The sequence below is a fragment of the Vicia villosa genome, unplaced genomic scaffold (genome assembly GCF_029867415.1).
Source record: "Vicia villosa cultivar HV-30 ecotype Madison, WI unplaced genomic scaffold, Vvil1.0 ctg.000073F_1_1, whole genome shotgun sequence".
NCBI lineage: Eukaryota > Viridiplantae > Streptophyta > Magnoliopsida > Fabales > Fabaceae > Vicia > Vicia villosa.
The window spans coordinates 665230-737318 of record NW_026704997.1 but is presented as its reverse complement, the minus strand read 5'-3'; the positions used below and the strand labels follow the sequence as shown (position 1 = coordinate 737318).

The following is a 72089-nucleotide window of genomic DNA, read 5'->3' as shown; positions in this document are numbered from 1 at the left end:
ATCTCTAATCTCAATTAAACCAGTAATTATGCTAATTAATTCTAATTAAAACAGATTATATTCACTGTTAATCAAATAAAATGCTAAAAGGGATTAGGGTTAGGAATTTCAAACATTAGCCTCTTCTCTCTCACGAAGCGCCGACGGCGGCGGCGGTGACCTCAACCTTCTCCTCCGGTCAGATTCTCGCTTCGTCTCATCTCTCATTTCTCTCGGACTCACTCTCTCCGTCTTCGTCTCTCAACATCTCGATCTCATGTCTCGTCCTCGTCTCAATCTCCTTCCGTTTTCTGCATTTTTGCCGTTGTTGTTGCTGTGCTGAAGTTGCAGCAATTCGATTTGATGATCACAGATTGAAGGAGAGTTGCAAAGGTGATGGTGATGAATCAGTTGCAGATTCGTTGATGATGAACATGGAGCAATTTCTCATAATCTCGATTCCTCTCCCTTTCTTTTGCAACGCGAAGAACTTTATGAAGATGCACTGAAGGTTACATTATGATGAGTTTCTTCTGCTATCTGATCTCTTTGTGAATTCGAGAATTTGTCAAGGATTGGTGATGATTCAAGGATTGCATATGCAGATTGAAACCTTTTCTTCTCTAAGTTCTTGTTAATCGAGTTGATGATTGAATGTTGCAGGGGAAGAGAATTTTCGGTGGATTCAAGAAGATGATGAAGAAGATGAAGATCCGAGAAGAAGTGAAGATTCAGAGAGAGTTCGTTACGGTTCTTCTTCCTTTTCTGTTCTGTTATCGATTCTTGTTAAGCTTTTTCTGAGTTTTGGTTTTTTGTGAATGAATGATGATGAAGATTGTGATCAAGGTCAGAATCGGTGGAGAGAAGTTTTTGAGGGAAGGTTCCTTGGAGATGGAGATTGAAGAGTGATCATGAAGCTTGAAGATGAATCCAGAAGAAGATTGAGAGAGATGAATTTTTGAAGAAGTTTGTTACGGTTCGGTTATAGGTTTCTTACTCTCTTTTTCTTGTGAGCTCTGTTATCCCCTCTCTGTTATGGATTCCATGAAGAAAGAAATCTGAAGTTATGGTTTGATTCCGAGTTTTGTGAGATACCTTTTCTGTTGAAGAATCGATCGAGAACTTTTGTGGGGTCCTTTTTTCTGTGAACTTTTCATGAAATGTACTATGATTGGACTGTGATTGTAATTTGAATATGAATTTTTTGTAATGAATTTTGTATGGAATTGGTTTTATGTAATGTTTGGATATTTGAGTGAAAGAACATGATTTTTTTTTTGTAATGAAATTGAGATTGGATAAGGAATGGTGTTTGGATTGAAACAACTTTGTAACATCCTTTTCATGTAAATCTTTAGAAATTATGAATGGCATTTGAATGTTTTATGAAGTTTTTATGGACTTCTAACCTTAACTCCCAAAATCCAAACCAACTTGCAATTGAAGCAACAAACCATGACGAGAATACAATTATCTCGATAAAACAAAAGAAGCCGTAAATTCATCTTTTATGCCATCCACTTGCATTTCAATCCGACACAACCACAGTGACTTGAGGGATCCTTGAGGAAAATAAGAATTGAAGCACCTAAGAACACCTTGACGTGAAATCCAATGAATCTCAGTTGCATTAACGATTGCAAACACCATTTATAAGAAGCTCTTTATTTATTATTTTTTTTCAATTTTCAATCGACGAAATAAACGTCTCTGATAACTTATAGCACAGAGAAAGAGGGCAAATTTTGGGGTGCAACAGTTCTCAAACTTTGTCATAGTTTCATATGTAAATATCTTTAGGAATGATTTTAGAAAATAAAATATTAATGTTATGCGTTTAAAAGTTTAAAAGTGGATGAGATAATATATAAAATTTTAAAGAGCAAAATAATAATTCTAAATATAACAGCCATTTAAATTTTTTTTTCCATTTAAAATATATATTAAATATTATAAAATCGAGTCCATACTCTATACATATTGATCCACTTAAATTCATAAATATATATTTTTTAGAATTCTATCAATAAAGATGTTATAGAAAAGAGTTTTTTTTCCTTATAACATGAGGTTTGCTAAGGTCAACTAAATTAAGCAAAAACTAAGAGACCAATTTTCCGGGTGAGAGAATCATATTCTTGTAAATCTCTAACGATGGTCGCATTCATACTTTCTAAAGTATTTGCACATCTATTTGATTCACGATAAATGTGTCTGATTCGGATCTCCCAGTCGCGCTTGATGATGCTTTTGATTCAATGTATGAACCTTCATCCTAGTCTCACGATTGTGTTATTGGTGGTGATTTCTTTGAGAACTTCCATTCTATCTATATTTAATCAGTGGCGGAGCTACACTATGAATGGGGAAGGCCATGGAAACCCCATTGTCATTTTTTATTTTAAGATTTATATACTCAAATGTTATTAGTAACTACCCTTGCACAATAATTATGGCTTAGTATTATAATAAACAACTTACGATAACATAACATGTTGTATTAGATTATCATTGGAAAAAGGAAATATAATGTCTAGCATAAGCAAGGTAGTATATGTTAGACCACCAATCGGGGATGCCGAGCAAGGAGCATACTATGAGGCCATTCTTTGAGCAACACACCTTTGTGGGAGACACGCCACTTCTCCACCTAAAACCTTAAGGTGATAGGTGAGTGGGTTCTCCCACTTATAAATACTCAAGTCACCACATTCCTATCCAATATGGGACTATTTTCCCCACACTCACACTTGTAATTCTTAACAGTATATAGGTTCATTCGTTTCTTGTATAATACACCCTCCGTCTCATATTATAAGCAAATTTCACATATATATATATATATATATATATATATATATATATATATATATATATATATATATATATATATATATATATATATATATATATATATGGGACGAAGGGAGTATGTATACAATTAGAAAGTAGAAAATGTATTCTTATCAAACTCTATTCAAAATATATAATTAAATTAATTTTAAATATTAAATTAAAATACAATGTATTTAGAATCTCAATTAAATAATTAAAATATATTAACATATAATTATAAATAAATATTAATATTAAGTTATAATATGATAATAAATGACATAATTTTAAAATGTTCGTATGATAACAATATTTAGACACTCTAAACTTAAAGATGATCCATTCACAATAGAGTATTATATCATATTTATCTCGAAATCTTTTTTAAGGTGAAAATTTTGATACTTGTTCTATGCCGACCAAAAGTCAAATAAGATAAGGCTCACTTGTCTTGTCCATTATGTTGGGCCCTAAAGACAATTGCAAGAGATTATTTTAGTATAAATTAAAATTTTAAATTTATTTACACTAAAGGTACCTTTATCCAACCAAAATTTCTGGGTATCAAATATTTTACCATTTTGAATAGTTTTTCTTATAGTTTTTATAGGTCTTCCTCTAATTATTTGATTCCTCTCCATCTTCATTTGATCTAATATCTTTATAGCATAATCCACAAATCTTCTCTTTACATGTTCAAACCACTCAAGTCTATTTTTCATCATTTTCCTACTATAGTTGCTACCAAACACTCTCTAATATTGTCATTTTTAATCTTATCTCCTCTAATATTATAACACATCCAATACAACATTCTCATCTCTCTAAATTTAATTTATTCTCGTATTAATTCTTTATCGTCCAACCTTTTGTCTCGTACATGACACTGTATGTCTTATCGCTTATGGCACGAGAAAATTTCCCTTCACCTTGAGTTGTACTTTCGTGTCACATAAAACACATGAGGCATCCTTCCTTTCACCCCATATTGAATTCAACTGTAACACCCCATACATAACTGACTAGTATATTATGCATGAAACGTTAAATTGATACTGAATACATACAAAAGCTTTATATATAGAAAGATCCATAATACAATACAACATGAAATTCTAATAAGAATTACAAAACATTTGTCTTCAATGGATCTGCACAGCGGAAAGAGAGATCTGACGAGGTCTTCGAGTCAACACCAATTCAAGCCATCAATCCGAACATGCTATCTGTCAAAAGCTACTAAACTGCACCTGAAAAATATAAGTTGATTGGGGTGAGATTACTAAATCTCAGTGAGTCCTCCTATCCTATGGGTCCACTCGGATCTACAGGGTTCATGCATCAAAACCGAATCCACCATTGATCCGGGGTTTATCCTCACATCCGGTACAAGTATGGAGCAAACACATGAATCGTCCACCATAGGAGTCATCATATCACAAGTACACAAATAGTACAACAAACACGTATGCCAAAACCCATACCCGTATCCAGAAGCGCGTTAATGCCTCGACTAGGTTATAGAATGAACGCACCCTCGATGAGTACACTCATGCCTATCGTCAAGAGACTCGTACGAGCACACTGCAAGAGTAGTTAAGCGGGTTCGCACAAGCCTATTAGGCCGCGAGATGACATTAGCCGAAATGGCGTCATTGTCCCGGTAACCACCTTTATGCACGTGTGTTAACACCAAGTACCGAGCACGCCATCTTGACGCATGAGCCCACCGGGCGAAAGCCTAGTGCTTAGTCTACTTGACTTCACTAGAGGTGAGTTACCGAAAATGTATTGGCCTACGTGGCCACATAATCCCACCATACCGAGCACGCAAGTGTGTTAACGCCAAGTGAGTAAAAAGCCCCGTACGGCACTCACGAGCACACTGCAACGGTAGCTCAGGTGCACGACCTTTGATCACATCATCGGACTATTCTACGGACTCCATGGTCCAGGAAAATACCTTGACTTCATAGTAAGAGGTATATCCCAACCTAGCCCCTGGCCCGCTTCGATTCAAGCATACACACACATAGCAAGCGCTAAGTCATAAGACAATCCAATCCGAATGTTTAACCAAAACATTTGGATATCACCACATTTCATGTTCCATCACATTGCATTCATAAAGCATTAAGGAACAAGTAATAGTAGTTACACCATCACATTCAAATTATGCATAATTCACAATTTCCGTATATTCAAATGGAAGTATTGAAATTTAATACTTAACAGTGTCACATACTACCAACAGGTACGCATAAACAATAAGGGAGGAGTCCGGTTACGAATGAAAACCAAAACTGCACTCAAGGGGTAAGAAACAGAATTCTGCAATCAGCATCTTCCGCTTAGCGGCTCCTGTCCGCTTAGCGGATTCGCGATATTTTATTTTTCCACAAACAGCATCTTCCGCTTAGCGGCCTCACGTCCGTTTAGCGGACTCGCGATTTTCTGGAAAAATGTTCATCATCCGCTAAGCGGCCTTAGCCCGCTTAGCGGACCATAGCAGAATCAGAAAAATGCAGAACGCACCAGTTCTGCTATGGGGGTATTCTAACCCCTAGAACTCACCTGCATGCAACAATTACGACATGTATTGACAATAGGTATCACACACAACCAGCAATTATCATATAACATGTTTTATCATCACAAGTTCATGGATTATTCTCACAAAATCCCTAACCCCAATTATGACCCTAACATGCAAATTCCCCAAGCCACTATCTAAGGACTCACCTTGGATTTAATGGAGGTTAAGATCATGTTCTTGCTGCCATTGAACTCCCACCATAGTCAAAGTTTCACTTCATCTTCATCAAACCCGTAACTACTCTTTAACACACATTCAGCATTGACCACCCAACTTCAAACTCGTTTTTCTCCACAAATAAACAAGCTATTAGAACGAAATGATATATCAAATCGAAGAGAATTCTGTGTAGAATCCAAATCTTCGAGAATTACCTGAATCGGAGTTGTGAGCAGAGAGTTATGATCAATTTAATGAGGGCTGTCCATGGAATACGAAAACAGAAACTTGAAATGAGATGTGAGGCTTCTTCCACTTCTCTCTCCACTTCTCTTTCACAAAAATCTGAATTGGAAAGATATTCCTCTAACTACTACCTTGATGCCATGCAAAAGATGGTTAATACCCCTTATGCCCTCCAACTAGTCCATAATTACACCAATGCCACTTGGTTAGTTTCTACCCAATCTCTTTCTAATTCAACTAACCTCACCTAATGCATAATTAATCGATAATATTTATTAGTATTTCATAATTATGCTTAGATTAATGTGGGATATTACATTCTCCCCCCCTTAAATTGAATTCGTCCCCGAATTCCTTTCGGTTACCACGGAGACCAACCCTTCTTATCTATCCAATCAAGGGAAAGAATGTTACTCACATTCGTCTTTAGATAATCTCACTACTCTGTCTGAGGATCATTCCATACGAAGAAACACAATCTGCCAAAATACTTGCGTCCCACTATACATGATTAGAAACCTTAACCGTCAAGCAACACATCTATTCAGATACTTCGTCTTGACATACCTTGGGAAATATCCTTCCAGGGTCCTTGACCTTCACTGCTCTGCACTGAGTCCCCAGAACTTCAGAAACCCTAGTAATCCACTCATATTGGATATCTGCTGTTCAAACTCTATTGTGTTCACCCTTGTCCAACACACTTATTGATTCACTCAGGCTCCTTGAATTACTTCCTATCCAAGCATTCTTGTCACAATATTCCGTTCTATGGCGACGCTTCAAATTATTCTCTACCAAAGTCCATACAATGACGTTAGGCGTTAGCCAAATATCTTGGTCTTAACTTCTGGTTTCCAAAATGTTAGGATGGTTGTCTCAAGTTTACCCCTTACTTATACAACTGAATCTCCTTACTTAACTCTCGCCTCAGTTCTAGACGTATCAGTCATCACCGCAATCCATGATAGCGTAGCATCTTGCAACTATAGCCTTGACATTCGACAACCTCACACAAGATTTTACTGATGAGAGGTGAAATTCAACAGCTGACCTGTAACCATTTCCCAAGTCTTCCTGCACAATCATAGTGCACAAGGCTTAACCACAAAGAACTTGTGTCAGCCGAATGTCTTCACTAGCCTCCAGCATTCCGGCGATCACGACACTATGTCCAACTCTTGATGCTTACAAGTTCAACTGATGATCTACGAACATCGGATCACATGTCATCCACAAGGTCTCTTCCCAATTTGGCCCACTGTCGGTATCTCTCGTGGTCATGGTGGATCCCCGAGAGAGAGACTGACAAAACGAAATGTTGCTTCGACGAGTTCCTCTTGGGAAGATACTTCCATCCCAAGAGAAGATCCTACAATTAGTCTGTTCATTCCTACCTCAGACTTATTTGGTTCTTCCTCGATCTGTTGCGCTACTCTGATTCCAACAATTCACACACCTTGAAATCCTCTGAGTTACGCTATATCCGTAGTTCATTTAGTTTCCATTAATACTCAATAATTCGTCATCTGCAGTTGTCCAATTACAACACGTGCCAGAACTCCATGTACATCCATCGTCGGCTACTACTCTTCGAAGTTGCGTACTCTTCCAGAATCAAGCTCCTACTTACTCTGCCATTCCATATAGTTCATCTACCACAACTTAGGTACACGTTTCATTCTCAGGACATTGAAACCCAAATACTCACTGACTTAGAGGTTCGTCCCTGTCACTGATTTCCACAACGTACAACTGCTATGTTTTTCATTCCAACAAATCTTTGTTGCTCAACCGGGTGTATCGAATCCTTCACGACGTACTGCAGCTCATGATAACTCTAGCAGTTTTACACAACTTCCACCCAACCATACACCTTCATTCTCTTAGTGTGGTATCACCTCTGATAACTCGTGCGACTTACTGATATAACAATCCTCCCATAGCCACACTCCATTCACACAGTCATTTAATGTATGTTCCACCTCTAAATCAGACACTGAACTGACTTCCTCGGCGGCTGCATCCTTCATTGTAGTGCTTTCAATGGTCTGAGTGTAGCCACAATGCAAGAAATTGTACTTTGCACCTCGAACGTCTCTTTCATAGACTCCTCAGCAGTTCTCAAATAAAATGTCTATGCTTTACCTAGATTCACACTTCTTTACTCTGAGCATCTACCAATACCCTACTGTCATACCCCAAAATTTGCCCCATCTACTTCACTTACAAAGATTCAAAGACTAGGGTTCCATTCAAGCAACACTCCTAGTCAAGAGCCTCTTAAGGCTAGGGTTTGAGATTCCTCAAAGAGGGATCAATAAGATAAGGCTCCTAATCAAGGGTGGGTGGTTTATAGTGATCTAATTTAACCCCATGGCAAAAGTCAAAGCATCACTCCAAAGGTTACCTGCTCAAACAGTCCCAGGATCTACAATCAACTGATTCAAATCCAAAGTCAAGGCATGATCCAAACTCCCAATAATTGGTCACACAACAAGTACAGGGATGTATATCCATCATTTGATCAAAGCTTGATCATGATTCCATTAATAGAAACTCAGAGATGAACAAATGTAAAAGGTTCAAATTAGGGTTTCTTTAGGAGAAAGTCAACCCAACTTTGACTAGGCATATCTTTCACCTGGAGCATCAAAAATTCCCCACTCAAAGCCTATTTTGAAGGAAATTGGATTCTCTACAACTTTGTCTCTCACAAGCTGGGGCTAGAAATGCTTCATTTGAGAGGTACAGTGCAAAAGATTACAGGTCATTTCCAGGCATCCTTCAGAAACAGTTTTTTTCCAAAGGGGATATGATCAAGATAAAAGCTTCAAATGAGAAATATGTTCCAAAGTGGCTTGTAGAGAACCTCTTGAGGTTTCTAAAAAGTATTAGAACTCCCTCATAGCTTAAAAATTGAGTGAGATATGCTTGATCAAAGTTAGGTGATTTTGAGGGACCAAATGTAAAAAAGGAGGGTTCAAATTAAGGAATTTTGCAAATGGGCCTATGTTTTTATGGTACAAACTTGATCCACAAGCCATTAGCTGGTCCAAAACAAAAGGGCACGAAATTTATCATATTAATTGATTTAATATATTTTTTATTTCAGTTTTATGATTTAATTAAGTATAAAATCAAATATTATGATAAAATATTCATAAAGGCCAATTTCAATCAGTATTAATGGCAAAATATATTGTTATTTTCGTGCTAAATCAAATGGAAAGGAGTGATACAATATTTGGACCAAATTGGAAACTTTTTATTCAAGAAACAAATCAAAATTCTCAAAGGAGGAAGATTGGATTCAAAGGCTATTTTGGGTTCTTTGTTAGACCTAATTCTTTCCTCTATAAGTAGACAACATAAAGCATACGATTAGGGGAGAATTTCGGTAGCAGAGGCACACGTACAAAAACTCAAAAGTCACCAAGAAACTCAAACTCGGTTTCAAAGAATTTGGAGCTTTCAAAGAGATCTAGGCATTGCAAAAGCTTCATCAAAGGATTCTGAACGTGTCTGGACCTTTGCACTGCAACAACACCCCCAGAATTTCTCCATAATAGCCAAGGTACGTAGTTTCAAAAACTGGATCGATTAGCATAGTACACGCATGCTCATGAGGATTTGATTGTATGTTTGAGTTTGTGTCATTGCTGGGAACGTTCCTGGTTTAACTAATCGTGTTTTGGAGCGTCGTAACGTGATCTGCCATTAACGGCCGAACAAGGTTCTAGGGTTTTTAAATTGGGGCTTTTGATTAGAGGGCAAATTAGGATTAATTAAGCGTATGGTTGAATTCGTGGGGATGGGACGAAAGATTTAAAAAGGGTGCGAAAGATTTATACTCGTCCATGTGCTATTCGCTATTTCCATAGTAGGTTTGCTACGAACAAAATCGTAGCTAAAACGTAGCTGAAATATGCAGGTTTTTTGTGTCTTCTTGGGGAAGACGACGACGTGTCCTTTTGTTACTGGTTGGTTTAAATATGCGCGCGCGTTTCCACTTATTTACTTGATTATCATACATGTGTTAATAAAAGCGTTTTCTAAACGCGTGAGTATCATAGTTGGGTTGGTCAAGGGGCGCGTGTGGGAGCGAAGGGTCATAGGTTCGAGCCCTCACTCCCACGTTTATTTTTTTCTGAATTCTCAAGATCCTGATCCCCTGCGCACATGTCCATGGGCCTCATCATATATCCTTAGATCTGAACCGTTTGATCTCCACCAAGCCAGATCCAGCAGCCCAGATTTAGCTCTTTATACCATGCACCCTAGTGTCAATCACGCTGAATCAAAACCCTAATTAACTAATTTAATTTAATTAATATAATTAGTTTTTAATTAATTCTTTCTTTATATAATTAATTACATAATAATTATTTTTGTAAATAAAAAATATATGATATTATTATTAAAAATTATCATTTGTTATTCGTGCCGATTAAATCAATTAATCGCTATGGTTAACAATATTTTTTAATTAAAATGTTATTTAATTAAATAAAAATTGATTTCTATTATTTGGTTAAATGGTTGCAACTATTTTATTAGTTGTGATGATTAACCGTTTTCTCCTCAATTTAATTTGTTACTCTTTTTAATCGAATCAATCGATTGCGAGGGGTAACAATGCATACAAAAATCCTATAAAATTAATAATAAAATACAATAAGTCATTATTAGTGATAACCGAATCAATCGGTTTGAATTGGTAATGATGCAAACCTTTAATCTTTTAACTATGGTGATCAAACCTATTGATCATTGCGGTTAATTATGCCAAATCAGGGTTGTACGCCTCAAACCCTAAAATAATTCTAAAATCCATTCAAATTACAAAACAAATCAAACTACGATAGGCCATTCAAAAAAAAGCCTCTAAAAAACCATATCAAGTCAAATTCAAACTTTAAATGGCGTACAACCCTCCCCGAACTACGTAGACTCTGATCCTCCCTAAGGAGGTACGTAGGCACTTGGCAACAAGGCGAGTCCCCCTCTTCAAAATCTCAATCATGTCATTAAAATTCTGCTTGCCGCATTTCTTTACAAACCCTGCCATGCAACCCTAATCTTTGAACATTAGCCTTTAGGAAAGGAGGACTGAGGGTGCCTAACACCTTCCCTCAGTCTGATTATAATAACTTACCCTCAATCTCTTATCTGTGTAGGGTTTCCTATTCGCCCTTCAGAATAGGTGGCGACTCTAAAACCTTAAATTTTAGGCAGGTTGCTACACCTACCAGACACATCACATCGAGCCGATCCAAGATACATTTCGCCTAGTCTATCACTGGTCGCCAATGGTATAGGATAGCCACTCAAAATGTTGACCAGGATATTATGACCGCACATGAGTCCCACTCTAGACATTCATGCAAAATTTCCAACTTAACACTTCATGAAACGAGAATGTCTGCAAGGTATAATCTGACTCCAACTTGCACGAGCACGATCATTCAGAGTCTCAATAAGTATAGTATCGGATCTTGATCCATCACACCATCACCTGTCTAGTTACTCCTCTACTATCGAGCACGACGTATGGATCCTTATCCCACATACCTTATGAGAGTCTGGATCTGTGTCTCACGAGTGCCAAATCAGAATTCCACCTTGAGCTTCAGATCACCTTTGTCCCACACATGTCGGAAAAAGGATGACTCACGCATCTCGTGCACGATAGTGATACTGTGGCATTATACCCGTCTAGTAGTACCAACATGGTGGTCCAACTCTGAGGCCATGTATTCTGGTAACCTACCTCAGTGGCGTATAACGATCTCCACACGTATCCTAAAGTCACAACCGACAAGTGTCTGAACAGACCTCCAATAGGTTCATCGTTCCTCAAGTCCTTCGAATCACACTCCTCAGGATACTAAAACCTGAGAGTGCTACACATCAAGGTTACATTCTCGGAAAGCCAAAACGCTAAGCACGAAGATTGAAGTTCAACTTCGGGTTACCATGCAGTGCGCGTACCCACTCGTCCCACGCATGCATGAGATTCCAAGGATAATTCAGTCCAGATAGGAATACTATTGTTCCTAACAACCAACACAACTGAGATCATCCTATTGACGTTCCAGATAGATCTTAGTTCTTACTCGCCTGAACGCCCAACGCCAAGCGTAGTTCTATGGCTTCACTCGGGGTCAGACGAACAACAACTAACAAGAACTTAGGTTACTGCATTTCACGCTTCTACATCATTTCATATTCCATCTAGCGTAGTTCTAGAACCTAAATATAAAATGATAAGAACAGAAATACACATCCTCTTCTATCGACTGGGTATTCAAGCCTCGCCCAATCGTAAGTTACCACACTCGTACATTCCACCAACCTTTACTAGGTAACCACTTTCGTCTAAGATACACCAAGTTGAATCAGGATCCAATACTCCGTCCATCCAATTACTGTCCATGCCAGCGTAATCAGAAAGGTCTGACTCCTCTATCCGCGCTTCCAAAGGTTATTCTGTCCTATCGGCTCACCAGCCACACCTAACACCGGCAGCATCATCAGTACTGAATCCTAATAAATCCCAGCTCAACACCTTCGGAGAATCTCACTTACAAGGCCCTATCTCAATCCTTACTGGATTTCCCTTGCTATTACCAAGACTTAGAGAAAGTTTCACTTCGTCCAATCAAAATCCTAGGGGTTCTAGTTATCTCGATCCACACTTTGACAGTTTGGGTATCACTACTTCGCGTCAAACGCTCTCCTTAAGCTTGACGAATCCAATATCCCTTCTACTTACGTCGTCCAATAAATCCAGCTTCCATATATAATTCACCACCCAACTAATCCTCGCTACTTGGGTTCACGACACTTACAGGTTTACGAGTCCTCGTGGCGGCTCTGCCGTAATTCTACTGTCTCACACTCAGTCGATGAGTTGATCAAGTTCAACAACTGAATGAGATTTTAGTAAAATCAGGCTAGCAACGCACACATGAGAGGAGGAAAGGAATTGCTAGTGATGTCTCATGGCTCGGCCGAGAATCGACCAGCTCTGATACCAACTGTAACACCCCATACATAACTGACTAGTATATTATGCATGAAACGTTAAATTGATACTGAATACATACAAAAGCTTTATATATAGAAAGATCCATAATACAATACAACATGAAATTCTAATAAGAATTACAAAACATTTGTCTTCAATGGATCTGCACAGCGGAAAGAGAGATCTGACGAGGTCTTCGAGCCAACACCAATTCAAGCCATCAATCCGAACCTGCTATCTGTCAAAAGCTACTAAACTGCACCTGAAAAATATAAGTTGATTGGGGTGAGATTACTAAATCTCAGTGAGTCCTCCTATCCTATGGGTCCACTCGGATCTACAGGGTTCATGCATCAAAACCGAATCCACCATTGATCCGGGGTTTATCCTCACATCCGGTACAAGTACAGAGCAAACACATGAATCGTCCACCATAGGAGTCATCATATCACAAGTACACAAATAGTACAACAAACACGTATGCCAAAACCCATACCCGTGTATGGGGAATCCAGAAGCGCGTTAATGCCTCGACTAGGTTATAGAATGAACGCACCATCGATGAGTACACTCATGCCTATCGTCAAGAGACTCGTACGAGCACACTGCAAGAGTAGTTAAGCGGGTTCGCACAAGCCTATTTGGCCGCGAGATGACATTAGCCGAAATGGCGTCATTGTCCCGGTAACCACCTTTACGCACGTGTGTTAACACCAAGTACCGAGCACGCCATCTTGATGCATGAGCCCACCGGGCGAAAGCCTAGTGCTTAGTCTATTTGACTTCACTAGAGGTGAGTTACCGAAAATGTATTGGCCTACGTGGCCACATAATCCCACCATACCGAGCACGCAAGTGTGTTAACGCCAAGTGAGTAAAAAGCCCCGTACGGCACTCACGAACACACTGAAACGGTAGCTCAGGTGCGCGACCTTTGATCACATCATCGGACTATTCTACGGACTCCATGGTCCAGGAAAATACCTTGACTTCATAGTAAGAGGTATATCCCAACTAGCCCCTGGCCCGCTTCGATTCAAGCATACACACACATAGCAAGCGCTAAGTCATAAGACAATCCAATCCGAATGTTTAACCAAAACATTTGGATATCACCACATTTCATGTTCCATCACATTGCATTCATAAAGCATTAAGGAACAAGTAATAGTAGTTACACCATCACATTCAAATTATGCATAATTCACAATTTCCGTATATTCAAATGGAAGTATTGAAATTTAATACTTAACAGTGTCACATACTACCAACAGGTACGCTTAAACAATAAGGGAGGAGTCCGGTTACGAATGAAAACCAAAACTGCACTCAAGGGGTAAGAAACAGAGTTCTGCAATCAGCATCTTCCGCTTAGCGGCTCCTGTCCGCTTAGCGGATTCGCGATATTTTATTTTTCCACAAACAGCATCTTCCGCTTAGCGGCCTCACGTCCGCTTAGCGGACTCGCAATTTTCTGGAAAAATGTTCATCATCCGCTAAGCGGCCTTAGCCCGCTTAGCGGACCATAGCAGAATCAGAAAAATGCAGAACGCACCAGTTCCGCTATGGGGGTATTCTAACCCCTAGAACTCACCTGCATGCAACAATTACGACATGTATTGACAATAGGTATCACACACAACCAGCAATTATCATATAACATGTTTTATCATCACAAGTTCATGGATTATTCTCACAAAATCCCTAACCCCAATTATGACCCTAACATGCAAATTCCCCAAGCCACTATCTAAGGACTCACCTTGGACTTAATGGAGGTTAAGATCATGTTCTTGCTGCCATTGAACTCCCACCATAGTCAAAGTTTCACTTCATCTTCATCAAACCCGTAACTACTCTTTAACACACATTCAGCATTGACCACCCAACTTCAAACTCGTTTTTCTCCACAAATAAACAAGCTATTAGAACGAAATAATATACCAAATCGAAGAGAATTCTGTGTAGAATCCAAATCTTCGAGAATTACCTGAATCGGAGTTGTGAGCAGAGAGTTATGATCAATTTAATGAGGGTTGTCCATGGAATACGAAAATAGAAACTTGAAATCATAACTCCAATAATCTATGCTACTTATTTGTAAGAAATCATATACATAAAGTTTCACAATTTTCTTCCCAATTTTGACAACAGAAAAATTGAAACCAGTCAAGATTAAGTTTTAGTATAATTTTATATTTGGTTTAGTTTCAAAACTAAAACTTGTAAACAAAGATTGCAATGGAAAAATAGTGAAAAGAACCTGTTAAAAAATGCGCGCAACGTTGAAGAAATAGAGTTCAGTAAGTGTGAAAGTATTTTGTGTGCTGAATAAACAAGAAACAAAAAGTAAGATTATAAATTATATATGCAAAGAACCATTGACAGAATCAGAACAAGGTTCCAAGAATATCTCATGTTTTGTTTCAAAAGACTTATATTCATGCAAAAAAAATGTTGACAAAGGAAACATGGTTTAGTAGTGTTTACATTAAAATACAGAATGTTACTACACATATGCAGAATAGTAAGGGAGATGTCACTATAAATAGAGCAAGAAAGTCACCTTCCTTTGGATGAATCTAGGAAGTTAGATGAATCAGATGTTTTAGATTAAGCCATGTGTCCATTTCAATAACAGAAAATATCAAACCACTCTGAGAGCACTTGCATTCCGTCTGCGAAGTGGTTTGATTTTATTATTGACTTTATTGGTTTTGGTTTGTTTCAACTGTTCGGCTTGTTTTGGAGAGACAAAGCAGTATTTATGTTACCTATATTATGGTAATTATTATATGTTGGTAATTTTTTTATCACCATTAATGATGCATGGCTTGAAATAAAATCACCATATTATGAAATTTTTAATGGAAGTTGCATAGAATTCGAGTTCTCCGAATTTTATGTGTGTCACGTGTAATTTTGAGTTTGTAATTTTGAGTTCTCAAAAGTTGTCAAAATTTCCTATGTAAATAACTTTAAGAATGATTTTTGAACATAAAATATTAATTTTATGCGTTTAAAAGTGCAAAAGTGGATGACATGATATATAAAATTTAAAAGACCAAAATAATAATTCTAAATAAATATGACTGTCATTTAAAATTAATTTTTCCATTTAAAATATATAATAAATATTATAAAATTGAGTTTGTATTCTATACACATTGATCCACTTAAATTCATAAATATTTTTTTTATAGAATTCTATCAATAAAGATGTTACAAAAAAGAGTTTTATTTCTTCTTAGAAAACGAGGTTGGTTAACGTCAACTAAATTAAACAAAAAATGAGAGACCAATTTTGCGGGTGAAGGGAATCATATTCTTGTAAATCTCTAACAATGGTCGCATTCATTATTTCCAAAGCATTTGCACATTTATTTGATACCCAATAAATGTGCCTGATTCGGATCTCCCACTCGTGTTTGATGATGCTTTTGATTAAATGTATGAACCTTCATCCTAGTCTCATGATATTGTCATTGGTGGTGATTTCTTTGAGAACTTCCATTGTATCTATATTTAATTCAACTTTCTTGTACCTTTAATGTTCGTGTAATTCATCCTTTTGTGTACTCCCTAAAGCTCAGTCACTCCAACATGACAAATGCCAAGATGCTTAACAAATTCTCATCTCCAACCTACATTGTTTGCATCAGATTTATGTCAATGTTTTCATGTAAGATTGGTATTTATTCTTAGTTTTACACATATTATCAATGTCAGCAACATCGTCATCATCAAAACTAACTTCGCTAATATGCAAAGGAACAAGCCTGAGTTTTGCATACACTTCATCTGTGGCAGGATCAGCCTTATATTGGATAGTCGCAACTCTACATGGAATTTTGGATGGAGTTGTGAAGTCAACAGGAAAATTAACAGGTTCATAAGCATGTTCAACAAGACCTTGAGGGAAGTAGAAGATCTTAGAGTGAAATTATGGAATTTGAACCATTCCTTCAGCAACAACATGCCATAAGTGAGTATCCACGTCTCTATTCCCATCAATTAACTTCGTCTTTGATGCCTTCTTCTTATTATAAGGACATGTTCGATTGCAGCCGTTTGGTTTTGCTTTCATAGACCTCATCACTTTAAAATTAAATTTTGCATCAAAAGATAAAAAAAAAGAGTGTAATCGTAACTAATTTCTTTACTTAAAAACGCAATAATCATTGCTACTTATTTGCAAGAAATCATATACATGGATTTTGAGAATTTTCTTCCCAATTTTGACGACAAAATAATAGTAACCAGCCATGATTAAGTTTTAGTATAAATTTATATTTGGTTTAGTTTCAAAACTAAAACTTGTAAACAATGATTGCAATGGGAAAATAGTGAAAATAAGAACCTATTAAAAAATGTGTGCAGCGTTAAAGAAATAGAGTTTCAGTAAGTGTGGGAGTATTTTGTGTGCTGAATAAACATGAAACAAAAAAGTAAGAACATAAATTATAGATGCAAAAACCGTTGACAGACACACGATAAGGTTCCTAGAATGTCTCATGTTTTGTTTCAAGAGACCTAGAGCTATTCTGGTAAAAAAATTATATGTTGGCAAAGAAACAGGGTTTAGTAGTGTTTACATTAAAATACAGAATGTTACTACACATATGAAGAATAGTAAGGGACACGTCACAATAAATAGAGCGAGAAAGTCATCTTCCTTTGGATGAATCTAGGCAGTTAGATAAATCAGAAGTTTTAGATTAAGCCATGTGTCCAACTCTCTAACAGAAAATATCAAACCACTCTTCGAGGTCCTGCATTTCGTCTACGCGAAGTGGTTTGATTTTATTATTGACTTTATTGATTTTGGTTTGTTTAAACTATTTAGCTTGTTTTGGAGAGACAAAATAGTATTTTTGTTACATATATTATGGTAATTATTATATTTTGATATTTTTTGTATCACCGTTGATGATGCGTGGCTTGATATAAAATCCCCATAGTAGAATATTTTTATGAGAAGTTGCATTGAATTCTTTGAGTTCTCAAAATTTTATGTGTGTCACGTGAAATTTTGAGTTCTCCCCACTTAAAATTTATAAAAGTGTTATAGTGGATGACATGATATATAAAAATTAAAAGATCAAAATAATAATTTTAAATATGACTTTCATTTAAAAATAATTTTTTTCCACTTAAAATATATAATAAATATTATAAAATTGAGTCTGTACTTTGTACACATTGATCCACTTAAATTCATAAAAAAAAATTGAATTCTATCAATAAAGATGTTATAAAGAAGAGTTTTTTCCTTCTTATAACACGAAGTTGCCTAACGTCAACTAAATTAAGCAAAAAATGAGAGACCAATTTTGCGGTGAGAGGAATCATATTCTTTTAAATCTCTAATAATGCTCACATTCATACTTTTCAAAGCATTTGCACATCCAGTGGCAGTTCTATAGCCCGGCGAACCCGGGCACGCTCCCGGGCTCAACCTCTATTTTTTTTGTATTTCTCCCAATTTAATTTACGAATTCTAGACGAAATTAGGGGCAAAATTAATAATAATAAGGGTGTGAACACTAAAATAGATGAGTACCCAATGGTCCAGACAGGCCAACCCAATTAATTATATATGAATTATAACAAAAAAAATTAAAAAATTAATTACGCTACAGTGTTATAGACCGACTGGTGTTTCATCTTTCCCCTCTTTGTCTTTAACGGTTTGTGTTTCATCTTTCCCCTATTTTGTCTTTAACAGTTGGTGTTTCATCTTTTTCCTATTTGTCTTTGACGGTTGGTGCTTCAAGATATACATATTTAATCATTATTATTAAATATTTTAATAATAAGAGTTTTATATTGTTGATAAAACTCCAATCAGCTAATTATCTTCTTAGTCTTTTTTCTTGAATGATACTATTTTCATTTTTTAGTCTTCTTGCCATTTATGCTTTCAAAAATTTATAATTGAGACCTTCCCTAATTTTATAATTTTTTTAAACTTATTTTCTATTATAATTTTATAGCGACATTATAATGTTCCATATATTATAAAATCAAACAAGAAATCATGGGCGTTTAAATTTAATTAAAAGGTAAGAGTAATACAAATTGAAATGTATGAAAATGATGAGTTTTACTATGTGGTCAAATTAGAGAGTTCAAGCAAAATTAATTTGTCAATATGAGAAATTATCTAAGTTTTCCACATAATAAATAACATTAAAATTTTTGGGTTTTTTTTTTTAAGAAATAAGTTGAAAATGTCCAACTACTATTTTGTTAGCTTTTGAGGGATTATATTTTATGTCCCTCATTTTTTATTTTCTTTTTTATTGAATAAATTATTTTTAATAAAAATAATATTAAAATTAATGTATAAGTAAATTTATAGTTATAAATAAAATAAATGCATAATAATTTGAAATTTCAACTCAATTATAGATATTATAATAAATCAATATAAAAACTAAAGTGAAAAAAAAAGCTATTTGAATTTTTAGAGTTTTTTAGTTTCCTCAAGGGCACACACGTTTACAATTGAACATTTATTATTGTTCACTATAAATAGATCTAACAAAAACTAAAGACAATTGAAATAATCTTTATTTCCTTATCATCTTTTTTTAGAGTACAAGTTAGAAAAGGCAAGGTACTCGAAATCATGGGCGGAGCTACAGTCCAGCGAACCCGGACACGCGTCCGCGCTCAATCCCTCCTTTCGTTGTATACTCCCTACTTAATAGTTGATTTTTAGACAATACCAGGGACAAAATTAATAATTTTTAGACAAAATTAAAAATATGTTTTAAAATTTTTGGACAAAATCAAGAGATTTTTTTAGATAAAATCAAGAGCAAAATTAGTAGAGACATGATGTAAAATTAGTAAAAACAATGCGTAAACTTTTTGCCCAGACTCCCTAAAATTTCTGGCTCCGCCACTGTGCACATCTATTTGATTCACAATAAATGTGCCTGATTCGAATCTCCCAGTCGCGCTTGATTATGCTTTTGATTCAATATATGAACCTTCATCCTAGTCATGATTGTGTCATTGGTGGTGATTTCTTTGAGAACTTTCATTATATATATATATATATATATATATATATATATATAGAGAGAGAGAGAGAGAGAGAGAGAGAGAGAGAGAGAGAGAGAGAGAGAGAGAGAGAGAGAGAGAGAGAGAGAGAGAGAGAGAGATGGGGGATATATTTACTCCAGGAGTAAGTTATTACAACTTACTACAAATCTTGACCATTAACTTTTTAGAATCTAATGGTTAAAAATAATAAGTAATTAAATATGGAGAGAGAAAACTATTACTTATTATCCCTCCTCATATATATATATATATATATATATATATATATATATATATATATATATATATATATATATATATATATATATATATATATAATTCAACTTTCTTATACATTTGATGTATGTGTAATTCATTCTTTTGTGTACTCCACAACGCACTCAGTCACTCCAACATGACAAATGCCAAGATACTTCGCAAATTCATCTCTCCAACCTACATTGTTTGCATCAGATTTGTGTCAAGGTTTTCGTGTAAGATTGATATTTATTGTTAGTTTCACACATATTATCGATGTCAACAACATCATCAAAACTAACTTCGCTAATATGGTGAGGAACAAGACTGAGTTTTGTATACACTTCATCTGTGGCAGGATCATCCCTATATTGGATAGCCGCAACTCTACATAGAATTTTGGATGCAATTTTGAAGTCGGCAGAAAAATCGACAGGTTCATATGCATGCTCAGCATGATCTTGAGAGAAGTAGAAGATCTTAGAGTTAAGTTCTGGAATTTGAACTATTCCTTCAGCAACAACATGCCATAGGTGAGGATCCATGTCTCTATTCCCATCAATCAACTTCTTCTTTGACTCCTTCTTCTTATTAGAATGACGAGTTTGATTGCAACCGTTTGGTTTTGCTTTCATATACCTCAACATTTTAAAATTAAATTATGCATTAAAAGATGGGGAAAAATTGTTATTGTAGTGAACTTCTTTCCTTAAAAACACAATAATCAATACTACTTATTTGCGAAAAATCATAAACATGGAGTTTGGGAATTTTCTTCCCAATTTTGACGGTAAAAAATTGTAACCAATCATGATTAAGTTTTAGTATAAATTTATATTTGGTTTAGTTTCAAAACTAAAACTTGTAAACAAAGATTGCAATGGAAAAATAGTGAAAATAAGAACCTGTTATAATGCTATGACCTATTTACAATTTATTGAAAGTTGAACTATTTTAAAATTTGATTAGAAAGACTATTAGATAAATCACCATGATTTTTTGTAGGCCATTTGTAATATTTGAAGATCCGTATTTATTTGTTTGATGTATAAGTGTTAAATTAGGCTCTTGCTATATTTGAAGGCCCGAAGTTTTTATTTAACTTGTTATATTTAAATATTAATTAACCGAACCCGGTCAAACCGATCAAAAGTTCAATCAAAATTGAGTCTAACAAATCCACCCATGGCTTTCAACTGTTTGACATATTGGGACCGAACCCAGCCCAAATCAACCGGGTGTCCAGCTCTACTAGGCACTATTTCGAAGCATATAAATATCTAAAATTCAAAAGACTTGGAGGTGAAAGGTGTTTCATCAAATTTGAGAATAATGCATTGCGTTTAAAATATTCTGAAATTTTATGGAGGTTTACATTACTAACAATAACAAGTTTATAAACGAGTTTGTGACACTACATTATGGGAATACAGATGATTTGGCAGCCATAAGAGAAATAAATAAGCCAATTTTAAGATGTTAACCAATGTTAACTCTTTAATGCAACCTAACAAGGATTGAAATGATTGAATTCTTTAGTCTTTGTCACCGGGGAACTGCAAAGTCTAGGACACACCAACGAAAAAATATGGATTACAATCAGCAAGAGAGGAAGCAAAATCTGGGGGAATTAAGTGTAAGAACTCAAAACTTTAACATTTCCAACAATTATAAACACCAACATGGAACAACTTATTGAACTTAAATTAACCTTTCTTAGGATTAAGCGAATCTGTCATACAATAGAATTAACTTATTGGAACTTAGATAGACTTCATGGCTAAAATTTGAGTGTGATTATCAGCATGTTGATCGTATATTTTCAAGCAACAACAACAACCAAGCCTTATCCCACTAAATAGGGTCGGCTACATGGATCAACTTTCAAGCAAATAAGGAAATTGAATAATACAAGTCAGCAGTTGGCACAGAATACAGACTACTACTGTGACCAAAATTTCAATAGTGAAGTTATTTTCCCATCATACAGTGAGACCGACCAAAGAAAAAATAGTTTTTCATCTTGAATGGATCCAGCAGGTCTGTCACAATGTTTTTTCAAGTCCTATACAACAAAGTAAAAGAAGATATATCAGGATGAGCATAAAGAAGAAAAAGGTAATTACTAATTACCATATCAGTTGCCCACCTGAAACTGATATAACTATAATGGAGAAATTTGGTACTTAAGTATTTTTTGTTTTTACACCGGTAAGTAAAATAACCTAGTGTCAATACCATCGAGACAATAGAGTTGGCTCTGGGTAAATTGCAATCTACATAAGTGTCTATCAAATTGTTTCTTTTGGAAACTAATTTGTACAACAGACATACACTTTGAAGGACCAAAGCAACATAAACTATCACTTTCAAGAATCAAATTATAGTTCAAATAATCGAATTATTTTAGTCTTCGTAGCAAATATGGTAACCTTAAATTTGATAGCATCTAACGCACGGTAATGAAGCTTTGCTGAATCGCACCAGATAGGTACTGATACTCATCAATGCGTATTGAAGGAGTATCCAAAATAATTTTCTTTAAAAGCGAAAAAATTCGGCTACGTCATGATACAAGGCGCAATAAAGCTCTTCATCATAATGTGACAGGAATTGAAATATCTATTCATTCATTCACTCTTTAAAATGAAACAAGTTGAATCCTAAAATGACACAAGAAGGTTTAGGAAAAGCGAAGAATTGGAGTATCTATACATACAAATTTGAGGCTTTTGAGTAGGAAAAACGAAGAATACAAAGAAGAGAGTAGTAAGATGTAGAACATTGATGGAGATGCAGGGAAAAATTTTGATGGTGTTGGAACTCTTTTTTTCCTTGAATCATCAAAATGTATTAAAAAAGGATTCAAAGTAAGCACAACAGACAACCAAGAGTACTGAGATTACAAAGCCAGCCAATCCTTTACCCTTTCAATAAAATCAAAGCTATAGAAATGGAGGCATGAAATTAAAACTTAAGAAAGGCAATCTTAAGACAAAAAGTAAAACCTGCAACTAAACTCCTTAATAAAAGTAAAAAGAATAAGCACCTATTACTAAGACAAATAGAAAATCTCCTTTGCGCATCTAGAAATGATTGCAGAATAGAAACCAATTTTCCAAAACAAAAAGAGACGGTACCCTGGAAGCAAAACAAAACAGCCCTTCCCCAACCTAATAAAATCCCCCTGCCGACAACAAGCCAATTAACCTTAAAAAACTAGATCATAAACCAACCAACAACCAAACCTTGTCCCACTAAGTATAGTCGGCTATATGGATCAACTTTCGCCATAATGTTCTATCAATAACCATGCTTTAATCCAAATTGTTAAACTTGAGATCTTTCTTAACAAATTCTCTTATAGTCTTTCTAGCTCTTCCTCTTCCTCTAATTGTTTGACCTCTCTTCATGTGATCTACTCTCCTTACCATAGAATCTGCAGGTCTTCTCTCTACATGCTCAAACCACGTAAGTCTACTATCCACCATCTTTTCTACTATAGGTGTTGCCTCAACGCTCTCTAATATTTTCATTTCTAATCTTATCCTTTCTAGTCTTACCACACATCTAACACAACATCCTCATCTATACTTACTAGAACATAAACCAAAAAAATAAAATACACCACAAAGTCATGGTGGACCGAATCAAGGAGTCGCAAAGCTAATAAAGCACCAATGGAAACCAAATCCATTTGCAACACAAACAGAACCCTCCCTGTATATCAACCTCCCCCAAAGCACATACAACAGCCATCCAAAAACAACCATGCTAAGCTTCCAAACACCTAATCAGATCTAAGTCTCAGTTACAAAAAATACAAGAACTTTTCGCAAGATTTCCTAAAAAACATTACCAAGACATCACCTTTACTTTGTTCATAACAACCACCACCAACTCCAACCTATTGTTAAAAAACCGATTGTTCCTAGCTTTCCACAACAATAAAAACTAAAAATCAAACCGTGGCTAAAACCCAAAACACTTAATTGCAGGTGGACTAAAATCATGTTTAAAGCTAATACTAATCCAAGGCCTAGCTTCATTTCATACACTTTTTTTTTATAATCAAACAGAGTAATAATTCTTGAAAAAAAATAACAATGGCGTCACAATCAACAAAAAGAGATTAAACAGAAGAAGCACCTTGAGAAAGCCAGCTCCAGCAAGTGGAATCAGAGGCGATATTAGAAGTGAGTCTAGCATTAGCAATGGCACTATGAAGAGGCATCAATGATTCAACACTTCCAACAACCGACAAAATCCTTCAAAACAAACACATCAACGCCATCAAAACTCAACTCCATAAGCACAACTGAAAAAAATTGAAGAATAAATGTGTTGCTCTACCTTGAAACACGAGGAACTTGCGAGGAAAAGAGAAGAGGAGTCGACGGTTTCTGAGCGAAGGTTCTAGAACGATTGGCGAAGGAGCTGGAGGCTACTCTCGCCGCTGATTTACAGAACGCGGAAGCCATCGCCGATGACAGTTACCGATTGCACAGTCAACACTACCAGTAGTAGCTTGAACCCTAAACTCAACTATCACTGGGCCGGCCCAATAACTCACTTTTAAAAAATAAAATTATTTCTTTTTAAACCCTTTAACTTTCTTAGGGGCCTCTGGTGAAATTTTCTTTTTATCCTCTGAATTTGGAGATGAATTTCCGAACTCACTACAATTTATTTTTTAGGGGTGCTTTTCAGATATGTATTTCTGAATTCATCCATTGGTGGATTTTAGAAATACATCTCCGAAATAATGATTTCTAGTAAGAAAACTTAAAATTCATATAAGTCTAAATTACATAAATACTTAAACAGAAATTTAACATTACATATTATTTTAAACGGGTAGATGAGGACGTTGCAACATTTTAATGATATCTTCAAATCTCTGAATCTTTGCATTGACTTCAATCGGACTCTTAGTGCAGTATCGGCGAAAAGTACTCCACATAATCTTTAAATCGTCATCTGTCTTCAATGCAAACTGGGTGAACTGCACCTTTTCTTCAATGTCAAGTGATGGTGAATGATACTCGAGCCTGACTACCTTCTAATTTTCTGAATATTGTATGAGAGAATTGAGTATGATAATCAGCTCAACGAGCGGCGTGTCCTCGAAGAACCTAAATTCAAGTGGTGGTTTTGTCCCGTTGAAGTAAACAAAAGTAAGATGAGGATATCTTTTGGTTAGAGACATATCTTTGATTTATGGTGTGCGATGTTGATGGTTAGAGACCTTATTTATAGAAGATTTGGAACAATTTGGTGCCAAGATTTCTTATCTTGTGTCAGGGCATGTTTCGGAGATACACTTCCGAATTCACCCCTTATTTTTTAACGAAAAAATATGTTTTTGGAGATGCATATCTGAAATATTTCCTGGTGGTTTTTAAAAAAAAAACATTTCGGATATGCATTTCCGAATTATGTAGAACCAGAAATAAAAATTATTTAGGCAGAATCAACACCATGGAAACGTAAAAACAATTAAATCGGTAAAAGTAAGCAGCGGTAAAATGTTGAATAGATATATTATACATGTATTGAATTGTATATAATTTACATTGTATACAACAATACATACAAAAATGGTTCGATTACATTCTAATTTATACCAAACGAATTGTCGCCGCTTAAATCTAAAATTGATTCTTTCTTCGAGTTCTCCCTATTTGATTATCTCAATCTCTGTCAACTTCGTGAATTCTTCCATCCTTTCCAAAAAGTGATTCGGCCAACTTTCCGTCTCTTTTGTGGAATGTGATATCCACTCCACTGGCGTAGCCAGAATAGGACACCCTAATTTCAAATAAACCTAAATAAAATGGAGCGATCCAAGATGCCCAATACAAATGATGCGGTCGGATTGATCTTGAGGTGGGCAACTCCGAAGTGGGAAATATGTCTCCAAAAAACCATATTTTGTCAGATCGATACGCATCTTGTCATATGCATTTGCTATAAGATTGCCCATTTCAGGGAAGCACATCCACTTTTCAGGTGGTGCGGAATCGATAACACATGGAATAAGGGCATTGTGAATTTTATCGAATCCTTACTTATTCCCATATAGCCGTGTGTAATATATGTATCGTTAACTCCGAAATAAGTGTTTGTCGCATAAGATTGTGGTCCTCTTCTTCTTTACCAAGTAAACTAGACACGGCTCGAAATCTGCAATTACCATCACCCTCACATCTAAGATCCTTTCAATGTGTTTGTGCATAAAAAACTGCATCTCATCAATGTGAATAATCAGTGGTGGAATTGGTGGTTTCTTCATGTACGAGGTGGTTTAGAAATGCGAGCTCCCTTGAAAACACTTTTTTGGGATTTTAGGGTTGGAGAATCCGGGAAATGTGAATTAATAACTTCATGGTAAGACAGAGTCCGCTTTGTTGAACTGTCATCTTGTATACTTTTCACCTCATTTGGGGCACCTTTGGTTTTTATCGGTTGCGAAGGAGGTTTAAAATTAGTGGTTTCTAAATAGGCAATTTTTCGGAGTTGTTCTTTAACAAGTAATCTCATAGTGTCATCCACTTTAGAAAATATATACATGATCACTTTCAACTCGATTGTGACGGTTATACTCGATGTACCGTCCTTCGTCGGACCGTAGTCGTCAAATCAGAGTCTTTTCTAATGAGTGTAGACCTTGTCCGTACATATGAGGGTATTTAGCTTCATTTTTTAGACAAGAGACAAGCACATGGAAGCCCGTAATTTTTCCTAAATGTACATCGACACTTCGAAATATCTGACCCACTTTTCTTCGCACGCTTCACTTCATGAAAAATAAAATTCAATCTCGATTGGGATATGTTAAGAACCAATTGTGCTCCGACCAAAAGTTGTTTTAATTTCTTTATGTTGGTTTTAAAGCATTTGGTTCACTGTGTCTCATTTTCTACACAAATCTCTCTTGCTATCACCCAACCATTTCTTCAACGTTGCATGTGTAGATTCGACTCTATTAGTTGTTGTGTTTCCCAAATGTCTAACCCGGTCCGTCCAAGCACACACAACTTTCTCTTTCACCTGATCAAGAATAGTAGATTCCACATGTTTTAGAAATTTTGAATACTTGACACACAAGCTCCTGAAATGTACAACAATCTTAACATATAACTCTTTTGTAGACGAATTTAAAATATTTACCCATGCATCCATTATATTCTCCACCACAACACAAGATTTGAGCATGTTTCTGTCTTCACCCTTGAAATCTTGGGTGTCGACCGCAGGTTTGAGCTTGGCTCTCACATTTTTTTGTTATATGATACCGACAAAGTAATGCATAGGATGTAGGAAATACACTACCAACCGCATTCATATAGGCGTTATCTCGATCGGTTACAATGACACTATGCATATTTTGTGGATGCTTCAACAAACTCTTGCATATGTCCAACGCCCATGTAACATTGTCTTCTTTCTCACATTCGAGAAATGGAAATCCAATCGAAAATGTTTTCTCCAAAGAAGTGACACCAATAATTTATAGAAGCGAAAGTCTATACTTGTTAGTCTTATACGTTGAATCAATTATAAGGACGGCTGGAAATGTGTTGAACAACTTCATACTTTCTATATGAGTCCAAAAAATGTCACGGACACTGACTTTATCATCACACACTGTGTACCTTGAAACATAGTGGTTATCGTCCAAAAGTTTCAAAAGTCGTTGCATTTCTGACCTCGGACCTCTGCTCGTAATGTTCTGTTTATAACGTTCATTGTATACCGGCTTGATATTTGACACATTCTATGGTCTTTTGCATTTCAAAACTGCAAGTATGTTTCTCGGTGCAACTTTGATTATCGACATTTCTGAAATAATTTCTTTCTCCTCCTGCTTAAATCGACCTACAATTGGATGACCATGTAGCTTGGTGTCCAACGCATGATTATGTTTACCACAAATGACACTAAACTGCCACGTATCATCCACCCTACATGATCCGCGCAATTTAAACGAACACTCGGGTTTTCTCGATTTGGTGTCATCATGTTTTAACTGCCGAACTTTTGAAACATATTTTCCACCTCTCTCTCATATCATCGTTACAAATTCTTATCTTCTACTGTGCCATTTTCTGACCTTTCAATCACAACACCAAACCGGAGTTTGCTAGCTTCCATTCAGAATCATTCAAGCATATGTTGATGAACATTGAAAACTTGATCATTTGAAATTTGTTACCCAACATCTATCTCGACAATAATCATTTTAGCATCATCATTCACCTCATTTGGCTTAGCATCATCATTCACCTTGGCCGAAACAGCTTTGGGAAACATGTCAGGGCTCACCATATCTAAAACGGACAAAAAAAAATATTAACAATTTTGCTACTGAAACATACAGTTTCGAAAATGCACTTCCAAAATAATTTAGGCGAGGTTAGAAAATGAATTTCCAAAGAGACGCAATATTTTGATCCAAAAAACAGTTCCAATACAAGGAAATAAGGGATGAAACGACGAAAGTTTACTTGAAATTGCAGCTTTTTATGCTCTCTTCGACATGATAAAACACTTGAAATTTGGTTTGAAAACAAAAAATGGATTGAGAATGGATGAAGCTTTTTGGAGGGTTTTGGCTATGGAGTGAAAAGATGAGAATGAAATAGTTCATCCTGCAAGGTGGTATATACTGACTTATTTCGAAAATACATCTTCGAAAATATACTTGAATATTTAAATTTAACGTTCAAATGTAAATAAGGTGTTTTTGGAGATGTATTTTTGAAACGCCATAAAATTCAATATGAGTTGCATTCCGAGATGCATCTCCAAAACGCCTTAAAATTTGATATGAGGTGCGTTCGGAGATGCATCTCCAAAGGGTATTTTGGGGTTTTTAGGATTTTTTTTCCACCTCTACAAGGTGTATAAAGAAATTCCCTTAAAAAAAAGGAATACTTTTTTCACCCTTAAGAGTTATCTCACACCGCCATTCAGGGTGTTACACGTTACAATTTCCACGAGTTCACATTTGCTTTCCAACCATGCAACCTCCTGAGATCTTAGGAATAAGAGCTTTCAGAAGTGAACACAGATATATTTCACGGTAGATCTAGTAAATTATCGGAGAATCTAGATCCATATCCACACCATCAAAAACACCGCAAAGAGACGAAAGAAAAAATCCTAAGTCTAGATCCAGATCTGGACCATCAGCGGAAGGAAATTCCCTTGAAGATCATGTCAAAGGTTCACAATCCATATTTTAATCTAAAGTCACATGTACTTCTTGTCACCGAAGTGATACTCATGATGGCGACGTCAATGATACAACAATTTCATATTTAATGTCGTTGGGATGTGACGAGTTCATAGTTAACATCGAGCGTGGATTTAGTATGGATGATCCTCCTATGGGTATTAAAGAATATCTGAACGGTAAGTGCAATACTTGCACTAAGGTTAGGGTCCAAATGAGGATGCTTGAAAACATAGTTCCTATTGATGTCACCCTGTCTAGATAAGTTGACTACTTAATCTTCGTTTGAATTTGTCGTTCACAAGGAAAGACTAGACGAGAATACCAATCCAGGTTCTAGCGACTGAGTTAGGAGAGACAGGTCTCTCAAGGAACGTCTTCTGCGTACAACTATTCCCATAGGTTCAAGCAGGAGCATTTAGTAAAGGCAACACCGTGGTGCTCGAGTCTTGTCAATAGAAAATAGTCTATAGGGGGTGAATAGACTTTTAAAAACGAAATCAACTGATTCTTCAAATGAGAATAACCTAAGGTTTTTCAAAGATTATGCATGGATCTTTGTAGAGTTAAAATGTGAAATCATACTCTATTAGCAATTATTGCGTAACAACTCAAATAACTTTACAAATATCATAACGTCTTAGATGGAGAAACATAATGTATGCAATTGAATTAATTGTAGAAGTCACAAGATGTGGTTAAGCAATTAATCAACAAGGCAAATTCTAAAATCACGATGTTTCTTAGATTTTAATCACCACTAAAGCTCTTATTAGGTGTTCAATTCCAATAAAACCTAACCTTATCAAATGAATTTTTATTACCAAATTTAAACCTAAGCATGCATGTTCTACGAAGTTCAAATTCAAGAGTAAGGGATAGAGAGATGACATAGAGATTTACAGTGGTTTGACTTTGTCGTCCTCGCGTGAGTGTACGTCCACATTAATTGTTTTTCCTTTTATTTTGAAAAATATCTTAACTCGTATATGGCCAAACGTCAAACTCTTCTGCCCAATCTTTACTCAATTAATGCTTTCAATCTTCCAATATCACCAATTATGCTCTAAGGCTTCGTGTGTAGCAATCAATCCCTTGATCCTATCGATTCCTAAAGCGATGAATTGTCTAATGATGTAAAATGAACTATGACTTATCCGTAGCCTTTCACATAGTCATTATTAAGGCAATTTTGGAAATAAGACCTTTTTTTTACTAGAATTTGTCAGCACCAATGACAACAACGTCACTCTTGCAAGAACCTGAAAATCTTTTACCCAATCTTCAAGGACGATTAGTTTCAAGACAGTGTCTCCCTAAATCAATTAACAGTTACTTGTGATTAATAAATGAAATTAAAATTAAGGTTGAAGTTGGAAGAATTTCTCACACAAGAGTTTCAAAAGAGGTGGTTGATTTTCATAGAAGTTCACAAAATAGGTTATGAATTTTGTCTCTTAAAAAGTGAAGACAAAAAGGTTTTATATGTGTTTGAGATTAAGCACAAAAAGATTGAGAAAAGTTAGTTAGATTCTAATCAAATACATTTCAGTTTTAAGTCAAGTTAGCAAGTGAAGTGGTATAAAAGAGAATCGTATTTTGACCCATTCTTTAGTTGATTCAAATTAGGCACAAAGCGTGACTTAAATCAAGGACCAGGTGATTCGAATCACATTCAAAATCTAATCGAATTAAATCATACACTCCTGTTATACCCCAAAATTTGCCCACATCTTTTTTCAAGAAAACTTCAATCTAAAAATTAAGAGTTTCATATAATCTTGGATTTTCATATCCTGATTTATGAATACTTGGTTTTTAGAATTTTTCTTATACGGTATTTTGGCTCGCTGTTGAATTTATTTTTACACAAACGCCAATTACTGTTTATTACTTCACACACGCTATTTATTTGATATTTATTTACAGATAAATAGTATTGACGCAATTGGTACAGAGTTAAATCTTTTGCAGGCGCATAGTCCGGGGATTCAGACTGTACTGGTAACAAGTAAATTATTATTAACTTTTGTTTCCCACTAATTTTTGTACTATATTCCATTATTTTCAAAATCTTTTCCTTTCTTTTCAAATCTCTTCTTTCAAAATCAAATCCTAACTTTATTTTATACATCTCTCTTTTTCCCAACACTATCATACACTTTCTTTCAAATCTTACTTCCACTCAAATTTTCCTTTTGTACGGAATCACTTCGTTCCCCAACGTCTCTATCCTTCTTTTCATTCTATAAATACCTCTTATTTTTTCCATAAAATCTCACATCAAATTCTAACTCATCTCTCAAATTTCTACTTCATATTCATTCTCTCTTCTTCCCCCGGCAAAAATGGCGAAGCGGATAGAGACGTGTTTTCTTATGATCATCACCGTCGTGGTGGTAATCATGTCCTTCTTCTGTCTGCATAGCCCTGAAAAATGTGGACCTGGGATGTTGACACTCCCAGTCATCTACATGTTATTGTTTGTAGCATGGGTTATTAATCGTCATTCTTAAAGTTTGCCGTATCTCTTATTTCTTAATGTACCGTTTACTCGTCGTACTATTCATTATAGTATGTAATATTTGTACTGTCAGTATTAAGTATCGTACTATTTGTCATATTGTTGCTTAATTATCCAGATAATATTTTGTGTGTTTTCTGCCAGTTAAATATTTATTTTTCTGTGCATTAAATGATTTTCAGGGTCATTATCGGTAATTTTGCTCGCATACAGTATTTATTATTTATTTATTACGCCTGTGTTTTACTAACCACTCATGTAAATAAATTTTCATCATTAACACAAAAACAAAAACAAAAACAAAAAATATTAACTTTGACTGTTGAATTTTCACTCTAAACAGTCAGTTGACAGTCAAACCACTGACAGTGCAATTCTCCGTGTTTTGTACCATCAATCAAATCAAACTTTTGCATTTCAAAATTCCAAGATTTTTGTCCTAGAAGTCTTCTGAATATCACATGATTAGCAGAGACTCAGCACTGCACAAAAATCAGGTACGCTTAACTGTCTCCTACACAAACAGTCCCTAACTAGGGTTTCTTGTTTTTTTTCAGGAGAACAAGTTTTTGAGACCTCAAATGGATTTCATGGACCTCCACATATCTCAAAGCACCATCATACAAATTTTCAAACTTCAATTCACTTAGACGCACAGTCAGCAGCTCAAACAGTCAACAGACGACCCGTTTGACCAAAAAAGTCAACAGACAGTCAAAAATGAATTTTTTTTGTCAAAGTCCATATTTTGTCAAAGGATTCATCATTTGATCATTGGATGATCATAATTCATCAAGGAAAGATCAAAAATCAACAAAACCCTAAGTTTCAAAATTAGGGTTTCCTCCTAAAAAGTTAACTGAACTTTGACTGGTCATAACTCTCTCATCCTTCATCCAAAAAATTCAAACCAAAGCTTATTTTAAAGGAAATTCAATTATCTTTCAAATTCAATTTGTCCCATGGTCATTAGATTCACCATTTGAAAAATATGAATCAAGACATTACAGGTCATTTTCAAAGTCAACAAAAAGTCACTTTTTTCAAAAGGACACACAAGGAGCATGGAAAATCATTTTGACATGAGACCAAAGACATTGGTTAGAGGACTCTTTGAGGTTTCCAAAAAGTACAAGATCTCCTTCATATGATAAAAATTGAGGGATTTACACCTTGTTGAAGTTGGCTAAATTTTGGGAAAATGCATGAAATCAACATTGATCAAAAATGTTTTTCTTCCAAATGAAACCCAATTTCCATGATCCAAACATGTTTACCATGATGTAAAGGGCCTCCCACGACCAAGACAAAGCCCACATCATTTTTGTTCTTTTTTTGATTTAATTTTATCACTTTTAAGATTAAATTAAAAAAAGGAAAATGGAAGGATAATGCATAGCTTAGTTTCTAAGCATGAGTCATCAAAGAATCTTCAATTTTCTGCAGCAAAAGGAAGTACAAAGCAAGAGAAGTAAAGGAGAGCAAGCTTTGGTCAAAGTTTCAAAGATTTTTAATATTTAAAAATCAAAGTTTCAACAAAGCTCATCAATGCTTCTAGCTTAGATTTTAAGCACCTCTTAGCTTATAAATTAGGCAGCATACTTCCACAATAGAGGAGACACGAAAATAGCAAAGGAGATAGCAAGAAACTTCACAAAATTCTCACAAAAATATCATAACTTTGTAATTTTCGTTTTCTATATTCCAACCATTATCAATACAAACAATCACTTTCAATCATCTCCTGAAGTGGCATAGAGTAAGAATGAACTCATAATATGGTCCTATAAGGGTTATAACACGTGCATAGTACTCTTCACCTTCATGCATAATTAATTTTCGTTTTCTTACATTTAATCAATATCAATGTAATCTAATCATTCTAATGAGTTCATGAGGCCTTATAGGGTGGATCTGGGCTCTAACATGTTAGCTTCCACGTGAGAATTGCTCTATGCCATTAACAAGTGCTCATGCATGTTCAAACTTCAACTTCATCGAATCCATGGCTACAACACTCAAACAGTGAAACTAATACCATATTTGGACTCAGAGCATCCTAATTAGGGGATCTGGGTCACTTGTTATTCTTCATAACGTTTGTTCTGGCAGGTTTGTGAAGCTACCAAGAAATGGCGTTTTTATCGTAAAAATAGAGGGGGTTTAAAACCGCCGCTATTCATGTTAAAAAATGAAGGAGACGGAGGTTGAAGACGACCACGCGTCCAAGCGTGGTTCGTCAGTCAAAACTGACTCTTCCCTCTGCTCACGTGGCTGCTTACCATTAGCCAGTCAAATGGTCTTCCCATCCACGCATGCACTTGTGGGTCCCAGTCTGGATAATATATTCCCTTGAATTCAGCGCATGTCACCCACCATTATATCATGTTCCCCCACAATCTAAGCCATTGGATCATGATCTCAGCACATCCAACGCATCAGAATATCCCCCACATCATGGACCTCATTTAATTACCACACCTGATTATTGTTTATATATTTTCTATTTTTATTTAATTTTCTTTATAAAATTATTTTAAAATAGTTCTAAAAATCCAAAAAATACACAAACAATATTTTTAAGTTGATAAAATAATACTTTATTTTCTGAAATAAAAATATTTTATTTTTCTGCATAATTTAAATATTTTGCATAATTAATTAGTATATATTTATATATTTGCTTTTTAATTATTTTAACCAATCAAAAAATCATAAAAAATTGTTCTTTATATTAAATATAGTTTATATATTATAGGCTAATTTTGTACATATTTAGGATAATTTTCTCTTTAAGTTTTAATTATTTGTATAATTATTTGCATAATTATGTATTAATTAACTGAATAAATTCAAAATCAATTTCAAAAAATTCCAAAAAAATTAGTTTTATCTTAAAATTAATTGACAAGCATTTTGAACATATTTTAAGCTTAATTTTTAGGTTTAAATTTTATTTTCATCTTTTTCTCATTTTAATTAAATTAATCATACATTAATTCTAATTAAAATCAACCATCAAAAAATCGAAAAATATTTCTTTTATTTTCTTGCAATTCAAATTCCTAGATAAATGTATAGGTTGTCAAATTCATGTAAATAGCGTAGTTTACATTTCCCGCAAAATTGATGTAATAGCGTAGATTTACTTTCCGCATTTTACATTTCTGCATTTAAATTCCAGTACATATAAAACTGCGTGTATGCCAAAGATAAAATTGAATCGTTAGATCATTAACTTCAAAGATAAAATATCTGAATCAAAACACAATCACACTTGCACCTCTTAGGGTAACCCCTCTTTTACTCTTTTCAAAAATCAAAATCAAATTCAAATGCAAAATCGAACTTTTGTTTACATTCGGTAAAAGGATAGTTTTTTAAAGGAAATAGGATAAGACCTTATAACTTAGGGTAGACCTCCTAATTTGCTTGCTCAGATCAAAACAAACAAATTTCTCATATATCATTATTTTTTCAAAATAAAACTTTCAAAAAAGACAATACTTTGTATATATCCAAACGAGGATCATTACGAAGTTAACGTTCTTTTTTCAAAAACATCTTTCGAAAGATAAAACACTTTGTATACATCTGCACAAGGATCATTACAAAGTCAATTTACAAAGGTATTTGAAACCACATACAAGCATTTCAAGGCAATAGAAAAGTGATTGAAAACAAGTGAGCTAAGCAAATTAAAGAGCCCATGGATAACCATGGATACAAAGGGTGCTAACACCTTCCCTTTGTATAACCTACCCCCTTACCCAGAATTTCTTAAAGGTCTTTTTCTGTTTCTTTTATAAACCTTTCCTTAATTGGATAAAATAAAAGTCGGTGGCGACTCTCTGATTTTCAAAAACACAAAAGCAGAAAGAAAAGAGTCAGTTCGCGTATCTCTCCGCGAGAGGTATGGTAAAAAACCGAGGGCGACAACTCCCTATCAGAAAATGTAGAAAAAGTGTGTGATTCGAATCAAGTTCAAAATTTGGTTTGAATTAAATTGAGTAGAAAGTCATAGGAGGCGTTTGATTTTAATCATGTTCAAATTTTGATTCGAATCACGTAGTTGAAAACTTCCTTGAACATTTATGTCCATTTTAATTCGAATCGGAAAGCTAGTTTAAATCTTATGAGTTAAATTGATCAACTAAAATCCCAAAATTTGAAGTTTTCAAAAGCCTTTGAGAATTTACATATCGCTTTCTACAAATAAAAAATACAGAGTTGCTCTCATTCCACCCGTTCATACAAATGACTAAGAACCTCATTATCCCGATTGGATATTATCAAGGATTCATGCATGCTAAAAGATTTACGAAACAATTTCAACCTTAATCACGGTGTGTAATTTGCGAGGAAGACTCAATAAAAGATTATAAACAAAAATGATAAGATAAGCAACAAAATAATCGTATTAAAGGAATTCCGCTTGCATATGATAAGGACATGCATCCAACTCCCCCCAGGGGTATGCAACTTCATAATTTTAAATTTTTTACATATATTCGTTAAGTACACTCATAATTTGAATAATTATAAAAATAAAGATCTTCGACCATATCTTGTGACATTGAATCCTTGCGAAATCTTTACTCAACTTTAACTTCAATCTTCCAACTTCAATCTCCTTTTTTTTCCGGATGGATTATTGATCCATACCGCAACACTACACAACAATGTCAATCCCCTGAAATCTTCAAGAATTTTCACAAAGCATTAACACAAGAAATATCCTCCTCACATATATCTGACACCCTAATAAGAGAGCTCAATAAAAAAATATAATGGAACATGCAAGAGGATGGAGATGAAGATAAATTTCGGGTCGAAAAAACAACAGTATTCAAAATCCTTTTTGAAAGTTGAGAAAAAAATGTGTGTTATGAGTTATAAATCATAGAATGTTATAAAATTAGTGAGAGGGTTTTTTAGAAAACAATATACATGTGTTGGAGCTCAAGCACAAAATGAGATAAAAATGCCATTTGATTCAAGTCATAAGTAAAAAGTATGAGACTAGACAAGAGAATGAATGATTTGAATAAAGATCCAAGAAACAATAAAATTTCTCCCATGATTCTAATAAACCCTTTTTTATGATTTAAATCATGTGATTCGAGTCAACTAGATTTATGATTCGAATTAGGATAACATAACCAAAATCTAAAATTTGTTATTTGAGTTTGATTTGAGTCAAACATGTTTGTGATTTGAACCAGACCTTTCTAATTTGAGTTATATATTGTTGTTATTTGAATTAAAATTACATAGGAAAAATCATGTTTCTCATAAATGTGATTGATTCGAGTTAGACAATTCATGAAATTCGAATCAGACTCATACAAGCCAAATTTCGATTTTACATAAAAATTTGATTCGAGTCATGATATCCTATGATTTCAATCACATTTTTAAATTTTCCTTAAAAGTGATATTATGAATTGAGACTTGGCACAACTTAAACCATTCTCAAATGTGTTTCTTAATTCAAACCTTTAACTATTTACAGCAAGCATATTACTAAGACTTTAATCAAACAAATTATGCATGTGTAAAATGATTAAGCAATCAACCCTATAATGCAAAACTATGTGAGGAGGCTTAATTTCGACAAATAAACCAAAAACTAAACTAACAAGCAATAAAACATAAATAGGTAAACCCTATGAGGCAGAGACAACTTCACCGTCCCCCTTTTATATGTTTAGTGTGCGAATGTAACACGAGATTCTTAGCAAGACTTATAACACTAGTGTTATCACATTTAATTGGAATGTAGTTGGGATTTAAATTATAATTCAGAAATTGTTGCTTTAGCCATTTGACTTGATCACAACAGTTATCAATGACTATATATTTAACCTCAATGGTAGAAAGAGCAATGTTATGTCGCTTCTTGTTGTGCCAAGAAACTAAATGATTTCCAAAGAAATTACAAAAACAATTAGTACTATTCCTATCCGATTTGGAACTAGTAAAATCAGAATTTGAGAATCCTACTAAGATACACTTGTTTCCCTTGGGAAACAAAAGACTATGATGCAAGGTTTCGTTATGATACCTCAAAATTATTTTAACAATCTTAAAGTGGGATTCCCTTAAAGAGGTTTAAAATCGAGCATACATGAACATACTAAACATAATATTGGGCCTATTCGTAGTTAAATGGAGTAAAGATACTATGATACCTCTATATTTGATAATATCGATTTCAACGCCTTGTTCATCTTTATCTATCAACAAATTTGAAGTTGTAGAATATATATATGCTTTTTGAATCTTTCATACAATTTGTATTTAAGAGCTCCGAGCAATACTTTGTCTGGATGATGAACATGCCAACTTTTGTTTGCTTGATCTATAATCCTAAGTAATTTAGCTCTTCCTTCAATGACATTTCGAACCCTCTACATCATACTAGCAAATTCTTTTCAAAGATATTCGTTAGTGGATCCAAATATAACATAAATTTGAACTAATGAGATATGATTTACTTCATGTTTCATAAATAAAGTAGTATATACCTTATGATGATTAAATCGTTTCTTAATCAAAATCCACTCAAACGGTCATAACAAGCTTTAGGACCTTATTTAAGACCATAGAGTGCTCGTTTAATTTTTAAAAAAAAAATGATTTTTGTGGTCCTAAAAAATTAGGATCAAGTGAAAATCTCTTTGCTTTTGGTGATCACTTCTGAGGTACGTAAAACCCTAATATTTATCTCTTTCCTTCTCTCTCTCTAAATCTCAAAGAGTCTATAGATCATGTTGATCTACCATCTAATGTCTCTCTACTCATCTAATACTCCAAAATTGCATAAATAATTTCAACTTCCTCTCTGTTAATCACACCATTATTTGTGATCCAATAGAGGGTCATAGAGTCTCTCTCATTGTGGCATATATGTATGTGACTTTTTGTCTCATTTACTATGTGATGACAACCTGTGAAGATTCAAGTATGAAAAATGGTTAAATATACAAGCAGACAAATTATGGTTCGATGATCACTGCAAACATCCTCTGATGATGGCATTTAACTTAAAGGCATCTCAAACCTCATCTCCAAGAATACTCAACTAAGTGCTTGTATGATCAGTATACTTGTTAAGTCTTGAAGCTTTAAAGTGTGAAATAGAGGAAGTGTGAAAGCTCGCCCATTTGTGTGTGAGTGAATCATGTTTTGTAAAAACAAAAGGGCATTCTCATAAAGTAGCATGGCTAAATCACACACACACGCTAAAACATGTTTTTAAGTCTCCGATTCTCAAAATAAACAACATAAAAATAATTTTTAGCGAAGCCACCTGAATCAGGAACTTTCCAAATGTTTTGGACAAAGTTTTGAACTATCCAATTGATTGAAACCTTTACCCAATCGATTTGGCCAATACAATCGTTGTCCATAAATGATTGTGAAGGTGTCTTAATGCATGGCAACATTTTGGTATCCATTCATTCCATTTTGAGCCTTTGCAAATGATTATTTTAGGCTCTCAATCAATTGGTCTAAGGTCCTAATCAATTGGATCATTTATTTTGGCTCATGGATCTTTCCTTTCTCGTGCCAACCTCTGGCCTATAAATATAGGCCTCTCCCTTCACATTTTCACACCCATAAAACACGAGTTCTCTATCCCATTCCTTATTCTCTCATATAAATTTTTCTTTACTTTCTCTTCATATTGTTTAGGCATAGCGCTTTGAGAAAGTCATTGTGTTTAAGTGAGGTCATTTGTATTCTAGAAAAGGGTGTTATTGTAAATTCATCAACGAGATTTTTTTGGTTGAGTAATTTATCCTTATGGTAGTCTTTGTTCGTGTTCAGAGCTAAACATGTCAAAAGTTTTGTTTGGGGATTTAGTTTTGAAGTCGTTTGTTCGATTCAAAGGATTTAGTTTGAGATCAACCCAGTGTAAAATATCAACTCAATTTTGAGGATATCTAGTAAAAAATCTACTTTGGTTCGAGATTAGCATGGTGTAAAATCTCAATTCAGTATGTGGTCAGCCCTATGAACAAATATATGTAGAGAAATGGTGTGGCTTAAGCCACACCAAAATATTTGTATTTGTGTACCACCACCTTTGTAATAAAATTACTTCATTGCAACATGAATATAAATACCACCCAATAATAAATATTCTCTGTAACTAGCTTTCAGCGAGCTTAATTGCAGCACAGTTATAACCATCAGATTGATTATTAAATCAAATTAAAAACATAATTAAAATTTGAAACTAGTCTCAATTAATATTTACAAAATTTGAATCATCTTTATTTATATAAAAAACACATTATTACCAGTTTTTCTTTATAATAAAATTTTAGATTAATGGTTCATGTTAAATATATTTTTGGTTTAACTCTTAATTTCCTACAATTTAATTACATCACTATATAATTTTTTATGTTATATATTTTAAGTAAGTATTTTAAAATGAAATATCATTGACAAAGACCTTAAAGTATTATTAGTTTACGATCAATATAATTCTGTATAATTTAATTATTATAAAGTTAATTATTCTATATAATTTAATTATTATAAAGTTATATCAAAGAATACGATCAATATTTTGCTAGTAATGTTATTTATTTTAAAATTGTTTAAATTATGGATGAATTAGAAGTTTAAATAATTAAATTGCTAAACTTATAATAGTTTAATAATTGAATTTTATATGACTTTGAAATTATTTAGGTTAATAAATTTATAAATTTTAAATAATTGACTTACTTAATTTATTTTAATAATTAAATTATCTAAATTTAATTACATTTTTTACTACTTAATTTATCTCATTCAAAAAATTAGTTCTTATATTTAAGTGCAAAGGATTGAGAAGAGGGTTAAATTGTTTGAAAAATTTTAAACTATAGAAAAATTAATACAATTTAAATAATTAGATAATAAAACTTATAATAGTTTAATAATTAAATTATATAATTTTTAAAAGTATAGATAAATTAGTAAAGTTTAAATAATTAAATTATTAGACAAATATTATTTTAAGGTTGTGTCAAGGATATTTCATTTTAAAAAGTTCACTTAAAATATTTAACATAAAACTTGTGTAATAAATAAATTAAATTGCAAAAAATTTAGAACCTAACCAAAAATATATTCAACCTGAAACATTAATTTAAAATATTATTACCAAAAAAATAATTGTGAATGATGTATTGTATTAAAAAAATATTATTTTTTATTTTTAGTATAATTTAATTCTTAGTTTCTTTCATATTTAGCCACACCAGTATGTAATGTCCGGATCCGTTCCTGGTTAGCCCGTGTAAAAACTCGGTTTGATTCAGATGACAACCAACTCAAAACTCCGCATTTGATTTGAGATAACTCCGTACAAAATCTCAGTTTAGTTTCGGGACTAACCACTTCAAGTTCATGTTTATAATATAAGTAAGACTAATTGTTTCAGTGTGTATTTGGAAGGAAGACTAACCGCTTCAGTTCGTATTTGGAAAAAAAGACTATCCGCTTCAGTATGTTGTTCTTTGTCTTGTTGTAAGTTATACTCTCAAGATCAAGTCTTAGGGACATGATTTGGTCTTCTTGGCCGAACCTGTTAATTTTGTGGTGAACTAGGAGAGATATTGTGCTAGGGGAGGATAGGAAAATTTGGGCGAATGTTGAACTAGAAAGATTGAACATGTCCAAAGGTTTTAGGATTTTTGCTTCAGTTCGAAAAAGTTTGAGGGAGAATATGAATCATGATATTTTATTATGGGCAGATGTATTTAGGTTTTTTAAGTGTCAATTTAATACAATATATAAATAATAGATAACATGGAATTAGTTTGTCCAAGTGGAATAAAAAATAGAAATATATTTTTAAAAAAATACATAGTTTGTGCGCCACATAAACACATTAGATGAGTTAGCTCAATAAAAAGTTTAAAATAGAATTTTCAAATGACAAGGTTGAAATCTCAACTTTTTGTATAGGACTAAAGTAGAAGTCACCCATATGGCAAGAGAAAATGTTACTAACTTATAACCTAATGCATATAAATTTCAACATGTAGCCGTCTTAGCTCAGCTGGTAGAGCGCGTGGCTTTTAACCACGTGGTCGTGGGTTCGATTCCCACAGATGGCGATAAAGATAATGTTTTTATTTATTTTTTTATTTTTCAGCCTTTATTTTAATTAAATATACTAGTTATTTACATTTAATTGTCTTGCTTTAATATGTTTTTTTTCTTCTAAACTTCTTTTTTAATAAAAATTCATAAGACTGCACGCTCTAATGAAGCCCCCTATAAATTAGCAAGATCTGATATTAGATAGTTGATAATGATTAACTTTTATATGGTCTAGAGTGCACTAACATTTTCTATGATCGCGAATGTGGCATCAGATGATAATGGTCCAATATCAATCATACTATAATGGATGCAACGAGGATGTGAAATCTTACACAACAACTCTAAGTTCCTCACGAAACACTAACTAAAACCTCTTTTTTGGGCACAAATTCATAGTGCACACTTCGACGAAGTCACATGTAGATCCACAAGATTCAATAGTAAACATTGACTATGATTCACTTTTATATGGTTAAGATTGCACTAATATTTTATAGGGAAAATTATATAGGGGTGGCAAATCGGGCCGCCCGCCACGCCCGCCCCGCCTTATGCCCGCCATAAAACGAGCGGGGCGGGCATGCTCGCCAAGTAAAATGGGCATAAAAGTCATGCCCGCCCTGCCAAGACGGCGGGTTGGCGGGCGGCGGCCTTACCCGCCTATTTTTATTTATATTTTTTTAATAGATTAATAGGTTTTTTTACCTTTTAATTAAACTTTTCACTTATTTTTTAAAACAATTTTTTATAAAAGCAACTTTTTAACAAATTTACTTAAAAAAATATTACATATATTTATAAATAAATGTATAAAATAAACCATCAAGAATTATAATTACTAGAATTAACTAAAAAAAGAGTGAATTTTGGAGGAGGGGCGGGCTTTGGCGGGGCGGGTATGGCGGGCGGCGGGCCTAAAATCCCAACCCAACCCGCCATTTTTTGGCGGGTGCGCGGGCCGGCCCGTTTTGCCACCCCTAAAATTATAGTCAGGGTCCTTTAAGTTATTTTATTGTAACAAGATGGTCCTTTATGCTTTTTCACTACAAGTTTTTCATTTATGTTAACTAATATATGCATCGTTGACCTTTTTTCTGCTTTATTTTGTTCTATTAATTTTATTTTAATTTGTTTTTAACTTTTAAAGTTCATATTAAATATGTTTTTGGTCTAAAAATTATGAAAAAATTCCTAAAAATATTTCTTCTCATTTTACACTTTGTGTAATTTTATGAGAATTTTATTTGTTGTTTTACTATTTTTCTTTAATTTCTTCCCTTTGCTTGCATTTTAATTAATTTGAAAATATTTTTATGCACTCAAAAATTTTGAAAATTTTATTATATGATCCAATGATGGTCTCTGACTTACGTTAAGTGATACATCAACACCATTAGTGCCACTTCAGCTTTTTTGGAATGGAGTTTATGAAAAAGAATAATGGTGCAAACATTAGTTAACATAAATAACTAACTTGTAGCAAAAAAACATAAAAGGACCAACTTGTTACAATAAAATAACTTAAAGGATCATGAGTATATTTTTACCTATTTTATATGATTGTGATTGCAACATAATATGGTGGTGAGTCCAATATCGGCTACACCATAAGGGATGCAACGAGGATGTGATATCATGCATGACCATTACAAGTACCTCTTAAAATAATAGTTAAAGAACTTCATTTGTGTTGCATTTACTCGCAATACACTGCCACAAATCAACATGTTCTGTCGAAACCATATATTAACATTACCCAAAATATGAGGGTTTGGTTATGGAATACCATCTACATACCCTAATCGGAGGAGATAATTTTATGGAGGGTATATCATCATAATTATGCTCTAGCATTAATAACTAGATAATAGAGAAGTGACAATAATTTATGGGTGATCCATGTGGTCTGCATATGAAATATGGATGATATCATCCATACTGAATACCATTGAACACAAAATGTTTGCATGACCATTTAGTCACCCTAGGGAGTAATCAATGATAGGCCTACGATCGTTCCTATCACAGAGTGTTATAAATTCCTATAGATCCAACTTTGTATTAGGAAATAATAACTAAATACTATATTACTCTACATAAATTGTATTACGATAAATGATGATAAAATATTCATACGTGTAACATATATCCTCCGAATTGCACGGTATGAAGGTTAAATGCCTCTCTTAAGTAGTGGTAAAACTTTTTTAAAGTAACACGTCATCATGCTCATTTGTGATATCCGAGTTCATATAACAATCCAATATATTTCACATCAATAATGATGGAACTTGTCTGCCAATATAGTATAACTAACCAAACGTAACAAATAAGTCTCAGCCTTTCAGGCGCAACATCCTACCTCACATGCGCCAGCAATTGTGTATATATCTCTCATAACAAAGCCTATAATCTACATGTACAAGTTCTTTGGCTAACATCAATAGTGAAATGTTGTGTGTTATATGAATGTTTTACCCGCCATTACTCAATAATAGACCAACATGGTATCCATTAACCACTAATAAACACCTCCTCAAATTAAGAGCTTTCTAGAAAATGGGCATTACATAATATTTCCATCAATTTAGCTTAGCCGTAGAGGTGGGCATCCTATTCATTAAGTAACTTCCTATTCATTCACACATAGTGAACATAAGTTTGTCCCTTGAAACTAGTATTGTGGTATTAAATGATTCAAATATATTATTCATCAAGACATCATATTTTGGGTAGATGTTAAAAGCATGTTTACACAATTTTTTTGTTGGAATACCCATCAACCACTTCCATGACTTATCAACATTCTTAACTTCTCTTAACTTTTCCTCTCTTACTTGATAATATGTTGCTTTGGAAGCTCCCATCATTAAATCCATGATTAGAGTACCTTCATCAAATTTCTTCTGGAAATTTGCAAATAAGTGTCTAAGGCACGACCTATGTTCAATTCTATGAAACATTTTTTTTCAAATATACTGACTAAATCATGTGACATAACATAATTACTTTGGTTTAACAACATAACATAGTATAAAACATGGTTTAACAACATAACATCACTAACGTATCACATGAAACATGACATATAACATGACTTAACAACATAACATAGCACAACATGATTTTCCTAGAACTTGACACAAAATAAAGAACATAAAGGCATACCTTTTGTTGATTTCAAATTTATCTTCTTAGCCTAAATCTTTCATTATTGTAAAAAACATCTTTATTTTCCTTTAATTTATGTTTAACAAAACCAAATGTAAATGGAAAATATTGGTCAGTTGGGTATATGCCTATAACTATTAACAAGTGACCACCACATTTGTTCTTAAAATTACAATCATTAACACCTACATAATGTCTGCATGCCCTAACAAATCCTTTTTTGCAGTCATCAAAGCAAAAATTAAAAGATCAAAATCTTGGTTGAGTCAATGTATTTGGTTTGTCTAATCATTGAATATTGTCTATCACCATCTGCTCGGAGTAATCCCAACTGAGTAATTCTTCCTCATGTCTTAGATACGGTAAACAATTATAACCTTTTTCAATTGTCTGCATCTTATTTACCATAAACTTTGCAACCCAGTTAGACTTTTCAAATCTATTATTCAAAATCCTAGCCCTGAAGGTAAAAAAATAATTATAATAAATTGATAGAAGCAATAGAGAAAAATCACAAAAAAGAAGAAGCAAACGAAAGAAAATAATAATTTTAAAATAATAAAATAAAATTGAGGATATTTTAGTAAATATATTAATTTTTTAAATATCAACTGTCACATTTCCTCCTCTCCCCTCTGAATCTCCCGATTTGGAGGAACGCAAAAAGTGTGATTTGGAGGGATTTTGCTCCCCTCATCTTCCCTCCTCTCGTCTCCTAAAAATTGAACCAAATACATTTTGTTATAAATATTTTGTCCCCTCCATTTACCTCGAACCAAACACACCTAAGGTCATGACTATTCTTCGTACCAGTGTTTCAAAAACCGAACCAGACCGGTCGGTCGGACTGGTTGAACCGGCCAGGTAACTGGTCTGATTCAATTGCTGGATTGGATATGTCATTGAACCGGTGTGAACTGGTCAAAACCTCTAAAACCGGCGGTTTTCATGAACCAGTGGTTTAATCACATTTTTTTTAAAAATATTTAAAAATTTAAAACGATGCCATTTTAATTAAATTTAGTAGACAATGAAATTATTTGGTTATAAATTATTTAATTATAAATTATTTATGTAGATTATGTTGCGATTAAAGTTTATTTGTTGTTATACTTTGTAATTTTGTACTATTTTATTATGTGTGATACCTATGTTTAAGATTTAATGTAAATTATGAACTTGTAAATTTATTTATGAGATGATATTTTTAAAAAATTTAAGTGCTAGTTATATTTTATAGAGACTGAATCATCCGATTGGACATGTTTTATACTTATATAATTTTGTTATAATGATCGGTCTATTGAACCGAGTTATTCGGTTTAATCCGATTTAGTCATGCAGTTCGACCAATGACCCAGTGATTCGACCAATAAATCAGTGACCCAATACCTTCACCGATTTAATGTCCGATCCAATTTTTAAAACTCTGTTCCGTACTAGTCAAACTTGCTGCATTTTCAACAAGTAGCTGCACACATTTCAAATCCACCTTCTTCTATGATTACAACTTAACTAGTAAAGGACCCGTGCATTCGCACGGGTCACGCAAAGTCGATATAGATAATAAAAAAATGTATAATAATATTTAATAAATATATATAAAAGATACGAAAAAAAATTTGAAATTGTATGGTAATATAAATATTAATTTCATTTAGTATGAAATGCATGTAATTGGGTAGTCAGCTACCATTGTGTTCGCACGCGTTCATTATCGTTTAAAATATACCATAAGTATCCATCTACCCCTGCGTTCGCACGGGTCACGTAATAATATATCTAACTAATAATAATATTATTCTGTAAATTCTTTTAAAATGTACCACATATAAATTCATTAATTATTATATTGTGTATGAAAATCCATTCCGATATTTAAATAATGAGATATAAAAAAAATATATTTGTTTACAAAACAATTTATTTTAGTATAATTAATTTTAGCTTGTCAAAAATATATAACAAATAATATATCAAAAAAAGCAATATATTATATTTTTTTGGCGAAAAATATAGAAAACAAAAAAAAGCAATGTTTATAATTTAATCTTATAGATAATGTTAAGTAGTATTATAAATTAAAACATATTATATAGTTTTCTTATGGCCAAATATGAATGAAGATAATTTATATTGAATTAAATAGTAAAGGTATTGTAATAAATAAATTTACATAATGTCATTAAAAATATATCGAATTAAATTTTGAAAAAATCAAGTAAAGAAACAATTTAAATAATTCAATGTATTAAATTCTATAACAATAAACAGAATGAAGTGTATATTGATAAACCAATATTAATTATTACTTTGAAGAGTTTATTATATTTATTATGTAGTCAAATAAAAAGCCAGTTTAACAGTTTCCAACATTTTTTGCACGTTTCCCTACTAAGTAATGATAATCTATGTGAAGTGGTACTTTTGAAAAAGAAGTCTAATAGGTTGGAACGTTTCAGTATATAAGTGGATGAGAAGAACTTGAAATTAGTTTTTAGTCTGAAAAACGAAATCTACTCCATCGTTTGAACGAAAATGGGTAGCTTCTCACAGGTTAAAAAAGCATGCAGGTGGTGGATTCATTTCTTCTAAATCCAATCTTTTTATTTCATTTTTTTTAGAGTTTGATTTTGATTTAACCTTGTTCTTGATTATGTAGATCTTTGAAATTTATTCTGGTTGAAGATCGTTTACAGCGATTCGCCATTAAAAGGAGGATTAAACGAAGATCTAAACTACTGCGCATGAGAACGAAGATGAAGAAAGAACGGATTACGAAGATGTGCACTAATTTGGCTGTGCATGTACAGGACAATGTTGCATGCATGTGGGAGAGTGATAGCAAGGTGAAGAACATATCACGGGTGTGGCAGAATGAGATGGTTGCAATCAATTGGATGCGGAGTCATGAAGGAATCAGAGCTGGATTGAGGTTTGCTGTTGTTGAAGAAGTTCAGTTTATAGCTGATGTTATGGGCAGTGTGGGATTGGATATGAAACCCAGAATGATAGAAATATCCGATGGAGTGTGTATTGGGTGGATACGCTTTGAAAATGAAGGGTATGACTTTATTGTTCAAAGATTTACGAAAAGTATGAAATTATGTTAGATGATATTATTTGGATTTCACAATCATATTATGTTTGTATTCTGCATGACAGCGAATGGAAGATTTGGACAGAGTTGGTGAAGAAACTGAAAACAATGGTTAGGATTGTATTTGTTGACATATAATATTGTACAATATAGATATTCAGTGCTTTGCATGTTAATCTGTATGTTTCTGGAAATTTTTTAACATTGTTATGTATGTGCAATGCAGGTTTAGGTGAGGGTGATTTGTTGATGTGTTAATGGTTATGCTGGATGCATTGATGACAACTATTTGAAGAACAATCTTTTTTTGATGAATCATTTTGCTTGGTTTAGTAATTTTAATTTTCTGAATTTGAATGTAATTTTAAAAACTTGTTTTATTTAATCTTCAGAATTTCTGTTTGGATAGTAATTGCCCATGGATTGATAAGAACTTTGTAATTTTAACATTATGATATTCTGTTCTACAATTGCTCTTATCTGCTGGTTTTGTAACAGTCATTGTTTGACATATACAATTTGTTATTGATTGGGTATGTTTTATATTTTACTTATTTATGGAAGATTTGTAAAGTTAATAGGGGAATATATATGGCTAATGTTCTGGGGATGTACAAAATTGTAAAGTATTAAAGAAATTAGTTTATGTTGGGATTTAATTTTGTTATGTCTATGTACTTTTTTTTCAAAAGATTATTAGTTCAATATAATTGTTAAGAGTAGATTTGCAATAAAATATACATATGACAATCATTGTATATATGAAATACCTTAAACAGTTGAATGTTGAGGCCCAACAAAAATGTTTTGACATTGTGTGAATTTCATATATTAAATTAAATATACATGATATGAAATGGGAATATATTTTAAGGCATTGATTAGAAATCTTATATATGATATGAGTGGGAAAAAATATATTGGACACATTTTGTTTGTTACAATTATTTTAACGTGTATTTAAAATTGTTAAATAATATGTAAATAATAATAAAAAATTAATATATATGAGTTATTTAAATTATATAAAAAAAACCATTACTTTTAATATGATGAGTGGATTATTTTAAAAACAATCTATTAATTATTAATTGCGTTTGTTAAAGAAATATAATAGTCAATCGCTTCTACATTTCTTGGGCCATTGCAAATTTTCTTGGTCAAGGCAACCCAACAATTTTCTTGGCCCATTGGTAATTAATAGGTGTAAATTCCCAACATTATGCGGAAGCAAAGAGACAGCTTATGAATTCATTTTTTATTGAAACACAAAAGCATACTCGGCAAACCAAACGCGCGAGCTATTTGAACAGTACGGTCAGTTCAGATTTCCTGCATGCTATAGAAGATGACCGGAGGAAGTAAAACTGTCCACGGATGTATATCGGACGAAGACGGGGTAGAAATCAGGTACTGCTTTTTATCGTTACTTTAAGAATATAAATCTGATTGTTATTTCTTCAAGTTTCAGTGTTGAAGCGTTATTGTTTCTAAATGGGTTGAGATGCATGTGTTTGCTAAAGGCGATTATTTATCTGCAATTGAAAAAATTTCTTAAATCAATTTTTTAAACATTAACTGTGATATATGCCCTCTTATGGCTATTATAGATGTATGGGTGGTGAAACATTGACGGTTGTGTCGTGTTTTTTCCGTGAAGGTTTTTGAAGATTCTCTAACTATATGGGTGTATGTTAAAAAAATACGGACCAAGAGTCATTAGGGTTTATGTGTATTTCAATCTGAATTGACAAAAACAGAGTACAGCTGGTTCGATTAGTGATTCTTGGGTTTTTACTACTGTTGGGTAATCTTTTGTTCGTATTAAGACTGTGTTTCTATTAAGGATCCTTTTACATATTTTGTTTGTTCATATTCAGAATATTTGTTGATTGTTCATATTCATTTCATGTGAAGCTTCAACAATCTTTACTTTTGTTCGTATCAAGATAATTTGTATTGAGTAATTCAAATGGCTTAATCATTTCTTTAAATTTATAAGACAAATATTTAACTATTGTTATGATTGTTTTTGGTTGTTAGCGACGAAGGAGCATGAAGGGTGATAGATGGATTGGTTGCTGAAACGGGGTACAATGCAGATAAGGCAAAAAAAGCTTCGAAGAAAGCGCAAAGAGTAAAAGAACATGGGAAAATACATCGGGTCGATCAAATGGCTACGACATCCGCCACTGCAGTTCCTCAACCGTCAAGTCATGACAATGTTGTGATTCTTGATGTAAAGGAGGAGCCAATGGAAGAAACGATTGGGGAGAAGACGATTGACAATGTCAATGGGGATCCAGGGATGGTTTCAAAGAAAAATATGGGTAGTGAACGAAGTGTAGGAATTAAAGAAAAGGGAAAAAGGCTGTTCGGGCAGTTTCATCACGGGGAACAGTCCATCCGCATATATTGAGAAAGGGAAATCAATCAAAGAAAGGGAAAGGGAAGGCGTCTACTGATATTACATAGGAGTTGTCGAATGGGGAAAAGAAATTCACTTGGAAAACTCGCATTACAAACGGCAAAAAAAGTGCAAAAAATGTGATGGTAAGATAACACAATCTAATGTGATTCGTATTCATTTAATATAGGAACAATATGAAATGTATACTAAAATATCTGTGTATTTATGCAGCATTTTCCAAAGGAAATAGCTAAGAAATGCCTCCGAGTATATCAGGATGAAATTAAAGTTGTAGACGCGGCGACTCGAAAGGTGTTCAACTGCAGCCTTCATAAGGCGGGGAGGAAAGGAGTCCCAAGCACTTATGAAAGGTACATGGCTCAGGGCTGGTATGAATTAGCTAAGAGTATCAAACTTTGCAATGGCGATACTTTAATCTGGAGCATGTTGCGGTTTTCGCCTTATGTGCATTTGATTGTGGAAAGGCGTTAGGATGGTGACTTTGTAAAAACTTGTTTTTTATAATTGCGAATGATACAATCAAATGTTTTTATAATTGTAAAAACCTGTATAACATGAGTGTAATCTTTATGTAGTAATGTTGAATTTTATATCAACCATTCTACCATTACAAACAGAAACTTGATATGTGTTGTTTAACACTGTCAAATAGAAAAAAGATATAACCTATAATTTAATCATTTGGAGGCAGTTTTATTGGTCTAATAACTTGATAAAACATCCAATGAATTTAATAAAATATTTTAAAAACGTTGTAGTAAATTTATGAAGCAAACTTCTTTCAATGATGTACATTCTTTTCAAGTATGATTATATTAAATTATGGTTGTAGATAAACTTCTTTCAATAATTTTACTTTTAAAAAAGTTTAATAGTTGAAGAAATTAAAAAATTTGTAGGGCTTATTTGTTGAAAATCAAAACATAATAATTTCCTTCCATAAATATGTAAGTCATATTAAGTAATCTTAAACGTTAAAAAATGTATCAAAAGAAATTGAAATTAAAAAATTTTATGACACGACCCAATTAAAAATTCCAACATGTTAAGGGCCAACAATAAGTGTTTTGATATAATATTATTTTGAAATATAAATTTCATATTATCTTGATATAATATTATTTTGAAATATAAATTTCATATTATTTTGATGTTCTACATAATTAATAGTTGCTCCTTTACATTGGAAATCATGGAAATGTACCTTGACATATTAAAATGATGAATTAGTGTCATGGGGGGATCTAACAGAACATAATATATGAATATAGTTTTTGTTTGTCTGCAAAATATAAGTTTTATTGTATGTTATGGATAAATATAGTGACATCTAACTTTAATGTAAATTATGAACTTGTAAATTTATTTATGAGATGATATTTTAAAAAAATTTAAGTGCTAGTTATATTTTATAGAGACTGAATCATCCGATTGGATATGTTTTAGGGCCAGTTTGTTTCAGCTTTAAAAAAATGGATTTTTTCTTTGTATTTTTGAAAATAGATTTTCTAAAACCGTTTTTCAAAATATTACAAGTTTTTTTATATTCGTTTTTTCTAAAATGAAACACTTAATTTGACATCTTATAACATAAACATACATAATTGAAGACCAAAATTTAGTCAAAATCATAATTTTTTCAAAAACTTGTATTTCAAAAATGATTTTTATGAAAATCTATTTGAAATAGCTTCAAAATTAAGTGATTTTTTGAAATTTTGATATCCAAATTTTTTCCTCATAAATAGATGAAATACCTAAAATCACATTTTAAGAATAACTATTCAAACAAAATTTTCATTTGAAGCTTTTATAAAAAGTTTCTTTGTAAAATTTTTTTTCACAAAATTTGGTAACACTATAAAAATCATTTTTAAAAAAAGCCAAAACAAACGGGCCCTTATACTTATATAATTTTGTTATAATGATCGGTCTATTGAACCGAGTTATTCGGTTTAATCCGATTTAGTCATGCGGTTCGACCAATGACCCAGTGATTCGACCAATAAATCAGTGACCCAATACCTTCACCGATTTAATGTCCGACCCGATTTTTAAAACTCTGTTCCGTACTAGTCAAACTTGCTGCATTTTCAACAAGTACCTGCACACATTTCAAATCCACCTTCTTCTATGATTACAACTAAAAAACACGGTTTTGAACCAAATCCAAACGGGTTTAAATCCATTTCTCAAACATAAACCGGTTTTCTGAAATAACGGGTTGATTTTTAACCCGTAACATTCAAATTGGGCTAGCCCAAATAAAACATATCAGTTACTACCATCGTGCACCTTTTGGTATTGAGATTAGAAGACACTGTTCTGTGCGGCGGCGCTTAGTTTAACAATGGCGGAAGAAGCAGTTCTCGGCTACCTGGAAAACAACGAGGAGATTAGAGATTCCGGTGAATTTGCATCCGAACGCGGCATTGACCATAATGAAATGGTCAACATCATCAAGAGTCTCCATGGGTTCAGATACGTTGATGCTGAGGTAGGTAACTTTATCTCAAATCCTAATTCAAATTGGAAATGTTTAAATTGTTTTTTAAGAGATTAGATTTTGTTTATGGTTGATAGGATATTAAGAGGGAGACATGGATTTTAACCGATGAAGGGAACAGTTACACTACTCTTGGATCCCCTGAAGCTCAACTAATTTCTGCTATTCCGCCGGAAGGTATCTCCAGAGAAGAACTTCAGGTGGATTTTTTATTGAATTATTGCCGGTGTTTGTGTTAGTGTCAGTATCGTGTTCGATGTATGTGATTGGAGAGTGTTTCATAGGTGAAATGTAGTTTAATTGTTGTTTTATGGTTGCAGAAAAAGCTGGGTCCTTCGGTTTTCAAGATTGGTTGTGCTCAGGCGGCGAAGAATAAGTGGGTTGAGATGGGAAAACAACTTATATCTAAGAAGGTATGTTAATGATTCTAGCATGCATTGTGACAAAATAATTGTACTGTATCTTGATGTTCAGTGTACATTTTCCTTTGAGATGAGGGTTAGTCTATGGTTAGGGAAATATTAGTCGTTAACAAATTCTTGATCCAGGTACAACATGTGGAAGACAAAGTCAAAAACTTGCTTCTTCAAATACAACAAGGACAGGTGTGTTCTACTAGCATGAATTGTTTTGTTGCTGAATTTCTTAATTTTGTTGAGACTTGAGAGGAGGAAACTGGATGAAGAAACGTAGTTCATTTTTCTTTCTTTGGACGGGTAGGGGGTTTGCAATGCTAATCTTCCTTTAACTTTGAACTAAGATATAGTCGACTTTGTCAATTCTTAAATCAGATAGATATTTGCAATGTAAGTAATTATGTCTTTTTTAAAACCAACCTCCTCCTGTTGTTGGATTCGACTTTCAAAAAGAGGATTGTTGATAGTTTCTATTCATGCTAGTTTTTAATATGCTATTAACATGTCCTTTCATCCCTAGATGCAATAGGAAACAGTGAACTCCCTCATTCTTACTATACTTAATACACTTACAATTTGGTAACATGTACTTGTTGATGTGGCGAGAAGGTAGGGTAATCTGCTTTGTTGATACATGATAGCAACCTTCTTTAAACTTTTTTGTTTTTGTGATAGCATATCGGCTCGGTCTTGAATCTTTGGTTTGTGATAATACCTAGGAAAGTGGAAGGTTTTGTGCTCTTCAGATTCAACTCAATATATAAGATTGGTATAGGAAGTTCGAAAGGGGGTTTGACCCAGTGTTGTCTATTGTTGGCAAAAATAGCGTATTGCTAGAAGTCAGCCGTGCAATAGTGGTATAGCGCTGCCATAGTAGCCATTTGACAACTTTTTGTATTAAATAGCGTATTAGGGAACAATATCGGTTTGTCGAAATTCCGCTATGCAATAGCGATATAGCGCTGCTAACAACATTGGGTTGACATTTCATCTTCTTTACTCTGTAGTTATGAGATGTGTCTGCACGCTATTTCATGTGTGAGTGAGTAGGGATGAACAACAGTTCTTATAATAACTATATACAGGCTACTTGTCATTTTCTAGTCAGTTTTCCCTGTGAATTCTTGTATCTCATTATAATTTTTACTATGTGTTGCAATTGCAGAGCATTGGTCCTGATGATATCAAAGCACTCAAAGCAAGAAAGCTCATTGTACCACAGTAATAATAATTTAACTCGATTGCTCTTCAAAGTTTGTCCGATTTGATGAATATGTGTAGATTACTTGACTACTCCTTCATTATTGAAATTCTTATACTCTAGGACATGGAAGGGTTACTCGGTGAAAAAGGGTCCTAACTATGCTCCAAAAAGAAAAAAGGTTGTCACTGATTTAACTCGAGATAATTTTCAGAGGTACTCTTTTTCTCCCTTAAAATAAATGTAAACTTGGGGTTGGGCGGGTTTTTCAAACTCTGTTCAAGCTTCTTTGTGCAAGACATTTTAATGGATTTGCATCATATCTTTATGAAATCTGATTCTACAGTGTTACTTTGTTGCAGTGGCGAGTGGAAGGAAATAGAATTCAAAGAGTACAATTACAGTGCTAAAGGCCAACCTCTTGAAGGTGGCAGTCTTCATCCACTGTTAAAGGCAAGAATATATTTCCAATGTCCTTCCCCCCTGTGCTATAGAAAAATTCATATTCAGGAATATATGAGCAAAATCATAGTTTGTTTTTGCATATTTAAGTTTGTATAGTTTGGTATGAAATGCATTGATCATACTCTTGAGTCTTGATTTATATCATTATGACATACACGTTTTTGTGCGTTTCTTTTTATGAATTATTTCAGTAGTTTCAATATGTGTTCTATATTATTACTATTAGTATAAACATATTATGATTTTAATTATGGAAATGAGCCCGGACAAACGAGACAAACGGAAAAAAAACCCCTCAACTTATGTCATGTTTCGCTTCCTATCTTCATATTGCTGGCTGTAAGCCTGGACGAACGAGACAACTTACATTAAACTTTACCGAAAAACTGAACACTTTGTTGTTGTTGATATGCTTTTATACCAAACATATTTGATCATTTGTGTATTTAATAGTTCTGGATATTTTCCATTTTTAGGTCCGGTGTCAAATAAAACAGATCTTCCACTGTATGGGGTGAGTCTTATATTTGTCATGTTGAAGCCTAATGTCTTGTGTGGTAAATATTTGTGTCAACCTCTGAGATTAACATTTTGTAATGGTAATCTAATGTTGCAGGTTTGAAGAGATGCCCACAAATAATTATGTTGAGAGCAGGTAATTGTTGATTTGTTTTCGTTCCAATTCCTTTCTAGTGTTTGTGATTTATAATTTTTGGTGTACTGGAAATGAGGTTTGGACCTATGATCTCATATAAACCATCCAAGCCTCTTGCCCCTAATCCAATCCTAGTGGCTTTTCTAGTCTACGAAGTTCACACAAAATGTATAAACAAATAACAATAAATTTCATCATGTCCGAGTAAAAGATTAATAATTGAAGAGAAAAAAAAGACTCTCAAAGTTCCCCTGTAAAGCTTTATAACCCCCTCCTGCCCCCCAAATAAATAAATTGAACTTGGCTCTCTTTTAGGATCCTTTAAAACAAGCAGAGAAAAAAATAAAATGCTTGGAAGTTATTGCAGCCTGACCTTTAATATATACTTAGTAGAACTGTTAATCAAATTAATTTCAAACTTTTGGATAGGCTAGGTAGTGCTTGCAGCCCTAAAATGTAAAAGTCAAATCCAAAATCCTTGGTGCACTAAATTGATAGCCTCGAGATAATTTTTCTAGGTACTGTTTCTTTGATTTGAATTATGGTAAAGTTATAATTTAGCAATTTTTCTTGTATATGATTGAGAATGCCACAAGTTTTGGGAAGAAAGGTTCCTTCAGTAGTGACTGTTATAAATGCATCATAACTTCATGATTAAAATAACTGTTCTATGCATTGCATGAATCATACTGTTAATTAATCTACGTAATCTCTTGATTCTTGCTTGTTTATGTTATTTTTTTGCTAGATTTATCTTTAAAAATGACTGAAACCCAACAGATTAGGTTCATTTGTGTTTAGTATTGTGTAGTAGCATATGTCTTCTCTCATTGTAAACTTTACATCTCAATGTTTTAAATGGCAGCTTCTGGAACTTTGATTCCTTGTTCCAGCCCCAACAACATCCAGCCCGTGATTCTCATGACACATTCTTTTTGGAAGGTTAGTAAAATATTGATTTTTTTTTAATGCTACTCAAATCTTCTTTGCTTCTTCCTGAGTGCATATTATTCATATGCAGCTCCTTCAACAACAAAGAAACTTCCTGAAGATTATGTTCAGAGAGTAAAGCAAGTTCATGAATTTGGTGGTTATGAGTCTAGAGGGTATGTGCCTGAGCACCCTCTATACACTTCTTAATAGTAGGCTATTTATCAATAGAGAGATAAGTTTCAAATTGTTTGTGTGTAACCTTATAATTCTATTACTTGGTAGATATACATACGACTGGAAAAGAGAGGAAGCAAATAAAAACCTTCTGAGGACCCACACAACTGCTGTTTCTTCCAGGATGCTTTACAAGCTGGCACAGGTTGGTTTCTGTGTCTGAATTTGCTGGTCGAGTTTTTATGAATGCATATGATTGTGTTGTGTTTTGGGCCATTGAACCTCCTATGTTGTTTTTATTTTTCCTAAAAATTTTGGATGGAAATTTGTATTTATGTTTTAGAGGTGGATTTAGCTATTTTAGTTTGTGCTCTTCTGTATTCTGGTTTTTTCCTTTTCCCTATTTCCAAAGATAATTGATTATACTTTCTAGGTTGTTGCTACTCATTATATTTCTTCTATGCCTTTTCAGAAACCATTTGTTCCAAAAAAATATTTCTCTATAGATCGTGTCTTCCGGAATGAAGCGGTGGACCGAACACATCTTGCCGAGTTCCACCAGATAGAAGGTACGTGAGCTAGTAAGTGTTTCTGGGATCAGGGTTTTCCACGTCACTTTTTTGCATTTGATGCACCAGGGGTTTAATCTCAGAACTATTTTTCCACATTCAAATTTATTGATTTTTATGATACCCTTGATTTTGCATTTCAATTCAGGCCTTGTATGCGATCGAGGACTCACTCTCTGTGACTTAATAGGAGTTCTACATGACTTCTTCTCACGCTTAGGTAATGCTCTCTAATGAATAACTCTTAATGAGCTAAATGTTGAATGTAAGTTCTAGTTAAAAATGATTAATGCCAACTCAAGTTTATTAAAGATAAGTTTTAGGATTATATTCTATTATTGATTATTGATTATTGATTGATATTGGATGAAAATTTTGTTTTTGAGTTCAGGCATGACCAAGCTGAAATTCAAGCCTGCTTACAATCCTTACACAGAACCTAGCATGGAGATTTTCAGGTCAGTATTTCTGTAATGTTATAGTTTATTTGGCTTGTCATTATCTTAAAGATATTACCTATTAATCAAGTGCTCGTATATCAGTTATCATGAAGGCTTTAAAAAATGGGTAGAGGTAGGAAACTCTGGCATGTTCAGACCTGAAATGTTGCGGCCGATGGGGCTTCCTGAAGATGTCCAAGTTATTGCATGGGGCCTTTCTCTTGAAAGGTGAGAGAACAAACACTGAGAACACCGATCATTGCTAACAGTAAAATTATTTGATTTATAAAATCTAAATTCTTAACAACTTTCCAACCAAATCTAATGAATTTTTAGAGGAAATAAAATACATTTTTATGGAGGGTCATTGAATTTATCTTAACTTGTTATTTTTGTAAACAGGCCAACAATGATTATGTATGGAATAGATAACATCAGGGATCTCTTTGGACACAAGGTACTGTTAGCCATTTTGAGTTGAAAAAACCACTGTTTATTTGGTCTTTTTAAGTGTAAAAACTTGATTGATGGGTTCATATTTTCAATTTCCAAAGGCTGTTTTTGAAACTGCCTAGTGATATTAATATATTAACCTAAATCATGTATGTTTTCAGGTGGATCTTGGCCTCATTAAGAAAAACTCAATATGTCGACTTGGGATTGAATGAAGTGAGCATTCACTTTTGATAGATTTCTTGTCCATAATATTTGTTGCATGTGGATTAGTTCGATTTATGTACGAAGAATTTTGATTGTTGTAATAGCATTTTTCTTTTGGTTGGGAAATATTTATGACATGGGAAAGTTACTCCTTTGTAATTTCTTTTGGTGTGGAAAAATTATGATAGTGAATAGGAAAGACATTCCCAGCTGTGGTGTGGTGATAGATTTTTATTCCTTCCATGAAACCGGTGCTTGATTGCATTGCTATTCATCTGTTCCATGTGCAACGTAATTGTTTGAGCTTCAAAAATTGACCAAGTTGATAAGATTGAGGATTATCATGACCCTAAGAGCCTTTCACAACCATAATTAGTCTTGGGGTTCAATTTTGGTTTGTTTATTGAGTAAGTAAACATATATTTAACTATAATAAATATACAAAGTTTTACCCAAAGATGACAGTGGCACAAGGTATAGAACTTGTTTGTTGCACGAATATAAATTAAAACAGAAATTAAAAATGCGCTAAAATTTTAATTACAATTGTTGCCTTGTTAAAATGATAAACAATTTTTGACAACAGTGCCATTTTATTGGACTAAAAACATTGTGTCAACAAAAAGTCAAAAATTAAAAATGTGGCAAGCTTAATTATCACATTGAGTGAGTAAAATAGCAGGATGTGCTCAGAGTGTGATTGATGATTGTTTGTGTAATTGTAAGAGCAGGGTGTGCTCAAAGCGTGATTGATGATTGTTTGTGTAATTGTAAATTAGAGAATTGTTAATTAAGGTTGGCAAATATAATACAAATGATTAAATTTCTCTTTTGAATTACCCCTTTTTAGATGTGAAAATTTCTATAACAAAACTGATTTAATTATGACGTTTAACAAAAAAACATGAAATAACATTCTTGCAACCCCATAATCGATTATGGCAATGTTATAATTAACTATGTAATGACAACATTATAATCAACTATGTTTAAATCAGATTACTCAGCGAGACAATGTCTCATAATAAATTATACTGCAATCATAATAAATTATGGGAAAAGATATTTGTACACCTGTTTTTGACACTTACACCGTATTAATATATGTAAAATATACTCTTTTTTTTTAATAATTTATTAAAATTTTGATTTTTGTGCAAGCATTTGTTGCTGTGTTGTGACCTATAGTGTAGATACGGTGTATCTACTAACCAGTGTCAAAATAGCAAGGCTGATAAATTATACACTATAATTGATTTTATTTCAATTAAAAAGATTTTTGGCTTTTTCAATGAGCCTTTGAAAAATAAATTAAATTTAAAAATAGTTTTTGTGAATGTGTACATATTTCTATACACTAGTATATTGCAAAATATCCTAAATAAAATAAAATAATTAAACTTCAAATTAGAGGCGTACTTTAACAAACATGTTTGTTCCTAAACGATGTTAATAGTATTTGATCTTTGCTAAGTCAATTATAAACAAATTTATTTCGCACTTTTCAATGCAGATCTATTATTTGAAGATGTTCATAATTGATACTGTTTAATCAATCATCAAAACATACTTACACATAGATCACAAGATCATCACCGACGAGGAGAAGAACTAGCGTAACATTGTCTGGGCAGATGAATAGAGACGGTAAATGGTAACGCTCTAGCCACAAGCTAACCTTGAACTAGCCATTATACAATTATACAATTGAGAGTAGTTACAATTATGGGAATAAAAAGATTCAAAAAACAAAAAACAAAAGTCGAATTTCATATACAACAACGACACTGTCAAGGAAAAGATAAAAAAAAACAAAAGCTGATTCTCATATGCAACATCGTCACCGTCAAATCATATATTGAAATAAAAGACTACTGATCCAGTGATGGAGACCACCATGGAATACTTATGGTTCGGTTGAGACGATTATCCAGTGAACGAGGAAGGTACCTGCAAAAAGGTTTAACACTCTGATGGTGAAGTTAGTAAAACGTTGAGGTGAATTTTTTTTAGCTTGTAATAAATTGTATCCAAATGTGACTAAGAGCTATATTTATATAGGATAGGTCGTTGTAACCTTCTCCAGATTGTTCGATGTGAAGCACATATGACCGTCAAATGATAATCCAGTTGCTCAAAGTGAAGGGGAGGTGTGCTAGTGTGCACTGATCCACATGTGCAGTAGTACCATGAGTTTCTGACAAGGATGAGACGATTTAACATGTCACCCCCAGTTAAACATATCACCCCAAACACAATGAAAAGACCAAAATGTCCAAAATATAAAATTTACAAAACATTTCCAAATTTACGTGACATCTCCACATTTTTCAAATTTACAGGCGATACTGGAAATTTGGAGGAGTTACCGGAAATTTCACGAAAAACAGTAAGATTTACAGTATATTTGCGAAATTTACGGTATATTCAAACTGAAAATTTCAAAATTTACGGTTTATCGCCACTGGAAATTTAAAATATTTGGGAATTTTAGAAAAAAAATATAACGGAAAATTTGAAATTTACGGTGGCTATAAATTTGTTGAAAAATACTGGAAATTTCAAAATTTTCGGTAATTTGCTCTTTTTCTATTTTTTTCCCTTTTTTATTTATTTCAGTGAGGACTAGAGGCAGAGAAGGTACAATAGCCGACAAGACCGTTGATAAAGCAGCAGCGACTCGTGTTAGAGATGAGGAGGCACATGCTTTAGAGCTTAGAGCTGGACGCCGTCCTCCGACTGATTCTCATCAGAAACGGTTGGTAGAGTAGGCGACGCAGTTCCGCCCACCACATTGTCAGAGACATGCAGCTACCCAGGAGCTTGCTGTTGAGGAGTTGGTGGAGGCTCAGCTTAAGGAGGTTGTTGTTACTGAGGCTGTGGATGAGGTGTCTCCGACTGATACAGACACCACTGTCAGGGCGTCTATTGAGCCATGAGTGCACACTGGTGGAGGGTTTCCTGGAGGACCTAAAGACGTGTCTGTGCTCACGAGATATGCTGACCATATCGCTCACCGGATATGGCAGGGGGAGGTATATATATTTGTAACTATTTAATGATTAATATTTTACTTTATGCTATTGTACGATAATTTGCTTATAATATTTTAATTTTGTCTATTATAGGAGCGAGGAGTGCTGAAGATCGTTTCACATGGGTTGAAGCTGAAGGACTTCGTGAGGGATCCTATGCCTGAGGCAGTTAGCCGTATTGTTAGAGACTTTCGTTGCTGGAGCTTTCTCAGTGCTCCCTTACCATGTTGGATGCCTCTCTGATGACTGCTTTTGTTGTGAGGTGGCACCCAGAGACATCATCCTTTCATTTTCCATTCGGGGAGATGACGTTGACACTGATGATGTAGATGCCCTCTTCCACATCCCCATTGCTAGCACGTTCTTCACACCTCCTTACATCAACCTTGCAAGAGATGTGGTGTCATCTGGAATTTTGAATTCCACTGCAGGGTTTCTTCCATTGAAATACACTTTCACACTAATGAAAATTCAGGAATAGACATTTTCAAAAGATGTATTACTCAACACCACATGCCCCTATTTATACACATGACGGAGAATCCTAGGCCATATAATTTGTAGGTGCAATTGTAGCCCTTCAAAAGTGTCGGCAAAATTCACACCATTTAAAAGAAAAACCCTAAAAATGAAACTACTAGAAATTTCAGTATATCAGAAATTTCCGGTATCATGTAAATTTGAAATTTCCGGTATCACGTAAATTTGAAATTCATGGTATTCCGTAAATTTAGCAGGTGGTACCAAAAATTTTGATTCTACCAAAAATTTCAAAAGTGTCTACCGAAAATTTTGTCCAGACATTATTTGTGTTTCATTAGAGATATTTCTGAAATAAAAAAAAACGAGGATGCTATATATAATTTTAGAGGTGACATGTTATATCGTCCAAGAATGAACCTATGTAGATTGAGTCGGTCTTATGAGCCAACTCGAAAATGTTGTAATTATTACTATTTAAAAGTTGAATATATTAGTTCTAACGGTATTTTTTTTACTTGTTTTATTTCCCTTAAAAAACACTATTTTTTACTTTTGTGAAAAATAGCGTCTCTAGTAAAATTGTGCCGGCTATGTCACCGCTGAGAAAGATGCTTCGGAATAAAATATTAGAATAGTCCATCACTGATTGAAAAAACATAATGCTAGATAATGTTGATTAAAAAAACATAATGCTAGATAATGTTATTTATAGATTAAAATGATTAAATAGTCTACTCATTCAAGCATACTCCGATCTGTACAGATAATTTTGGGATAGTTATGGGTCCGTTTATTTTAGTTTTTTTTTAAAAATAATTTTTATATTGTTACACTAAAAAAAATTTATCAAAATTTTAAATTTAATTTAATTTGAATAATTATTTTTAAAGTGTTATTTTAAATATTTCATTTATTTATAGAAACTTTTTTTAGATATCAAAATTTTAAAAAATCTATTAATTTTAAAGTGATTTCAAATAGATTTTTATAAAAATCATTTTTAAAATACTTTTTTTTTTTAAAATTACGATTTTGACTAGATTTTGATCTTCAATAATGTAAGTTTAGGTTATAGGATGTCAAAATTAATGTTTCATTAAAAAAAAACGAATATAAAAAAACTTGTAATATTTTAAAAAAATTATTTTACAAAAATACAAAGAAAAAATTCAGCTAAAACAAAAAGACCCTAAAGTTGTTTTGTCTGAATGGTTAGAGCAAGATCAAACAGTTTATATGATTATATCATCTAGACAGCGCGAATGCGCGAAAAGCCGAGAGCCGGGGATTCAAATTCCACATAATATTGTTCGCCTTATAAAAAGCTAGCAAATTGATGAACTTTGTGTATTCAGAGGGCTTGTTGCAATACTGCTGTTCACAGAAATCCTGAGCAAGATAGATTTAGAAGGGTTTTAAATATAAATTCCAGCGTTGATTTTTCAGGAGATAGGATGAGTTTGATGTTCAACCAGTATATAGGACTCAAGGCATCATACCAGGAAAAATAACAAGTCTAGAATATCATGGAAAAAGATGAGCAGGAATAAATTAGAGTTTGTGTGGAAGTTGAAACAGATAACCGGCTTAATTTAGAGGGCTTACAGCATGAACATTTATCTTACAAGTGCTTATTTATAAGCGGTTTCAATAACAAATGACAAATTAAGTTCAAATTATTTTCATATAAACGATACATTATAAACTATCTTAGATAGTTTATGAAAAAAAGCTGAAAACAACTTACGGACAGTCACAAACTTTTTCCATGAGCTCTCCTATACAAATCTCTCAAGTGTGTATGTCAGTAGATAAATTTAAATAAGTCAATCGAACCAGACTATCTGTGAAAGCAAAGTCCTTTGACAAAAATAAATATGATAACTAGTACAACATGTACATCTAAGTGTGTTTAGAGCATATACCTTAAAGCATCTCTGACATAGCAAGAAGTACACAGGTCTGCTCTCCACAATTCTATTCATTGGAACACTTCATAGTGGCATGTTTCATTGACACACTCTGCAGCAACTCTATTTTCACAAGTGTTGCAGTGAATGACAAGTTGCAAGCTTTTTTTTTTTCTTTTACCATGACAGAGGCACTCCTTTACTGAGATGTTTCTCCGGCACTATACCAGTTGCTACAGAGTCATTTGACATCCCGTCTTTGAGAAAAATAATCACGATTTTACGACAATTACTAGTCTGACTGATGAAGTTAATAAGACAAAGTTACCACATTGCTTTACTTCTCGAAACTCAATCACGTTATGTTTCCCACAGAGCTATCAGTTTTGCTTTTTACGTCTGGTGTGTAGTAATATCCCCAGTAGCGTGAGACTGGGGATGCGGATTATTCTCCTTCATGACAGTAGATTGACATTTGTGGCGTTTTTGAATCATATTCTTGACCATTTTGTTAAATTCTTCATCTGTACAAGCTAACATGCATTTTAGCTTGACATTTATCTGATTCTCCACCAGAACCTTGTGTCTTGGGATTATTCGACCCTCGAGGGAATAGCTGAAAAACCTGATAACAACAAAGTAATTCAAGCCGGCAACACAATGGATTAAAAAACATTAAAAATTAAACAAGATTTGTACAAACTGTGTATCTATGGTCAAAATATCACTGTGATACCTCGGAAACTGAATGAGATCTTGTAAAGTTCGGACCATAGTTTTCCGCAAATAAATATACTTAGGACGCAGAACATCTATATTATATCTCAGCAGCATTGGGAAATCAGCGACCATTTCACCCAGTTGCCGAAGACGTATGCCAAGAGACAAATGATATTTTACATTTACTTCGAGCTTATGTACTATGCTGCATCCCAAGAGCTCAGGTCCAAGAGCTACAACCTTTGCAATAGATTCTTCAGTGACTCCAGCCTTGGTCATCAAGAATATGACCTATACAACATGCAGATGAGTCAATTGAGGTCTCTAGATTGAAATGTAATTATAGTGATAAACTATTGTAGTAGCGAGGCTTTGAAAAATTAACTTCATGGTAACAAAATTTGTAGCGGAAAAGGAAAGGGACATACCACAGGCCTAATCTTCTTGTGCAGGCTGTAGGTGAGTAGGGTAGGAAATTTTACAAGCATGTTAGCAATCCCGTCATTTCGAACACCTAGGTCCTGAAAAAACTTTACCTTCATGACAAAATATGCAACAAAACTGTCAGTAATATCATCACAAATCGAGAGTAACCATTGTAAACATTATTTCTGAATCTATTAGACATCAATATTTAACAATACAAGTTTCAACTTACAAGAGAAACGAATAAAAATAGTTTTTGCACACCTTTGGCACAATAGTCATCTCCAAGTCAACACAAAAGACCATTGGTTTAATGGTAAGCATTCTCTTCATCCCATCTCGGGTAATCCCATAATAGTACAGATACTTAACAAGAGGTTTCCATTGTTCTTCAATGCTGCACGCCATTAATTGTGGCCTAAATGCAAGCAACTTACCAACATCCTTACTATCAAGCCCGAATTCTTTCAAGTAATCAACCTGAAAATTACAATTGTTGCATCACACTTTATCTTTATCGGTATATCAGAAGCAATTACCAACACACATGCTACTAAAGCTCATCAAACTAAAACATTAGAGAAGACAATTAGGATATATTAGAATGTGACTCTGACATCCTATAAAGTTTGTTAAAATAAATTAATCTACCTTTCGGTTCATTTCTTCCAGAGTATAGTAACCAAGTGCTTTAGGAAAATCGAAAACCATGGTACCGAAATCCTTCTCATCTAGACCCATATCCAGATAGAACTGCACACGGATCTTCACTTCTTCCAAGCTGTACGATAACAACTTCGGACACCGACTCACAACATATCCCATCCATTCCCTCCTTACACCATTGGACTCTAAACACTCAACAATCTCATCAAGTTCCCTATCACTCCGCAGCAAAATATTATCTCCACCCTTCAACATTGCCTCCCCAATAAAGTCCCCCTTAACGAGCACCGACTTCAACCACTCACTACGGTTCCTTATGGACTCAAGTTTCCCCCTCGACATCAAAATCAGCTTAGCTATTTGAGGATACGATAGAGAATTATGCTTCAACCATCTAGACAATCAAAGAAATAAACAGTCAAGGATTTAAAATACAAACACTTAAAAACTAGCCAAGTTGGTTTGGTTTCTCAGAAGCAATAAATCAAACAGCTTATCAACAACTTGAAAATGTAAAAACTAAAAACAAACAACATACCTAACAAGTTGCACAACTTGAGAATCTTCAATAACAGTTTTGGCGCGTAAATTGAAACTAGAATGAGAATATTGAGGCAATCTTTTCAAGTTAGCAGCTTCAATCATAACAAAATCAATGAAACCACCCAACCTAGAAACCAAATTCTCTATATAAGTAATTCCAAATTTACCCTTTATCATAGCTTCTTTGAAAACCTCTTGAGTAACCTTCCTACGAATTTCAAGAGCTTTCATAATCATGACCTCTTCTTCTTCTTCATCACGCGATTTAAAAAGGGTACGAAGAGGAGGAAGAGAAGAACCCACATCAGAGTCGGAAGGGGATTGGGCATAAATTGAACCAGGAAATTGTGGGGTTCTTTTTCTTACTAAGGAAAGTTCTAAAAGCTTCACTTTTTCTTCGTGCGGTGTTGGGTCTTGTAGCTCGGTAGGTGAAGGGTGAGGATTGTCGCTGTTTTTGTGTGAAAGATGGTGGATGAGAAAGGATGTAGATTTTGAATTGTGTCTTCTGGGAATGGGTTGGTTTTGGTTTTGTTCATTTGGGTTTTGGCAATTGATGATAATGTTGGGTTTTGAGTTCTTTGAGGAATGGATAGAAGAAGAAGGAAGGTAAAGAGTGTGATTTTGACATGAAAGAAGCATTTTTTTGAAAAGTGAAAATGGTGATAGGTGGAGTATTAAAAATGGATAAGAGTTAACAGTTGTGACACTTCTGGTTACGCTTGCGAAGAAGAAGAACTCGAATATCTACGAGGAGGAATTTATTTTCAGAGAAAAATATTAATTGGTTAAATGGACTCATATGTAAACCGTTATCAACAAGGTCCCATGGTCTAGCGGTTAGGACATCAGACTCTGAATCTGGTAACCCGAGTTCAATTCTCGGTGGGACCTTAAATTTTTTTTTTCTTAATTCATCTTTCATTCAAACCAAAACTAAATTCATCTTTCATTCAAACCAAAACTAAATTCATCTTTCATTCAAACCAAAACTAAATTCATCTTTCATTCAAACCAAAACTAATATTGTTAATCTATTCAAGTTCAAACATGTAATTAATTGAGCATAACTCTTTAATAGTTTCTAATTTCTTTTATTCTAATTTTTTTAATTAAATGAAACCAAAATTTTAAAAAATAATATTTTTTGTCGTTGTTACTAGGGATGAAAATAGATATGATACTATAATACTCGTTTTTATATTCACAGTTTGAAAAAAATTCACATATCCAAGTTTATATTCGTATGAACACCTACCTTTATATTAGTATCTATACTTTATGAGTACCTAAGTACATGTATCTATACCAGTTACTCTAAATTTATCAATTTAAAAATAGTAATGTGATTTTAAATTTTAACAAAATTAATGAAAAATTCAAAGATTTTACTGTTGAATTATGAGGTTATATTAAAATGTGTAATAGTTTAATTATAATGTATAGTGTTAAAGGGGTAGACATACATTTTTTATACGATAATATAAATTAAAATATATAAATATACATTGTGCGGATATTATGGGACGAGATCGGTATTAAGGTACTTGTACCCGCATTCATAACCGCTTATTTTAATGAATAATTATCTGTGTCTGTGCTCATATTCATTTTGCGGATTTTTATTTTATCCGTTGTGATAATTTTTGTGAATACCCCGTTGATAGGGTTGTTAAAAAAAATTATGAACTAAACTATACTGGCAAACCGAACCGTACTGAAATTAAAATAACTGAAACGTTAAGTTTGGTTAGTGAACCAAACCATATTCTACAAACAGTTCTAGAACCAAACCAAAACTATAACCGAACTTAACCGAAACTGAAAAAAAATACAAAAATAAAATAAAGTAAAAATAGTTTAATGGTTCGATTTAGAAAAAAATTAACTTTTAACGATTCGATACATTTTGAAATTTCAAAACGGTATATCAAACCAATTATTATGATTTGGTTCGATTCTGAATAAATTGAAACGGTTCGATTTAGTTCGATTAAATTTTTTTATAATTTGGTTTGGTTACCATAAACAGCCATACCCATTAAATCTAAATACAAATGTCATTCTTAATTGTTACCTTTTTGTTTCACTTTATGGATTGTTACAACAATTTCTCCTTTCTTTTTATGAATACTTTGGGTAAAAGTTAGAGATGCTATGTAAGTGAGATTATTAGAGGATGTCATCTCACAATTTCATTTTTTAAACTCGTTGATTTTTTCAAAAATTGGAAAAACTTTAAGATTTTTTAGGTTAAAATCCTTTGTTTCTTCAAGAAGCGAAAGACCATGCTAGGGAGTTTGGGTTTTGTCATGTAGTAAAAACTCCATCCTCACTTTTAATCATAGCATATTTCAACCTATCACTTTTATCACATCTAATGTTGTGGCTTATTGGTAATGTTGAGCTACTTATGCTTCTCTTACTTATATTATTAGGCTTTGGTTTTAAGAACATCGGATACATTTACATAACTCGATCATGGGTCTTTAAATTATGATTTATGATATAATGGAGGTCACTAATTGCATAGAGGTTTTAAGAAGATACTACATTTTATCCTACTATAATTTATTGTCTTGGATGATCGATGTGTGCAGTAACATGGACATTGACACAATTGAAAAGATTTTTATTTTGAGGAGAAGTGTCAATTATGGTGGGCATGTTTATAAAAATTTGGATATATATGTCTATTGATGTGTATTAGAGGATAGATTTTCCTTGTTCTCTAGTTGAGATTTTTCTTATGTGTGACTTGCATCACAATTCCATCTTTTTTAAAGTAGAAAATAGATATATTAATAAGGGAGATAAACTCTAAAGTATATGAGAAAAATCCATAAAACTTAAGAAGTTTCAAGTGTCTTGATATAACTAAAGATAAACAAGTTACAATAAATATCCATAAATAATACAAACAGCCAAATAACTTTACTGTGAAGGAAACCATCTAAGACCGACCACAACTACTAAAAATCCACCTCGATACTCACATGTTAAATCTCAAACCAACCAGATCCACCATCAACATATCATATCCCATCAAAATAGAACCAAAAGACCACCTCTAACATCGGAAACAAGGCAAACACTCGATCCGATATATGTGCAAGTAGAGGATAAAGTTCTAAATGTAATCCGTGAAGTTGCAAGGAAAGTCAATTAGTTAGGGGATATGAGCTTCTTCGTCCCCGTACCAAGTATAAGTGGAAAAAATTTAGACACCAACTTATACAAGGATCCAACAAGACAAATAGGTCTAAAACATCCCAAGTGAGAATGAGATTTAATCTTCGAGTTTAGAGTCACAAAATAAGATGCAAAGCTACGAGGTAATTAAGCTCCTGAAGGCTAAAGGGGACCGATAAAAAAGGTTATCATCATTTGAAAGAGAAAAGGAAGCCTACACCATCCAGACGAGGTCTATCAACATAGGATTCTTTAAAAATCTCAGTGAAATAATTCATAATCTCTTGTCTAATAGGAGGCTCCCCTTTAATCCAAACCTCTCCAACTTTTAGTGTTACGAAGTCATTTCTTCTGCTCTTACTCTTAACAAAAGCGTGAAAGTAACCAGAATTGGTATTATCCTCCATGAGCCATTTATAACTAGATATCTAAAATGATTGAGATTCTTTAATCATAAGAATAGGCCATGTGTCCGCAATCACTTTGAATCTAGACCCAATCTATCAAACTGATAAGGCTCTAAGATCGGCCAAAGAACCCGCCTTATTAACTTCCTCTATCAACCTATTTATCCCGACGCCAAGATCATCAAAAACCTCTCTATTTCAAGATTTTAGGACCACTTTGAGGGCTTTAAACTTCTCCAATAAAGAAAAAGCTTTCCAACCAAGAATGTCAGTATCATGGCAGAAGGAAGCCACTAGCTTAGGAAGACTACTGTGGAACAACTAAATATTATTGAATGTAAAAGGTTTGGGGACCCTTAGTTGATTGTCATACTTCGGGATAATATGATAATGGTCAGAGACGTCCCTTGGAAGAACCCATTGAGATGCCCAAGTATCCCACCGCCCATTAGAAAACATAATACAGTCAATCATACTCGCTTCCCCCACCTTTAGGTTGGAACCAAGTGAACTTTCTCCAAAATAGAAGTAAGTCCAAAAGCTCCATCTAAGAGATAAAATTAGAAAATTCTAAGCAATCCACTATCCCTGATGAACTATGATATATTTTTACACCAAACCTCACCGCAAAAGAATAGATGGAGTTAAAATCATCCATAACACACTAAATGGTGCCTCCAAAACTCATTTTCCTCTAGATTAGGTCAACCCACATAACTATTTTATCTGCCAATGTACAATTGAATTACACACTTATAACAAAACACACAGAATTAGAAGAACTTTACTATAAACAAACACCCATAAACCCTACTTCCAATAGATAAATAAAAACTCCATTTAGAAAACGAATTACCCCACAGGGGATGGACCAGAGAGGGGGAAACCTTATAGAGTTTAGTCTCTTGGATAAATATAAAGTCTAAAAGGTTATATCTAATAATATCATTCATTTTACTCTTCTTGATCCTCCCCCAAAACTCTATAATTAAAAAAATATATACTAACATTGCCGAGAACCCTCAAACGACCTAACTAACTACTTTTATCTTATCATTCTTCACTAAAGAGCACCCTAAATGTTTGGTAAATCTAAAAATTATAGTTTCCACTCTCTTCTCTAAAGCATCATAAACCTTACTAATGATGGAATTAGAGTCACAAAATGAGGAGGCAGAAGAGAATAAGCACCTTAAAGGCAAAGCGATAAAAAAAATCCATGTGAACTCAAGCAATCCTCTAATACAAGCATAGGAACTTTATCCTGCATACAAAAAAACAATAGAGGTACAACGTTTGACAATACATGTTTCAAGAGGATGAGCAGCTAAAGAATATGTTTCCTGGTCCTTGATAAAATGTAAGCTTGAGTCTGATATCCAAACTTAACAATGAGAATCTAAAGCAACAAGGTCCAAATCCTGATGACCTATAGAAGGTTAAGAAGGTATATTGTAACACTCGAGGCATTAAGGGCGGGGAGTGGTCGTCAGTGCATAAGGCATGACAATGAGCAGCTCCTAGCAACTTCTAGGTAAAAAATAGAATTCACATCGAAATGAGAGGGATCATAAGGATGTGCATGTATGGGGTAGCATGGTTGAAGGAAAGATTGTAAGGATTGATTGGTACTACCTATACCAACAAGATATTTTCTTTTCGGTAGCTAATCAAACAAGAACTCCATATTTAAAAGTGCTTGACTTGGAGTAGTATTTGGATGGGTGACCTTATAGGAAGTTACCTAGAAAGCGCGCGAGTAAGGACAAAGCTTGTTGAAAAGACCCGTGTTGTTTTGTGGGGCCGGTTGGTAATCCTGAAAGCAATATGAGGAGTTACAAATGGTATCATAGTATGCCTTTCCGAATATGATATTGTACAAGGATGAACCAAGCGGAAGCCGATGGGCATGTAATGTAACACCCCAATTATACCCGATAAATTAT

At 33.6% G+C, this 72089-nt stretch overlaps 3 protein-coding genes and 2 non-coding genes across 7 annotated transcripts; 3 read left to right on the top strand and 2 right to left on the bottom strand.

Annotated features, from left to right (window-relative positions):
- Positions 1 to 21057: 21057 nt before the first annotated feature.
- LOC131623488 (protein NONRESPONDING TO OXYLIPINS 2, mitochondrial-like) lies at positions 21058 to 24721 on the bottom strand. 2 transcript variants are annotated; one of them, XM_058894496.1, is made up of 3 exons: positions 24516 to 24721; positions 24312 to 24430; positions 21058 to 21727 (listed from the first exon to the last, which is right to left on the bottom strand). In XM_058894496.1, the coding sequence occupies exons 1-3, from the start codon at positions 24641 to 24643 to the stop codon at positions 21708 to 21710; spliced, it is 267 nt and encodes an 88-aa protein (XP_058750479.1). In that variant the 5' UTR covers positions 24644 to 24721; the 3' UTR covers positions 21058 to 21707. The 2 variants fall into 2 exon arrangements, with proteins under 2 accessions (XP_058750479.1, XP_058750478.1); XM_058894495.1 differs by lacking the exon at positions 21058 to 21727 and adding an exon at positions 22045 to 22227 and having other exon boundaries at positions 24516 to 24717.
- Positions 24722 to 41981: 17260 nt separating this feature from the next.
- On the top strand, positions 41982 to 42054 carry TRNAK-UUU (transfer RNA lysine (anticodon UUU)). Its single transcript has one exon. It is a non-coding gene; the product is annotated as a tRNA-Lys (tRNA).
- Positions 42055 to 52965: 10911 nt separating this feature from the next.
- LOC131623526 (phenylalanine--tRNA ligase alpha subunit, cytoplasmic-like) lies at positions 52966 to 59045 on the top strand. The gene is made up of 18 exons (XM_058894536.1): positions 52966 to 53242; positions 53329 to 53451; positions 53572 to 53664; positions 53800 to 53856; positions 54833 to 54888; positions 54992 to 55084; positions 55231 to 55321; positions 55810 to 55847; positions 55950 to 55988; positions 56854 to 56930; positions 57010 to 57094; positions 57204 to 57300; positions 57568 to 57664; positions 57813 to 57884; positions 58056 to 58122; positions 58207 to 58332; positions 58507 to 58561; positions 58719 to 59045. The coding sequence occupies exons 1-18, from the start codon at positions 53096 to 53098 to the stop codon at positions 58770 to 58772; spliced, it is 1467 nt and encodes a 488-aa protein (XP_058750519.1). The 5' UTR covers positions 52966 to 53095; the 3' UTR covers positions 58773 to 59045.
- A 4311-nt stretch (positions 59046 to 63356) lies between these two features.
- Positions 63357 to 67376, bottom strand: LOC131623525 (transcription termination factor MTERF2, chloroplastic-like). 2 transcript variants are annotated; one of them, XR_009290249.1, is made up of 7 exons: positions 66543 to 67376; positions 65990 to 66398; positions 65603 to 65818; positions 65341 to 65448; positions 64929 to 65203; positions 64208 to 64817; positions 63357 to 63671 (listed from the first exon to the last, which is right to left on the bottom strand). XR_009290249.1 is itself a non-coding variant. In XM_058894535.1 (6 exons), the coding sequence occupies exons 1-6, from the start codon at positions 67184 to 67186 to the stop codon at positions 64586 to 64588; spliced, it is 1884 nt and encodes a 627-aa protein (XP_058750518.1). In that variant the 5' UTR covers positions 67187 to 67376; the 3' UTR covers positions 63698 to 64585. The 2 variants fall into 2 exon arrangements, 1 of the variants encoding a protein (XP_058750518.1); XM_058894535.1 differs by lacking the exon at positions 63357 to 63671 and having other exon boundaries at positions 63698 to 64817.
- TRNAQ-CUG (transfer RNA glutamine (anticodon CUG)) lies at positions 67367 to 67438 on the top strand. The gene has a single exon. It is a non-coding gene; the product is annotated as a tRNA-Gln (tRNA).
- Positions 67439 to 72089: the final 4651 nt, after the last annotated feature.

What these genes read in the sequence shown, in the direction of transcription:
- LOC131623488 (XM_058894496.1), bottom strand. Translation starts at nt 24,643, where the DNA reads ATGGCTTCCGCGTTCTGTAAATCAGCGGCGAGAGTAGCCTCCAGCTCC. An exon ending in CAAGTTCCTCGTGTTTCAAG is followed by an intron (nt 24,431 to 24,515) that starts GTAGAGCAACAC and finishes TTTGTTTTGAAG; the next exon opens with GATTTTGTCGGTTGTTGGAA. An exon ending in CTGGAGCTGGCTTTCTCAAG is followed by an intron (nt 21,728 to 24,311) that starts GTGCTTCTTCTG and finishes GGTGTGTCCTAG; the next exon opens with ACTTTGCAGTTCCCCGGTGA.
- LOC131623525 (XM_058894535.1), bottom strand. Translation starts at nt 67,186, where the DNA reads ATGCTTCTTTCATGTCAAAATCACACTCTTTACCTTCCTTCTTCTTCT. An exon ending in ACAAGAAGATTAGGCCTGTG is followed by an intron (nt 65,204 to 65,340) that starts GTATGTCCCTTT and finishes CATGTTGTATAG; the next exon opens with GTCATATTCTTGATGACCAA. An exon ending in GATCTCATTCAGTTTCCGAG is followed by an intron (nt 64,818 to 64,928) that starts GTATCACAGTGA and finishes TGTTGTTATCAG; the next exon opens with GTTTTTCAGCTATTCCCTCG.
- LOC131623526 (XM_058894536.1), top strand. Translation starts at nt 53,096, where the DNA reads ATGGCGGAAGAAGCAGTTCTCGGCTACCTGGAAAACAACGAGGAGATT. An exon ending in TTCAAATACAACAAGGACAG is followed by an intron (nt 53,857 to 54,832) that starts GTGTGTTCTACT and finishes TTGCAATTGCAG; the next exon opens with AGCATTGGTCCTGATGATAT. An exon ending in GGGATCTCTTTGGACACAAG is followed by an intron (nt 58,562 to 58,718) that starts GTACTGTTAGCC and finishes GTATGTTTTCAG; the next exon opens with GTGGATCTTGGCCTCATTAA.